The following is a 66,830-nucleotide window of genomic DNA, read 5'->3' on the forward strand; positions in this document are numbered from 1 at the left end:
TTTTTAAATACAAAATTATAGAGTTCTTTGGTAAAATATAAAAACGATACATTCAATATTTCATTTGCAAATCTTCCACAAATTGTCTCAAACTTAATTGTTCCTTCATCATCATAACAATTAGTCTTTGTGTCTTGTTCTCTTCTCTTCAATCTTCCCAACCTTCTTCTATCAGGCATTCCACTTCTGGTCGGTGTTATATACTACTTATGTAGACAATAAATAGCATACGCCACAATTCAAATTTAGTTTTTACATTAATTATTTAGAGAATCAACAATCATGCATGAAATATTCAGCTTCATAAGGAATAATTTGATAACCTTTAATTTAAACAAAACTTATTTAGTCTAACCAAAAGAGATCAAAATCCAAGTTATTTTCAAGTTAATTAAACGCTTTAGACAGTATATATCCCAATATTCTATTAGAAATGGCCATTAACTGATAACCTGATTGATCATTTAGTTGAACCTTACATCATGTTGTCTAGTCACTAGTGTTTACTAGTGGAGAGTTCTACATTAAGATGAATTAGCTACCCTTCGCATACTAGTTTTTCATGGTCCCCCAAAGAAAACTTACTAGTAATGAATATCACCCACAAATTAATTCATTCTATAAAGCCTTATTGAATCTATCATTTTAAGTGACCTAATATCTATATGCATTTTTTAATGGTAAATGGTTCCAGGTGATTGGAAAGAATCTCTGTGACTTAGTTTTGTACTAATTATAACAAATCGGTTACTTATTTTTCACAAAAGAAGTGTATCACAATTACGATTCTCATAGATTTACAGTCACAGTGAAATTAGATAGAACTTGATCAACTCTAAGATATGGACATAGTATTTGTTAGTACCAAGTAATTTTAACCGTAAAGAAGTTCATTTGATTTCTAATAGTATCAAATTTGTTAATAACTCTAGGCTACTTGTAGTAGAAACCCGTATTGACCATTAGTTCATTAAGGATATCCCTCACTGAGAAGTTCCATGTAATATAAAGATCTAGTCCCAGCGTTTCCTGTGAGTTATCTGTCAACAAATTGTGTCGAATTGATTTCACAAATGAAAAATCATTTGTAATAATAAAAACATTGATGGGTACCTCTTTATACCTCCAGATATCTTCGTAATGCACCATTCATTCAAGTATACGACATAGTATTTCGTCCTATTAAAATTCGAATATTTCTTATGGAAACACGATAATAGTGATTGATGGTTTTTAAACCAGTTTCTGATTAAATGATCCAAAGAAAAACATCTTTTTATCACACTATAACTTCTATTTACTACAGAACCCTTACAAACCATGAAGCATTAGACTCATTTGTTATTTCAGGTATGAATTAACCAGAACTTCATTCTATCAACTTAATACAACCTAAAACTTATCACTTTGCTGAGATTCAATATGTAAAACAGACGAACTGTTCGGTCTAATTAGTAGGTTTTAGACATTTGAATAATAGATTTGTACTCCAAAAATTCTAGTAGCATAGAATGTTCCCATTTATTACTTAAAGTAAATTATTCAACATAGGAGAGGGAGTCATAATAATAGTAATAATGATGATAATAATAATAGTAATAGTAATAAGAAACTACACAGTCTAATAAAGATAAGGGTAGTTTTATTTATAGTTTCTGTAGTGACGGTTAGATATTTGGTGTTTTAATGAATCAATGGTACTTTAGGTGACTTAATAATTAATGATAATTTATCAGAATTCATGAAGACAAGGCGAAGAAGAAGAAACATAAGAAGAAGGAGTGAATGATTACATACTCGCTATCAATGATATCAGTAAGGCAGGAAAGCGGTAGCATAGTTAGTTTTGGTTAAAAGCATTAGGGATAATAAGTAAATTTCTTTTTTCAGTAACATAATAAAAATAAAAACTCAGAACATTTGAGTGAATATGGTAACACTGAAACAAACGAAAAAGAAGAAACACAAATAGAAAGAGACAGAGAAATGAAAAAGAATCAGAAGTAATTGGTGGTAATTATACTGGTGACAATAACAATGATAGCAGTATTACTATAATTAATGTTCATAGAATCATTTATTCAACAGGAACTTCAGTTGCAGGGGCAGGAGCAGCCGAATGTCCTCCACCTTCAGCGGCTCCGGCTATTTGAAAGCCTTCTTCTGTCATAACCAACACATGTGAAGGTGCAATACGTTGGTATTCTTCTGCATAATTAGCACCTGTAAAGACAGTGCGTCGATCTTTGAATGATCTTGGATCTTTCACTCGTTCATATTGACTGTACATAACAACCATAGGCTAAAGATGATGTTTAAAATAGAAAAAAATGAAATAGTATTTAGATGATAATATAGATTGAAGATTATTATGACAATGAAAATGGTTTATATTAAAAACTTACAGGAATACCGCTGAATTTAGCCGCTAATGGATCCGGTGCATTGGTGATAGCTTTTGCTTTCCCTCTATAAAATTTTCAAAACACATGTCACAATAGTCGTAAATATTACAAAAATGTAATTCTGACATAAAATACTAATAACTGAGAAAAGTTTAGTCTAAATCAATTCTAATTTAATAGTTGAATTCATGAGTCAAGTGAAGCCAGACTACCATGGAAAACCTGGAAGCACTAGACAGCCGTTTTGTCCAAGTATGGGACTCCTCAGCAATGTGCATTCACGATCCCACCTCACGAGATTCGAACCTAGGACCTACCAGTCTCGCCCGCGAGCGCTTAACCTCTAGACCACTGAGCCGGTAGGCATCCAACAGTGTCAGTGTCTAACTTCAACCAATCCACTGCGCACTGCTGAAGAGTCCCATACAAGGATATAACAGCCATCCAGTACTTCCAGGTCTTCCATGGTTGTCTAGCTTCAATAGACTTATGAATTCAACTATAAAATTCCCATAATATCCACAAAACCCCTCTCTGATTAAAATCTATTTTAGACGGGATTTTATTCTTTTTTAAATCATTAATTTTATTTGTTTAAGGATTAACATTCATAAAAATATCTGTGAATAACATTTAGGACAGGATTTCATGTCTATAATCCAGATAAACGTATCACTTTAAAGCTGTAAAGTAAATTACATGAATCAAAGTAGTTGATATGATAAATTGTGATAATAGACCACTGGTACTTAACAAAATATAAAGTAGTACAATCTACCACGAAAAATAATTCAGAAGAACGTTTGGTGGGTATATATGGATTTATATAAAATTGATATATATATATATATATATATATATATATATATATATATATATATATATATATATCCCTATAAAAACCACTGAAGAATAAAATGATTGAGAAACTTTAGGTGAATGAATCAATATGGATTAACGAATAATAGGAATAACTTAACACATTTGAGATAACTGGAACAATTCGATTATCGAAACAAGAGACTGGTAAGCAGTAAGACATGATAAATGTAAAGTTGTCTCATATAGTATAAACTGACTGGTTTATAGTTATAAATTATGTCCTACTAGTTCATTTTACTTAGGAATGAACTCAGTATTAACAATGAAATCAGATGTCAGTCAGTTGAGGAACCTGAAAAGGAAATTGGATTAGTGTTGGTCTTGACGACCTGGGAGCGTGACCGCAGAGCCCAAGGGACAACTGCTTGAGGCCGGTCGCGCACGGCCTTTTTGTGGAAGGTTTTTGACGTGTTAGCTCCGTTCTTCAAGGGGCCTTACCGCCGGAGACGGAAATCCGTGAGGTAAGGTGAGGTGTGATATTTTTAAGGTCGACCTTTTCTAACCCCACCCCTCCTGTGGGAAGGCAGCATCGCTGTCATGCTGGTTGTCCAAGGGAAACACCTTACTGCTGTCACACCTCTCTACAGTCAGTAGTACGACTTCGCCCTCAGACCTTGAGTTGCTGCTTTTAGTCTTACCGTTCACCAATCGACCTGCCTGGCATGGTAGAACCTACAGGGACATATGTTCCAGCCAATATAGCTGGGTCATCACGATAGGCAAGCCCGACCACCGCGTCAAGGTAGCAGCTTCGGTCGGGAATCACTTAAATTCTAAGCAATTCAATATTAAAAGAAATGAAATTGTGAAAATTATCAAGTATAATTAAAAGACAGATGATTTACCCTTTGTTTATTTGACGTGCACGTTCTGCTAATTCTTGCATCTAAAAAATAAAAAAAATTTCAAAAAAAATCGATTTTTACTGAATAAATCTTGTTTACTTCATTTGCCAATTGTACTTACAAATGTTTCTCTTAGTGGAGTGTTCAATTTAGTAAAACTAACATGAACTTAATATATAACAACCTTGACAGAGAACATTAATACTTTTATTAAAGATAACCAAATTTAACACCCAATGAATTCATTCCCCTGCCATTTACATCCATATTTCTAATTGAGTCGACAAAGTCAAAGGGATCAAGAGAGCATAAATCTCAATTATCTGATCTTCGGAGAAATCAGGACTTAGTGTTTTGTCGCCCAGACAAGGGTGCAGGGATTTTCCTTATGGATCGTCTTGACTATGTGTCACTAAACAATCATCGATATTGTCTGATCATGTCAAATTTTCCAAAGAAACCTTACAAAAAGATGCAACTGAAAAAACGGAACAGATTTCACTTAAAGTTCAAAACAAGATGAAAGATGAGTTTATTATCAATTGTGACCTCTATGAACATGTTAAAGCCTCGGGTTCCGTTATACCAAAACTATATAGACTTCCAAAAGTTTATAAGAATAATGTCCCTTTACTTCCTAAAGTTGATATGAACAACTCTCCATATCACCTGATTGCCAAATGGTTAGCTGATACTTTACAACCCGTTAAAAATCATATCAACAGATACAACTCTCTTGATTCCTTTGATTTTGTCGACTCAATTAGGAATGTTAATATAAATGACAGGAAAATAATCTCATTGGATGTCACTTCACTTTTTACAAACGTTCCTCTCACAGAATCTGTATGCTTTTTTATGTGACTATATTGAAAACAATAACCAAAATTTGCTTAAAAATCATTTATTAATTCTGAATAAATTTCAACTGTAGGTTTCTGTCTAACTTCTTTATCGTCCCTTCATTAACTAACTGAAAAGCTGAACATTTTAAGGTGTTAAAATAATAATTGTAATTATAAGTAAATTTTAGAAGTATTTCAAGTATATTTGCAATCATTAGCTCTGTATGAATGAAAAATTAACCTTCAGTAAAAGTCACAAATTTAAACTAGCCCAGTGCTTCCAGGTTTTCAATGGTGGTCTAACATCAATCGGTTCAAGATCTCAATCAATAACTTAATAACCTCTACAACCCTATACTGATAATTAACATGTGTTCATTAGTGACTAGCTTTGTGAGGGAATTCTCGGAGTTCTAGTGAGAAGCGTGACCAGTGAAGCTAATCCATTTAGAGTAGAGACAGGTATCTACCTCAGTACAATGAAAGATGGTCGCACACTCTCGTGGATTAGTTGAGGTTAGACATTAACACCATTAGATGCCGGTCGGCTCAATGGTCTAGTAGGTTAAGCGTTCGCGCGCGAAACTGAAGGTCTTGGGTTCGAGTCCCGTGAGCGGGATCTTGGATGCTCGCTGCCGAGGAGTCACACGATGGGATGAAATGACCGTCCAATGCTCCCAGGTTTTCAGTGATGGTCTAACATCAATCAGTTCAAGATCTCAATCATTAAACTAGTCCTGTTATGTTTACTATAAATGATCTATATGAAGTGAAAATGGTATACCGTACAACAGGAGGAATAATAATGAACTATGTAGAATATGACCTACATTTATCAAATCGCAAACAAATTATTAATAAGTTGTTCAGTACTACTAAAAAAAACACAACGAATTACATCATAACTTTGTCTTGTGAAACGTTGTGATAAATCATAAATATCACCCTCTAATCGACAGATAAGATCGTGTAATTCTTTAGCTTTATTCTTTAATTGATCAGCATTAAAACCACTAATATTCAATGGCTGTATACGTTGTTCTAAAATGGCACGTTTTTCAGCTTCCAACTGTTCTTTTGACTTTGTAACTTCTTCCTTTTTCTCTTCTTCCGTTTCTTGTGCCTACAATTATGTTAATAAAAATTGATTAGATTTCTATTAAAGATTTCATGTAGATCAACTTATGTATTGAAAAGAATATAATTAAGAGTAGTATGGTGGAAATAACTCCGCCTGAAGTCCCTCCGGGGGCTACTGCCGGTCCCAAGCCTGAATTAAGGAAGAGGGTTGGGCATGGGGTTAGCGACCCCATCTCGTAGAAAACTAACCCGCTAAAAAACGCTAACCAGAAAAAAAATGTGGTAGAATTGTCCATTTTGACCAACTTTTTTCTTGGTGTTTTTTTGTTTAATTTAAGAATTAAAGATTTTCAATGCAACTAGGACAGATAATGAATAACTACTCAGACTTAAGGAGAATATTTATGGATGAAACTGGGGAACGTTTTGAAATCTATGGAAGAAAGCTCTGCTATAAACGTATAATGTTATGCGTAACAGTACCAGAAATCTGTCTTTAGATAACTAGGTGTGTGATGCATGCTACTTATGTTGACAGATATAAGTAGTATATAACACCAATCCAAAGTGAAACGCCTGTCAAAAGAAGGTTGAGAAGATTAAAGTGAAGAAAACAGGAAGTGAAACAGAAAAGAATTGAGAAGTGGAAGAATTATGAAGGATGTAAAGGACAGTTGATGAAAGATTTGAGAATAAATTAGTTAATGTATTGTTTCCACATTTTAAAAAAGAACTCCGTAATTTGGCATGAAACGATCAATTGGTTATACCCACCAAGTCTTCGTTCACTACAGGTGTCCTAGGATTATAAATCATTACTGGATAATTAAATTCACTACTTCAACTAATAAACTAAATTCCAGTGACCTTGGCTACCATTTATCCGTTCTTTAAATAATCAATTAAACAAGATTCTGAAGTACAGTAGATGTAAAAAACTATTTGAACTTGCTGGAAAATCGCTTAATATCAACATTTTAGTGGACCCTATAAAATTTAGTTGAGACATGTTTTTAGTGGCTCAGCTAAAATCTAGAGAAACAAAATAAATGGTTGAGGAGATTTTAAAATTGTCCAGTTAGTTCGGTTTAGTGTACTGATTTAGTGGTAATCTCAATGGAACACATTTCGAACAGACTGAATTGTAGTTATTATTATTATTATTATTATTATTATTATTATTATTATTATCAGCTTTATTCAATATTATATTTTTGGTACAATACAGAATTCTCAGCGTAAAGTATTTCAACAAGTTTCCGTTCCTTTCTTTTTGGTCGGTCCTGGCGATAAATATTGAGTGATCGCCAGTTAGATGTTAGCAGTTCAGTAAATGAACATCTGAATAATGTGCATTCTTTTCGCTGTATATTGCCAGCAACTAAATTGTCTCTTATTGAGTTTTTTTGTAACTTTGACAACGAAAGGTTGTACACTTTTCAGAAACGCAGCAGAATAGGTTATGCGATTAATAAACATAATGATATATTAAAACAAACAAAAATGGATAACTTGTTGAAATATCTAGATGGCAGGAACAAGTAGCCCAGATGCTCAAGCAGGCCGCAGTTTATACAATTTTCTGAGTCGAATAAATCGCATATTATAGCATAAAAGTATTACTTACAATTTGAAAACTACCTTTTATTTTTTAGTATCATTAATATTTCAGACGGTGAGGCCATCAGACAGTTCGTTTAGTTCCATAAAACACAACAAAATTATCAAAATATAAAGCCGAATTCGAAATTAGTCAGCTAACATACTAGTCAAGCTAACAAGCTTAACACAGAAGCATAAATTCATGGTAGTACTGTATTTTACAGATATAATTCAAAGAATATCGATTTTGAATGATCCAGTCAACGTATCAAAGTACTTATGATAATAAACATCTAAACTGCTAATGTGAAAAGAGGATAAGTAAGTAGATGACAAAAAATAACGGTTTTCTAAATTTTCAGATAATCAGTCCTCACCAACAATCTATATAACTTAAGAGGTGAGTAAGCCATCCCTAAACCTTGGTATAACAATACCAAGCTTCATTAGGCCCATACAAAACGTAATAGCCCTGGATTCAGAGAAATTCCATGTTTATTCTTTGAAATAATGTCCTTCAGTAGATGGTAAACTGTTCAATTTACTTACTTTCGCTATAACGACAAATGATGCTGGACTTTTAACTGATTAAATACCTAGAAATTTATGGTATCTTGGTAAAATATAAGAATCAGACAGTGGAAATTTCCATCATTCCCCCTCACATTCTGTATGATTCTTTGAGTTCATAATTCCTTTTTATTTTCCTTTCTGTTCTGTTCAACTCGATCTTCTTAGCCTTCTGCTACCAAGTTTTCCACTTCCGATTGGTGTTACATACCACTTATGTTTGTCAATATACGTACAATTTGCCACAGTTCCATACATTGAATAATGTGACCGGAAATAAATTACATTAGCCGAAATTTATTTAGTACTTTTCTCCTGCTTTATGTAGTTCTCTAAGGTGAATCAATCGAAATCATCGCACTACGTTGTAGGTTCTAATATAGATAACATAAGACGTCATATGTACCAAGTACAGGTTAAGATACTCAACCTTAGGCAACGCTATTTATAGAAGAGATAATAATGCCGTGAGATGGTCTAAATTTATGTACATATTGAAGAACTGAGACCATTAAATGACTGACTAATCTTACCATCCACCTATCACTGTACTAAAATTCTTATAAATAACCGTACGACTTACACCTGGTCCCTTCTTTGTAATAACGAAATTAGGTCGATTAGCATTTTTACGCTCTTCCCATTCTTTCTTTTTACGTTCACGTTCTTCACGTTTACGTTGTTCTTCTTCACGTTTCTTTCTTTGTCGTTCTTCCTATCGAACCAGACAACCAAACATGTAATACCAAACTATCCAACTCAGAGAACAAAACTCCATCAAAATGTAATACTCAATTAAACAAAGCAAGGAATAACAAAATCAAAATAATCAATTTCTCCATATCATATTACATTGAAAATCCCTTTCATCCTTGAAACTAGGTTGAAAAATAAAACAATAAACCACTAGATTTCTTTTTTACCAATGATTGTTCTATTATTATCATTCCATAAAAAGCAAAAATTGATTACCTTTTTTCCCGTTTTACAGTCATCAATTGTTCAGCCTACTTTAAAGAGATTTGTTTTTATTCTTATCTGCCTCATCTTCTTTTCATATATATATATATATATATATATATATATATATATATATATATATATATATATATATATATATATATATATACATATATATATATACATATATAGTCACAAAAATTGTGCATGCTAGGTTCATGTAGGTGTAATGTTCTATGAAAGGGTACTTGTATACATGTCTGTATGTATATTAATGCCTATGCTTATGTCCTTGTTTGGTTTCTAATCACCATCCTCTGATATATCTGATAATCTATTGTTTTTTGTTTTCAAAAACAGAATAAGTCATGTTCGCACTATCATTCGCTATTACCTTTTACATTTTTAAAAAATGTAAAACATAATCTTTACATGTTAAATTAATTATAACACTCTTGTATGAAACTAAAATGTTTTTCTCTCTGAGTGTTCTTATTATTGTCTTTAACTAAAACGTACTTGAATTTTCAACTAGATATTTGGAAGGACTAAACAGCCGTTTAGTCGTAGTATGGGACTTCTCAGAAGTGCGCATCCATGATCCTGCACGGCGAGATTCGAACCCAGGGCCTTCGTTCCGGTGCGCGAACGCCTGACCTCTAGACCATGTGCTAACTAGTGACTAGCTTCGTGAGCGTAATTCTCGAACTTCTAGTGAGAAGCCGTGACCAGTGGAACTAATCCGTGTCAGGTAAAGACAGATATCTACCTCAGTACAATGGAAGATGGTTGCGCAATTTCGTGGATTGATTGAAGTTAAACATTAGCACCGTTGGATACCGGCCCAGTGGTCTAGTAGGTCAAGCTTTCGCACACGAAGCCGAAGGCCCTGTGTTCGAGTCCCGCGAGCGGGGTCGTGATTAATATATATTTAGAATTATATATTTTTCTCTACCATCCATGGACTGATTAATTGAGCATCATCCTATAACTTCTAAAGTAAAATGTTTACTGTACAATATATGATATACTACTCTTTATCTATTAAACTCTAACTTACGAAAACAATTTCATAATTGACATATCAGAGTAAATAAACAAGCTTAACCAACACATATACTAAATGACTGGATGGCAATTCAATATTATAAACAGTTGACAATAAAAAGCAGAAGGATAAACTTACTTCTTCTGCTCGTCTTTTTTGATCTTCTATCTGACGTAATTCAGCTAATCGTTTTTCTTCTTCTTCACGTTCCATTTTACGTCGTTCCTTAAATAATTTATATGAAATTTTATAATTATTTCAGTAATAATCCAAAAAACATAAGATATGAATTTATTCATTTTTATATTGGTATACTTTAATCTATTTAGAAAATCAATCATTGTCTTTATATTGGATACTATAAATAGAGGTAGATCAACTATAACAGAATAGGATCTGTGCAAATAATTTAATGATCAGATCTGTCTATAATGTTACATGATGATGGATGGTACATTAAAGCGAAATATAATATGAATGTCTTCAGAATGTTATTTTCAATCCAGTCTAATGGACTTCTCTAGTAAGTCCTGTATCCCAAAGATGACCTTTAAACAGTGTAGTTTAATACTACAATCAGATATGAAATGCCTATGTCTGATTTAATTATTCTTGAATCATTCTAATTTATAGTATTTATTGGTAGACCTGATCCATAGTTATCTAACTTATAAAGTCAGACCAAGCTTAAGATAATTTAAAAAGTAGGTGTATGATCCTAACTTTGTTCTAAATGCATCATTCATTTCTGATATATCTCACAACATAAATGAAACAGCAAATAATAGCTGAACATGTCAAACATTAGATGCTATTTTTATGTTCTAAAATTTAGGGTTAACAAGACTTAAGTGTCTTGGCTTTGACCCCCAATGTGATTGTTAATTGTACCACTTACGTGTATCATATTAGGATGAAACGATTGTTCAGTTGCTTCTGGTTTTTAATACTTATCTAATTAAGATTCATTGCGAATGTAAACTATAAATTCATCAATCTATACAAACTCTTATATTAAAGATACTAGTTAATCATAAATAAATAAAAACATACTCGACGTTCTCTTAATTGACGTATCTCTTCTTCTTCTTTTTCACGTTCACCTCTACGAAACTCTTCATATTCTCTCCATTCCTCTTCAGCTCTCTCTTTTCTACGCTTGGCTTCCATCTAGATAAAAATGAACAAATAGATGAGTAATTGGCATGTATTAATTTGTTATTTTTTTGGCAAAGATTTTATGACTTACTTCCATACGAATTTTTGCTTCAGATTTTCCATCCTCACTAAAATAATAAAAAAAAATTAGAAAGGGATAGATTATCAAATTCTGGGGATCTCTCTCTCTCTCTCTCTATATATATATATATATATATATATATATATAAGAATATTATCAATGTATTATAAAAGAAATCGGTTCTATGTAATGCTTGTTAATCAGTGCAGGTACATCCAGCTGACGAGTCCCAAATAGGACGAAACGTGCGTTCTGGTTTCCACTGCTAGCTACTATCCATCTTTGCTGAAAAAGCTTGTGACTTAAGTTTTTATTGAGGCGATCCTACAGGATGCACATATGCCAACATGAGACTAAATAACAGTGGGAAGATACAAGTAAAACAACACCAAGTGAAGGTACAATCTATTCAAATTACATAGTGTATTTGTTAAATCTCACAATTATATTCCTTAATTTGAATATGAATCTTGTTAATAATCAGTAACTTGTTTAATTTTATATAGTAATAGATAGAAATAGTGTAGATGATTAAGTAATATAAACGATTGAAATTACATTTGTACCACTTTTACAATACAATACATGCATAGGATGTTAAAATTCATCAGATATAATTAAAACATTAGCATAGGAAATATGTTTGTTGCTTTTTATGACCAACCTGTTGATAGCGATATACAAGATAAGAAAAGTTAATGATAAGTTTATAAGTATATTCAACTAAGAACAGCGACTTTCAATATGAATTGGTTGGTTACCATATAAAGTCATGATGAAGCATTTTACACTAAATAATTAAAATCTCAAAAAATCCCTAGTCAGTCACTCAGCTACAATGTACCACCAGGCACGTATGTACATCGGTCCAAGTTACAACACCTCATCAGCACAATAAAATGAATACCGAATTCATAGAAGTAGTTACTTTAATGATAGTAATATATAAAAGAAAGATTGTGTATAAGGATATAATACAAGAAGAAAGAATTAGTTCGCAGAAAGGTAAAAAGCATTTTCAATCTCACGGTTTAAGGGAAGATAAAGAGTGCATACACCTACGTCATTGTGATCGATTCTGAGCCATGTCACCAAGAGTCTCCAACTATTGGTTACGATGGCCGCACAGATCCCAACCAAGTAGTCTGCATCTACCAACATGGCTCAGACTAGAAGTTATTGACTTCAAGGACTGATATCAAGTGTTATTTTGGCCACCCCTAACTTACTTCCAGCCGTCTTCAACACTATTCAACATTGTTCGTCTTGGTAATCAATGTTCAGTCATACGTAACACGTGAACCAATCATCTCAGTCGATGTTGACTTACAACCTCATCAACTGATTTACCATCATTCCCTATTACGCTCCGTCTAACCACACTATTACTTACTCGATGATCCTAGTAAATGTGAGCTATATTTCTAAAACATCTATGATCCCCATTAACAAGTAAATACCAGTTTATTAATATTTCATTCATTGCATAATTATATACTTAAATAATGAATAGATTAAATCTTACGAATTAGTAATAATAATAATAACCTCATGCATCATGCTATTCAATTAATTTATGGAAAGAAGAGACCTTATGCTTGTTTGTTTGCCTTTTATTCATTAGAATGAATATTAGTATTATTATTCTTCTTCTTCTTCGAAAAAGCAAAAATGCGTATAGCAATTGATAAACAAATAAAAAGCACACATTGTTTCATAGAATTAAATAATGGACAATAGAAAAAAGAAAGATTAAAGCAAATAGAATATTGTTGTAAAGTATTTTCATGATATTCTAGATCCATTTGTCTTGTGTACTGAAGCACACTTTCATGATCATCGTTAAAATAATACACACAATAAACTAAATCAATAAATAATGAAGATATAAACAATCTAGGAACTGGTATAAATCAATATTGACTTAAATGATCAACTATCATATTAGTTATGATAAAAGAGAAAATACTAAAAGGAAGAGAAGATTGTAAGTAATCTGAACTATCATCTTGACAATATTCGAAAAAGAGCTTGAACCTTACTTTACGGATCAAATTAATAGTCAATGATCTTAGGGAGTAATGTTTCTTGGAAACGTTTTCTGAGTAAGATTACTCATTGAAACAAACGACAGTTGTATACATATAAAATGAAATATAGTTTAACTCATAATTATTTTCTATGCTTAAATTTATATTAGTTAAGATATCAGAAGTATCTTATTCTTTTTTTTCAAATGTCAAGTAGATAATACATAATAACTTTATTATTTACTGGTTAGTAGAGGGATTTTCATATTTATTCGATATCTTTTAAAAATCATTAACATTTATATTTATGAGATTAGATGGTGGTTGGAGGTAGTCAACAGGAAACCCTGGACCCAAGTTTCGTGCTACTAAGAAGGACTTGACACATATGACATTAATCACCACCCAGTGATCAATCAATTGTGATTATGTCTCAGTCCTACAGGAGGTCAATCACGGCCCGGATAGCCTAGTGGTAAGGTCTCTGACTGTGAGGCTGGGTAACACAGGATCAGATCCGTCAGAGAGCACCAGTTCCCTTAAGATTACAGGTACACCTTGCTGACGAATGCCAAGTAGCACGAAACCTGAGTTCAGGGTTTCCTGTTGACTACCTCCAACCACCATCTCATCTCAACATAGTGCACGAAATGTCGAGTCACCTAGACTGGTGGCCACATTACAACTTGGTCGATGGTAATTCAATCTGCACTAAGAAGGACTTGACACATATGATATTGATCACAACCCATTGATCAATCAATTGTGAGTTAATATTCATTTTATGATATTATTGTATCATATGATTCTTTAAAAGTGAATAAAACAGAAATAGAAACATTTCATACTAGCAATTGCGTAACTCATAACTATTACTTAATGAATTTTTAGTGAAGACAGTAAATAAATCATGCAATGATCTTTCATTAAAATGGGAACATGCATTTATAAAGAAACAAAAACATGCACATTGTTCATGTTAAATACGTAATCATAATATTTTTCATTGAATAGTGTATTCATTTGTTTGAATTGCTCAAATACATATAACTAATAAAAGTTGAAAAATTAATATCAGCGATGTAAAATGATTTCATCAATTGATAAGCATTATTATTAACGTGCATTAGAGATATTCTTAACCGACACACACATATATATATTTATATACGTGTGGTTTCAGGGATTATACATATATGTAGGCATAGAGAGATATATATAAAGATATAATTATCTCTCTTAATTCAAGTGTTCTTTGCAAAAATTCAACATTCGAAATGCTTTTGTACGGTAAGAATAATCATGAACTTACTGCTCTTCATCTCTACATACCGATAATATAACGAATTCATTTGAGAGAGGAATAGGAGGAATTAAAATGGAATGATGCATTTAAACAAACATACAAACGTAAATAATAATAATTATTATATATATATATATATATATATATATATATATATATATATATATATACATATTTATGCGTTTGTCAAAGAAATTAGTTGTAGTAAATATGAATCTTTATAGGGTACAATGGTTAATACAATAAATCAGCTACATTTGATGATGAAGGGAAATAAATAAAGACAACAAGACCAAACATTTTATGAAATCAAATGATAACAATACAATTATTAAATATACAATGAAATTTTAACATTACACAAGTAGCAACAAATTGTAATAGACTAACTGTGATCATATTGTTTATCATTATCTTTTGTGCCGAAAAGGTGAGAATTCTGTGGAATCGTTATAATTCCTTTAAATTATAATTTAATAATTGAATTTATGAGTCAACTGAAACTAGACCACTATGGAAAACCTGGAAGCACTGAATGGCCGTTTTGTCCAAATGTGGAACTCCTCAGCAGTATGTATTCACGATCCCACCCCACGAGATTCGAACATAGGGCCTATCAGTCTCGCGCGTGAACGCTTAACCTCTAGACCACTGAGCCGGTCGACATCCAACGGTACTAATGTTTTACTTCAATGAAGTCACGAAAAAGCGCTACCGTCCACTATTGTCTTAAGTGAGTTACTATCTCACAACAGACCTGGTCGAACTCCACTGGTCACGGCTTCTCACCAGAACTTCAGGAAACAACTCTTGGAGACAGTCACTGCTGTGGAGTCCCATACTAGGATGAAATGTCTGTCCAGTACATTCACGTTTTCCATGTTGTTCTAGCTTAAATTGACTCAAGAATTCAATTATTAAATTACTACAATCTCCACAAAACCCCTGTTTGATTATAATATAATATATTATTCAGTGAGAGACTAGTCTTTAACTTCTATGTCGAAAAACATTTGAAAGTTAAGTACCTTCAAGAATGAGTGATTATCAAAACATTCTCAGAATTTCCATAGAGACATCAGACTACTTTCAACCAATAACTCTAGATTTTTTTATTATTGCTGTCTCATAATTCATTACTAAATCAAATACAATGATTCCTATTGAAATGATTTGATACATTATAATTTCATTTATAAGGAATTCATGTTACGAAACTAAGTTCAAAGCAACTTTCTGATGAATAATTTTAAACAGAGTTTTAAGACAATTATATTATTCTGTAAAGAAAATCATTTTCTTAAAAATGTTGTTCCTTCAAGGGTGTGACTATAATTTATGGACGAACCAATCACGTATAAAATAACACGTCTCGGATTTTGGCGCGAAATTCACTCATCCATTCGGATAAATAGAGTTTTGTCATTATAGCTGATGTCAGTTCGTGATGAAAACCCTAAATCTTATTCTTAACCGTAATCATCAACTGCAAATTATAATTATAATTCCATACACAGGTTTATAACCCTTATTTAGTCCTAGTTATTAGGTGGACACTCTCAAAGTCAGTCCAGAGTCGCTCAAAGGTCGTCCATAAATTATAGTCTCACCTATTTTTTCCTTTTCAAAACCGATTTTATTTCGTTTAGTAACTAACTGAATATTTTTCTATAATGATTAGTATTCTTAAATGTATCCTCAATCAATAAACTTTAATTTTAATTCTTCTAAACATTTTCAATAGTTCTTTGATAGATTTCGATAGATCACTATTTGAATTGTTACTTCATAAAAGAGATTGTATACGGTTACTGTAAAACTAAGATGATATTAGCTTATTCTATGGTGTGAGCTACTTATATCCACATAAGTAGTATATAACGATGGTCAGACATAGAATGTATTTCAGTGGAAGATCGAAAGGGAAAGAACGGGAACGAAAAGCAATTGCTATGAAAATGCATGAACATGGAAATCTGAGACGATGGACTGATATTTTTCAAATTAACTATTTACTATATGGTTCTCAGATTTTAGTGAGATGTTCTGTAAGTTTGTGCTTCATTACATTTGATTGTCCCACTTATCTTCTTGTTCACTAAGATTCCATTATCTATTTAAATTATTTAGTAACTAATGTAAACATTAGATAAGACTGCAAAAGAAGAGAATCCCTACTAGTAAGAAAATATTTACATTGAATTTGTTATACAGTATACATTTGTATAATTTCTAACAAATATGTTTAATTTCCTTGTTAAATAACTTATCAACACTGAAATCCTGTTTCAATAGATGATCTTGATTGTGTGACTTCTAATTGTCATTATCGAATGTTAAATGGCTTATATAACTAATATGCTACTGATGATGAAACAGAATTATTGTGCGTGTGTGTGTATGGGTGTAAATGAATCATTTAATAAAGAAAGAATCAATACGAACTTTCGCCTAAATATGATCGAATAGTTTCACAGTATTTGGGAGCTGAGTTAATGTGAGACATTAAAGATGAAGAATGTATTTGTAAAATCTCAATAATTTTGATGTTTGATTATATTTCCTTGAAAAAGCTTGAACCAGATTGCCAGGCGAAACGTTGGATTTACTTCGAAATTCATTCGCTGAGATTTTACAAATACATTCTTCTTCTTTAATGTTTCAAGAAAAAACTATTTCTGCTTATTACTTGTGTATTCTTAGTCAAAAAACCAGTTAAGAATTCGTGGGTTTATTAATTACGATATGTTATTATGGACTGTTATGTTCACCTTTTTTTGTTCACCAGGTTTATAAAATGTATCATTGGTTAGTGATTTTAATTTATCAGTGCCGAGAAAACCTAAATCACATATTTCATTTAATATGAATCAGGAAATAAATTAGCGTTACGTTGTCTCTGTAAAATAAGTTAATCATTCTTACTCCATTAGGAATAGTCATCGTTCCATACAAACATCCGGTATCTTTTCATAGAATTCCATTTACATGTATAATATTGAACATTCACGAAGCATTAGTCTTATTCGTATTACCCGGTAATACAAGATACAATACGTTAATATAATGGAGTTAATATCGACTAATAACTAATGATGGAACTAGTGTAATTGAAATATTTGTTTGCATATAACTCAAAATTAGTTAATCAGTATGATATTTAAACATGTTGATAACATGTGTAGAATCTACATTTCATAAGTTCACCGATTGAATCTATTTATAGAATAAGTTTTCTGTTTACTTCAATAGATATTAGGAAATAGTAATTTCTTCATATAACGACTTCCCAGGACATAGTGGGTTGGAGAATGCTGGTCGGCGGCCTATGCTCCATTAAGAGTAACAGGTGTAAGTAAGTAATAACGGCTTATTCTAAGTACTTATCCATAGTAGATAGATAAATACTGATAGTCACTTAAAAAGATGATCAAAAACAGAATAAAAGTATAAATTTTAGTTAGATAAAACATAAAAATTACATCATTATGAAGTGGTGTTTTCACCAGATAACCGACCTTCTACAAGACTTTATCATTTATTTTATGAGACATGATTTTGTTGACTTAAATCAACCTCATACATAGTAAATCTTCCAAAGTCATGGATGATTTATCATATATAAATTATTCATTCATGTTTCCATATATACTAAAGTTGAATGATGTATCAGGAATGTGTTAATAACTAACTCTGAAAAGAATCTTTCTACGATAAAATACGGATAGATGCAATTTGTTAATCATTACCAATAGATATTTCTTATAAACTCTTTCAATAATGAACAGAAAATTACTCAACAAAGTCAAGGTATTTTCATGTCAGATAGGCATGCTTTAAGGTGGAGAACTTTTTTAAATGGGAAGAAAGAGATTATTTTTGGGTTGCAGGGCAAAAAACAACACAACCTAACACGAATACTTAATACAATAATTAAACAGAATCTTTTTTTTGTTGTTGGTAGGTATACATTCATCAACCAAAATTTTTTTCACCATGTATAAACATACATACATTTACACATATTTGTTCATTTTATGGGAAGTGAAATAAAGAAAAAAAAGGGTGGGATAGGTAGTAGATGATGAAAATCAAGTATTTAACGTACTTGGGAATGAATGCTGGAGATGGTTGTGGGCTAATGGTAGTAATAATAAAAGTAGATAGATGATGAACAGTTGTTAACTAGTAATACGTGTGACAGGAGATCAACAAAATTTTTGTTTATGTATAAATAATTACATTAAAATAAATATATGGTAAACGTTGCCAAAAAGGGCAAATCAATTGATTTCTTCAACCTTCTAACAAATAAAAATACTAAGTAACACGGGGTAATTGTAAAAGACCCGATACTTCCTTACAGATTCAAACCTATTTCACCCAATACCGTAGTTATCGATAATACTTCAAAACTCTTCATTTGATAGAAACTTATCAGTAATAGGGATCAGATAGTTTCTCGTTGGATAATGCACAGTAATTATTTGGGATAAAAACTAAGATGCGAAATAAAAGGTATCAGTTAATTAATTTTTTGTCCCTTATAGTTTCCTTCATCATAAATCATTAACTTCATATACATTATAATAGTCAATGTTAATAATCTTAAGGTTTACAAAATCAATGATCAACATAAATTCTTACTGAATAAAGTTTTAAAAAAAAATTGATTTTCAATAGTTCAAAAGAGTTTCTAGAAAGTTCATGTCTTACAGTTAATATTTATTGAAATCTATCTATGCTCTAAGCATTTGTAGCCTCAAAAGTGCTTACAACAAATCTTTGAAGGTCAAACACTTGTTGTACTCCACTGTTGTATTTCGGTTATAATTAACCCCATAACATGTCAGTTACATCATTTTAATAGATTGCTAATAAGTTATTTATGTGTTAAAAATGAAGACAAGTACTAACTTATTTTTATTTAAATGTTAATGCTTATCATATTCTGACTATCACATCGGAATCATTCCTTCTATGTTAAATCAATCTACAATGTAATATACTGGATTTAGTGTTTGGTGAGTAAATTCAATCGATCATAAGTCCTACATTTAGATTTAATATTTGCTAATACTCAACCATCTTCTCAAAATGAGTTCTTCCCTAAATAAATTTGATTTCCTTCAATTAATAAATATCTCTAAATAGTAAACGAACTACCGACTATATTCCTGTTTTATGGCATGTTGTTGAGTCGACTTTCTGTACAAAAACGAACCTTGGAGTAAAGTGTTTCTCTCATACTTTGTGTCTTCTTTCTGGTGTTCAGGTTGCTGTATAGTTCTAGCGTGCGGGTTATCAGAATAGCTTAGAAACGAATATAGCGTCCAATCAGCAAGACATAACACATGTAATGCTATTAGTATTCTTTAATCTTCTCTTCAAATTTGATTATGTCTATCATTTATGACTATACACTAAAGTAGGCATCATTAGTGAATATAAAATATCAGTTCTAATGATTTAGCAATTTACAAAACTTTTCTATTATGAAGTAAATTTAGATAGTTTAATATGCCCCGTTGAAAAAAACTCTGGATTTAGTTTTGTATTAGCTTTAGAAAATATTATAATATCATATTTGGTCAGCTTTTACAAAACCCTAACAATCATTGAAAGTAATTATCAGTAATTTACTTTCATTCTATATGAAATTGATTTATATAGTGTCATAAAGATAAGTCTAGTTTCAAATTTATGAAACGAATGGCTTGGTAGTTAATCATCTATCTTTACATTATAAAAGCTTTCTATATAAACGATTTTCATCGTTACAATGTCGTTCATAATTGAGTTTTAAGTCAGTCACATGTTCAATCATTAAAAATAAGAGACTCAACATAATTTCACCTAACTACATCTCTAACACAACTAGGCTTATACTTCTTCAAGGCATAAACTTACTTACTCACTTAAACCTGTTACCCCTCGTGGAGGAGCATAGGCTGCTCACCAGGGCTCTCCTGTCCTGGGTATAAACTTGAGTTACGCTAAATGGTATTGATTAGGTTTACTTCCACATGAAGCTATATTTTAAGTTTGTATCCAATGTAAAATTAAAACCTTAGTTATGAAACAATCTAGATGAAGAAACTTTATACCATCCAAAAAATTAGATCCGTTTATGATAACAAAGAAAACAAAAATGTCGTTTGAATATGTAATTTTTAGGTTGATTTCACTTTACTTATTACCTACCTCTGTTCATCGTCTGACATTTTGTAAGTCTAGATTAAACTTGTATTCAGAATATCGAAAGTTTCTTCACAAAAAAGATTCTGTAAATAAAGAAGAAAAATAAGCCAATATAAACATTTAGAAATATATTAAACGATTGTTTCTTGCTAATTAATGGATAGTCTCTTTAAAGAAATGATATCGATCCATGGAAATCTTGGAACATCAGAGTGAGAGAGAGACAGAGAGGTGGGATGTTCGTAGTAATTTTTACTTTATAAATATAAAAATTACCCTATTTCAGTTTAAGTGGAAATCAACGGATAATATGAACTTGTCCTGCCAATATATTACATAGAACTATTTGATGTAAGTGGAAGAAACAAGTGTGGTTCCATAATCACCATAAAATTACTAGAAGATTTATCCATATAACCTTCACTATCAATTTCAAAAGCTAATTTAACGGTTAATGAAAAGTATTTGGATACTCGTCATGATATCATATTTCCACATTGAAATAGCATTCCTTATTGTGTTAGATAACAAATGAAATAGTCAATATCAACTTCCAAATAATAATGCAACATTATGGATTTTCCTTCTACAATGTATCTTTCTTTGAAGTCTAGTTCAAAACAGATGTCTGACTAGAGAAATGTGAATGGTCTTCTGATTTTTTTATCATTCAACTTGTGGAACATAACACTGTCATATCACAAAATACAAGCTTAATTCAAGTATCTTTTATGTTTCATCCTTTTGGTAAGTACTAAACGCTTAGTAAGTATATCTATGAATTAATCATTATTTAATCATTCATCATCTATGTTCATTTATTCAATTGTCATATAACAACAACTTCAGTAGAAATTTAGTAATACTATATATTCTAAGTTTATACATCTTTCCCAAAACGGTGTTATCTAAGCCAAATCAATAATCAACAACATGCAATTATCCGAAATATACTTACTGGTAAAGAAGTATACAATAATTCAAATTTCAGTGCTGAAGTAAGAAAACTATGCTAGAATAAGTATATGATTTGAAGGTTGCTTAAAACTCAAGGATTAGTGAATATATGCTTTGTACTATGATAGGGAATACTCTTTAACACCACTATTCATCATTTCATTATGATATGTAACTGAGGTCATTTAATTATTCTTACCAACAAAAAGAAATATTTCAATGGTTAAGATCATGAGTCAGTTGAAGCTAGACCACCATGGAAAACCTGGAAGCACTGGACGGCCGTCTCGTCTTATTGTGGGACTCCTCGGCAGTGAGCATCCACGACCTCGCCCTCTACGAGATTCGAACCCTAGACCTACTGGTTTCGCGCGCGAGCTCAGTGGTTTAGTTGTTAAGCGCTCACATGCGAGACTTATAGGTCCCGGGTTCGAATCCCACGGGGCGGGATCGTGGATGCACACTTCTGAGGAGTCCCACAATAGGACGAAACGGCCATTCAGTGCTTCCAGGTTTTCCATGGTGGTCTAGCTTTAACTGATTGATGATCTTAACCATTGAAACTACTATAATATCCACAAAACCCATCTGATATTAAAAAGAAATATCTTAATTAGTAATCATCATATAGAATATTATACCATCAACACTTACCCCAGTAATGTTTATACAACTAAATGTATCGAAATATGAATGAGATATGAAGTATTTGTGTAAAGATTAAAATATAGACAGTTTCTTGAACCTTGTTTTCTATACTATTTTATTGAATTAACAGCACACATAAAATTTATTATTATAACATATATAAGTAACCAATTATGGTTATTTATCCCAATAACACCTACATAACAGTAACATAAGTACATTCATATCTACCTAACAACCCATATATATATATATATATATATATATATATATATATATATATATATATATCTTATGTATCTTTCTGTCTCTCTCAGTGCATATATAAAGATGAATGATAAATCGATTGAAATAAGAAAATCCCATCTAAATTTAACCTATAGTTAACTTCTTTTTACATTGCTAATAACATATTACATTTTTGTGCTAATCAATATTTATGTGTACAGTTCATTCTAGGAAACATCATCCCACCCACTATATATATATATAACAGATCTAAAGGAATGGATATTTATTGATCCATCATTGATCATTTTCTTTCATAATAGTGACCTAAAGGAAATGTGTATATGTAGGAAAATAACCTATAAATTTTTATTTAAGAGAAGGGAAGATTTTTAATATATCTTGCATAATATCACATTATTCATTCATTTCATTGCCCATAGATAATAAGACGATGTAAATTATTTAAGTCTGATAGAGATAAAACCTTTAACACAATAATCTTTTAACATTAAATACCATAAACTGTAGTTTAAATAGGAATTACTTCTTTTTCTTTTCTTAGTACCCAGCAAAAAATATATATATATACATTGAACGAGTGAAAGTAAGAATCCTGTAACTGTTTTAGATATAAGTAAAGATAGATAGTGGCTAGCAATGGAATCCAGAACGCGCGTTTCGTTTTATTTGGGACTCGTCAGTTGGATGTACCTGCATCGCAGAGTTCATGTTCACAGGATGCACATATGGCAACATGAGACTGATCAATTGCATTCCTAAATAACAAAGATAAGATACAAGTAAAACAACACAAAGCGGATTTAAACTTCACCTCATTACACAAGCCAGTGGCTAGCAGGATTCACTACCTAAGTGCATAACGCGGTGGTGTTTGAAGCGAACGGTACTGGGTTCGAGTCCCAGAGTGAACGTCAACTCTGATATGCAGGTACATCCAGCTGACGAGTCCAGAATAGGACGAAACGTGCGTCCTGGATTCCACTGCTAGCTACTATCTATCTTTGCTGAAAACGCTTGTGACTTAAGGCTTTATTGAGGCAATCCTCACAGGATGCACATATGCTAACATGAGACTGATCAATTACAGTCCTAAATAACAACGGGAAGATACAAGTAAAACAATACCAACTGAATGTTTTAGATATAACCTATAAATTTTGGAAACGCTACTCAAACAGTGATTTTTTAGTTACTATATATATATACGAAACACAGGTGATTCAATATTTTTACCAGATCATGTGAAAGATCCTACAAATTAACAAATACAAGTAGTTAAAATCTTGAATATGGCCAAGCAAATTTCATTGTTGTACAATTAACTTGGTATAACTGTAATTAGTGAATTGAATGCAAAGCACCAGCTAATAGATAATAATACTTTATTAAATAAATAAATTATTATTAGTATAGGGTTGTAGAGGTTGCTTGACTTTTAATTGAGATCATGAATCGATCAATGCTAGATCACCATTAAAAGCCTAGAAGCATTGGATAGCCGTGTCGTCGTAGTACCGGACTCTTCAGAAGTGCACACTTACGATCCGGCACACAGGACCCGGACTCAAGACCTTCGGTCTCGCGTGCGAACACCTAACCTTTGGACAACTAAGCTGGAATCAAACGGAACTGAGGTATGACTTCAACCAATCCACAATTGTTGCTTACTTGAATCTTCCCATTGATGTTTAGGACTGAAATCGACCAATCTGTTATTGGCATATGTGCATCCTGTGATTTAAGTCACTAGCATTATAAGCAAAGATGGATGGTGGCTAACAAAGAAATTGAGAACGCGCGTTTCGTCCTATTCGGGACTCGTCAGTTGGATGCACCTGAAAAAAACTATACATTAAATACTTCATTTGCACATCTCCCATCAACTGTCTATTCAAAACTTTATCGTTCTTTCATTCCTGCTGTTATCAGAATTATTCTCTGTTTACATTTCTGTTCTTTTCAGCTGTATCGTCTCAACCTCTTATTTCCAGGTATTCCTTTTCTGACTGGTGTTATATACTATTTATATCGACAAATATAGGTAGCATACACTAAAAATTTACCCAACACAACTATGACTCAACCAAACTTTTACTAAGCCTGCAATAGTTCTTGACCTATCCACTAACAATTTAAAAGACAAACGAAAGTGAAGGGTTTGTTAATCGTTTCAATAGATAACTATGCATGAAAAATTATATGAGTATAATTACAATGTTTCGACATGTCCTTAAGAACCGTCCATTTATGATATAGAGAATAGACTAACAGTACGCATACAATAAAACGATATAATACAGTAATATAAAACACTCATTCCTATTTGATCCGAGTAAAGATTTCGAGAAATATTCAATTTCACAACTCTAAAATTGACGCTAGAGTCAGTTTTTTTTTAGAAAATATAATCGATTTTTATAGAGATATTTGGTTTTTGGAATAAGGATTTCTTGTTCAGACCATTTTGAACAAATAATAGTCCACTTTATTTAGACAATTTTTCAGGCATTTTGATGACTCTAAAAATGATTTCCACCAGGAATCATCATCACTCTGACAACCATTTAAACAGGTGATATAGTGGATAGACCTTTAGCTCTAATTTGAAATTCAACAGCACTCAAAACGCTGTACAATGGTAAGCATAGATATTCTTAATTATCACAGTGAATATGATATAATTGATTCATTGTATTCTATTCTTGGTATAATTTCATAACTCCGACTTATTCGGTATATAGACTTACTTACTTACGCCTGTTGCTCCTCGTGAAGGATCACAGGCCCCTCACAAGCATTCGCCATCCAACCCTGTCCTGGGCAGTCCTTTCCAGCTCCTTCCAGTTGTTATTCATCCTTTTCATATCTGCTTCTATTATCCGATGTAATGTGTTCTTTGGCCTTCCTCTTTTCCGTTCCTTTTCACGATTCCAAGTTAGGGATTGCCTCGTGATGCAGTTTGATGATTTGCATAATGTATATCCTATCCATTTCCATCGTCTTTTCCTAATTTCCTCTCCAGCTGGAAGCTGGTTTGTTCTCTCCCACAAAAGGCTGTTGCTGATGGTATCCGGCCAATGGATGTTGAGTATCTTGCGTAGACAACTATGTATAAATACTTGTAACTTCTTGGTGGTGGTTGTTGTAGTTCTCCAAGTTTCAAATCCGTACAGTAGAACTGCCTTGACGTCGGTATATAGACAGATCATCTAATTTCCTCTTTGTTAATAACTTCACTAGAGACTTATGTTGATTTGGACTAATCAACATCCTAGTGCAAATTGGTAACATGTGAAATCAACCAAGTAAGTAGTGAGATAGTAACTCATTGGTCACATTTAATAAGATTTATGTAACGCTACAAATCAAGAGAAATTAAAAATTCAGACAGCTGCACTTCAATTCATTGGTCTAAATATTTCGTGTTTGCTACAAGGCTAAACAAAGCTAAAAGACTGTCAAACACTCCATGCCTTTCTACTGTTTTCGAACTGCTAACAATTTCTGTTGAAGATTATTTGCAAATTATGGTCCATACTACTAAAAATCTTCGTGAACTTAAACTACATATTCATTTGCTACAAATTGATTCAACCGTTAAAACAAATACAATAGTGAAATTACCATTAATTATAACTACATTTAAACCGAAATTTATGTTTTTGATTGAGATCATGAACCGATTATTGTTGAACTACCACTGAAAACCTGGAAGTACCGGAGAGCCGTTTCGTCCTATTGTGGAACTCCGCAGAGGTGAACATCCACGATCCCGCTCGAGGGAGTCCAGCTCAGGGTCTTCAGTCTCACGTACGAACGCTTATCCTCTAGGCCAATGAGCCGGTATCCAACGGTGTTAATGTCTAACTTCAACCAATCCACGAAATTGTGCGACCATCTTCTATTCTACTAAGGTAGATACCTGTCTCTACCCGACACGGATTATTTATGTTCTGTTTATTCAAAGAAATCATACGAAAGGTGTTTTCATTTATCTATTAACCAATGAACGTGAAAAAAGTAAGTCAAAAATGACCAAAATCTAGTCATTAGTAAAATGTTGCTAATTGACACCAACTACTATTTAGCCATATATCACGCGGTCTAAATCAATAATTTCTATTTTTCGCAGTAGATAGTAAAGTGAACAAATAGCATGGTGTCACTTTAAAAAAACAATTTCTGTACATGACTGTTGACGTAATTTAGGCCAAATAATAATAAATTAAGTAATATATGGTAAATGAAGGGATACAAATCTGTAGATTATTTATTACTAATGATATATCAATACAAAAATCGGAATAGAAGTCATTTTGTACAATATTCAGAAAGAATTAGCTTGTGCAATTAAAGTGAATTCTAAATGAGATTGTTTATTTAATTTGATCTATTGTAAATAGAAGATCATTGGATGCTTTGATATTTGCTAGTACTTAAGTAAGTACTACAGTAAGTTGACTATTTAGGTTTGAGAACACATTAGAATCTATTATTGTTAGTAAAGAAGTTTTAGGATGTAATATGTTAAGGGTTTAAACTTAGACGTTATTCTTTTCAGTATTCATTGATAGAATTCATCTTTGAACTCTTACTGAAACTTTCTGTTAGATCATACATTTCTAGTCGTTTCACTGGTTGAAATCGTGGGTGCACATTGCTGAGGAGTCCCATACCAGGACGAAACGGCCGTCCAGTGCTTCCAGGTTTTCCATGGTGGTCTAGCTTCAATTGACTCATGATTTCAACTTGTGAAGTTTAGATAATTATAAATACCGAACTTCCTACTATTAATAATGTTTTGAAAAACCTCATTTTCTCAGTTACGAAATAATAATGTTGTCTACCCTGAGAAGATTTATTCACTTAAACCCACCATATCCACTTAACCCAATAAAATACATGAATAAGTTTATCATGATCATACATTTACAACAATCTCAGAGAAAAGGAGATGGAAGAAACTTTTCAGCTGTCTAGTTCTCATGGCTAAAAGTTAAAAAAAACAAAATAAAATACTGTGGGGAATTATTCTCTGCCATGAACAGAATAACAATGCTAACAATTTTACACTCAATCATTTAAATTACCTTACAGTTATCGGTAGTGACAACGAAGTATCATTTATTATCTACCTTAAAATGTTGTTTAAACTGCAAGTTACACTAAAACTGATTCTTACTCCAGGATACATACAAATGAGAGTTATTTACATTTTCAGGATATTTGAATTATAATACTCTTTAAGTACCCTATCTTAAGTTAGCTTATATAATATTTTATTCATATTCAATAATGTACAAACATTTTAGGATATACGTTTCTTGTTGAACATGATTTCATTTTATTCAATTATACTTAATGTTAAATTCCGTCTTTTCCTATTCTATATTGTTCAACAGAATGGGTAAAGAGAATGGATTGAAACAACTGGTACATACACAAAAAAACTATTAATAGACAACTGTCATTCATTTGTAGATGGAAAACAAAATACAGTTGGCATTTGTTTTAGTGAATTTAATGTTGATATTTGCTTGTCTGATATATTTGTGTGAACATTCAAAACGTCAGGTATTTATTATTCTCCTAACATAACTGTGTGATGACCTATATATGAATTACGAAAATATCATAGCGATCAGCATCTTGGCATGCAGATCGATTCAATAAAGTTAAAAGCTTAGCGTATTTATCCTGGTTTTATATGACTACACTGAATATTATATTAAAACAGTGAAATATGAAACCTTCGTTTAAATTCAAAGGACTGATCTGAATAATGATCAATACCTCCAAGGTTATAAGATTTAACAAAAAATTTGATAAACTCTTAAGTGAATTTGTGCTCACTCTGAGGTTTTATGTACTATTGATTGGAGTCAGTCAGTCAGTATCAACGTAAAACTTCGTACGTATGTACATCAGTTCGAGTTGCCACACCACATTAGCACAGAGATACAGTTGTCAATTCAAATCCCATAGTAGTAGAGGTGGTAAAAGTATAACCAGTAATCGGAAACATTAGGGTTTGAAGATGTTATTCAAGGAGTACAATCCAGTCAAATAAATTTGGAGAGAGGAAAAAAAGGGACACAAAAAATTCGGAAGATTAGAATTTGGGAGAACACAAAGAGTGTATGCACCTGCGCCATTGCAAACGATTTTGAGCCATGTCATTCAAGATTTCTAACCATCGGTTGCCATTGTCTCGAGGATCCCAATCAGGTAGTCGACACCTACCAACATGTCATAGTCCACTTGTTAATGACTTCATGGATTTGTGACATGTTTTGGTCTGACCGCCACTAGCGTTCTTCCAACCTACTCCTACACCAGAAAACATCTCACGTCGAGGCAGTCGGTGGTTCTGCATACGTAACGCATGTCCCAGCCATCTCAACTGATGACGTTCCACCACTTCATCAATCGATTTGCCATCCTTACCTAGTACCCGTTTCCCAACAACTGCATTGCTTACTCGGTGGTCCCAGGATATACGAGCAATACTTCGAAGACACCTATGAGGACCCTATCTGCAAAAAAGGCACACACATCAAGTTAACGCAAAATAGAGCTCTATGTGTGAACCTTTCAGTATATAGTATACACTCTCGTATGGTGATGTACAGTGTACCATATATCCACTTAGTTATTCAGCACAACGTCAAAGTCTATATGATCCAATGAGTAAAGAAATGATATACGTTCAAATCTTAGAAAGGAAAGAGACTAATCCGAAACTAATCATATGACACATAAATTTTAATAAAGAAGGAGTATTATCACAAAATGCTTTTGAAGATATCTTTACTATTGGTATCCTCTATAAATTTACATAGATCTATATACAGTGACGAGAATTAGTGAGGGATACTCATAAAAATACAATACATAATCTGAGAAAATAGCTTTCATTTCGTATGTCAAATCAATAAAGAAATTGGAAACTAAAAAGATAAAAAGTTAAATAGAATAAAATTAATCGTACCAAACCTAGAAAAATAAGATCAAAATAAAGCGAAGTGTCAAGATAGAGATTGATAAGATCATAGAAATTGAACCTATTTAATAAGTTCAAATAATAATTTTATCCATATTTTTGTAATTTGAACATTTTCTCAAATCGCCCAGTATTTATGATATAAATAGATTCTAATTGCATGAGATTTATTAATTTTACTTTCGGAGTTGCAAAAATCTAACTAACTAATAAGTTAATTAATATTCACTTCGTCAGGGTGCATAAACATATTTTACTTTACAACTTGAACTACTAACGAGTAACGTAAGTAATATTACAAAATATTCCGAGCTGAAATACAGCCAACTGATAGTATTATAGAAATTAACTTAGTATAATTCGTCCTGTCAACCACACCATATTCTTAAATGTTCAAATCAAACTAATACATATAATTATTTAGAAGTAATGAGTCTAAATTATTTACGGAACAAAACGTTGATTCTCTAAATGATCCACTTTATTATAATTGACCATATCATTCTTTTTATTTAACTTTATGGATTTCAGCATGTCACATTTCACCTCATTATCCTTCTTTTCCCTATTTTCATTATACGGAAGTGATTAATCCAAAAACTTATGTATGAACTATTTCTTATTATATCTGTTAAGTTTGTTTACATCTCTATTCTTATTCACTTCTCACTTAATAGTTCTATTTCTCATAATATATGAGCGCATATCTATGTGTACACTTCTTATCCCATTACTCATCACATGTCTGTAACTTATTTTTGTGTGCCAATAAATATTGATTAACGCTTGACTAAAGTAGAGTTGGCTTACCCGCTATTTCCACTGCTCGTCGTTTTGCTTAGTTCTATTCCACTCACTTCATATTGACCCATATTCCCTCGATTGGTTTACATTTTCGTATAAATATTCATGTATATTACAGTAGAGCCTGATGACGATCTAGTTGAAAACAATTGTTCGCTTATATATGTTGTTCCAAAATATATGTATTCAAAAGTCCATTCTCGTTATTTGACTTATTTAATTCCGTTATTCACTGAACGCGGATTAAGTCGATAAAGACATACGAGGATAGGCGACATATATATCTCGACAGCAATCATTCATGCTATCTACTTGGAGTCAGAACTCGGGCCACTAAAGTGGAGAGCCCGTCAACAAACATCGTTCGATCTAAATGACAACAAAATAAAGGGCCGCACAAAACGAACTGCAGTTTCATGAATGCTTCAATTGAGTAGCTGGACGCCTCGAAAGAATTAACAGGATGTATTCAGTTTGATAGATGCAGTGCCATAACAATAATCTTGATACTTCAGTGAGTAAGTAGTGGAAGAAACAAATGCAAAAATTACACCTAGATATTGCTGTCCAAAATACGTTTCATACTTAATTCCTCAGCTACATGTGGATTTAAATTGCCTAGAACAATTGTTTCATCAACACCAATATGTGAACTTTCCTACTTTTCCTTGTCCAAAAATTATCCAAATTACTAGACTTATTTATGAACGGTTTCTCTTTTTTTAAAATAATTTAGTTAGGTTACAATTCTTGGTCCCAATTACTTATCACTACCATTAAGTGAAGATTCATAAATGCTCATTCGTTATGGTAGTATTTCGTTTGTATAATGGGGTTTGTGACCCACTTTAACTGCAATCAGTGAATTTGCACTCAGGTTGTGTAATTAGTTCTCATTCAGCAGATTTAACCCTTAATTTGTTATTTGAAGCTAGACATACTGACAGAGTCATTTTTCTTTCCTTAGTACTATTAAAAGGCATGTTAATAGTCTTAGTTTTAATTCCTTGTAGACATGAATGCAATGGACATACTTAGCTTTCAGACTAAATCATCTCATTTTAAAGCATGTGACCTTCGAAACGAATAAGCAACCTGATCTTAAACAACCAGAGCTAGTCTTCACAAATATACACATTTATATAGTTAAGTACATTTCTGAATTAAAATAAGGATATTCCATGCGAAAAACCACCTCAACTGCAAAATGTTTTTAAAAAACCATAACAAAATTATGAGCATTTCTCCACTAGCGCAGTGATTTCAGTGTTAATTTAAATAAAAGTTTAACAATTTCCTGATAGAGTGTAATTATCAAACCACATCTAAGATACTTCACAAAGCAACTTAGAAGAAGGATGGAGAACATATTCATCCCATCTCACCATTTAGTTTTTACATTCATTGCCACTAACAAACTCAAATTTGTAAGGTAAAAGGACGATATTCTTGGGACTTGTAGTGTTCGTTAACTCCACTAATGTACAAGTTGTCTCATTACAAGCATGATCAAATTAAGATGATATGTTGATGTGCTTTATATATATATGGACTGAAGACTGTGATTAGTTAGTAAGTGGTACATTATCATAACCTTGTAGCGTGGTGTCGAGTTGAGGTTAACTATGAACACCGCTACAGAGAAACACGTGCCAAATAAATCAGAAGGCGAAGGTTGGACGTAACCAAAGAAACCCATAAAATCTCCGAGAAGCCAAATATCAGAAGATAATTAATGGACCAAGTCGAGTTATATTTGCTGGCGATCTCGTGGCATCGAAAGGATACCGAGATCGTGCCAGGATACAAGCTTGGTTACAGAACGTAACCGAATTCGCGCGAAGTTACAATCCAAGTGTAAGTAAAAGAATGGTAGCACAAAATAGCTGTCATTAGCACAGTCAAACAAAGCACGTTAAAACAAACACTGGTACAGTCGGTTATAATAATAATTGTTTATATTAAACCAGTCGTGTTCTCGTGATAAATGTGAGTCACTACAACCTAAAGTCCTACCTATCAATCCATGATCTAATTGGTTTTATGAAGATGTTTACACTACCATGGAAAAGAACAACGTTCATATATCTGTTTTTTAATTCAATGAAAATTTTTAACACTTGAAACAAAGTTTAGCTGAAAGCATTCGAAAATATGAATGAGAAGTCACAGCATCATTATGAGTGACACATAAAACCATTTGATTCCCCGATTTATGCATTATAGTGCTCAGAACTTAAGCTTTTTGTTCGTCCCTCTCATCTGATTTTCTTAAATGACATGGTTATGATTTAGATGGGTATTTTGAAGTTAAGATTTACTAATTAATTATTTCTCGTTTATCCGATCTGTCAATCAACATCTGTTTCGTAAAGAAATAAAAAATACCACCTACGTTTAGCCTGATCTGTTTCATTTTACCCCTGTCTGTGGATCTGGTACACTTGTCCACTGTGTAGAAGAAATGCACCATCAGAATCGACGAACAAGAAGTATGAAAGCCGATGGAAAATAACCGCAGTCATCTGCACCAGTATCTCTGTAGTGGTATTGGTTCCTAACCAGACGATCTTCGACGCTGAGGGTATAATTTCTGAGAAGATTGACATTCAACATGTAATACTAGGAGAAGGTTGTAACGGCAAATATTTCCCCTAAATAAATAGATTGGCAAGTCTTCAACATTTGATACTGACCACGTTAGTTTTACTGGACGAACTTAGGTAAAGACGCTCGGCTACGCATTCATATCACAACACAAGTGAGTACGTCGTGCTACGCATCTCTTTCAACCGTTTGCCAGCTTAGATTAAACTCCTTCCGATATATCGATAACAATTCAGAGGTACCTTTGAATCTCTTCGTTTCTGACTTCGGATTTGGTTTGGCACACATCGATTATAAAGGTTTTGGGCATAAAAGAGTTTTCAAACTCCGAATACTTGTGGCATCTTTACGTTGAAATATTTTAGTCATAAGAATATTGCTATGGCCTAGTAACCAAAACCAATGAAAATTCAATCATTAGTCAATTAGATGAAATCAATATTGTTAGATATATGAAGAGTGTTCTTTCCAGTTATATCGATGAACAAAACCAGCAACGACTCTCTTGAACATTATCACGAAGCTTAAATATAATAATTCTATTGTTTTTTTGGCAATTTCCGTAGCGCAACAATCTCACCCGGTTTGGTATCGAACCAGCATCAATTTGATTCTGATATGAAAGTATTGTAGTGGTGTTAGTTCCTAACCACACGATTACTGAGAATATTGGCATTTAACATGTAACATTTGAAGGGTGTCGGCAATGGTGAACTCAGAAACAATTAACCGTAATGACATGACTTGGCCATTCAGACATGGTCACTCTGCATAACTTATTGTTTTTCGCATTGAATGTATTACTCTCTTCTCACCTAAAATGTGTTCCTTAGAAATGCTAGGCGTCATATTGCTGATTTTTAGGATAGGACGAGTCAGTGTAGACAGCGATGTGACTTCTACGTAAGATCAGGTGGTCACGTCATGACATACCCACAATTGTGTGATTACGTTTACTATTATGGTAGCAAAGATAAACGCACTAATATCGAATTAGACCATTATCGTACATGCTAAATTTGTCCAACATAGGCTCAGCCAAGCACGCTACTATGGAGGCCACAAACTCAGCTCATACACTAATTAAATTACCTACTGTTGCTTATACCTCAGTATCTCTTAACAGTAAGGAGCAGTTGGTGAGTGTTCGAAAGCGATATTGAAAAGGCGTAGTTACCAAAACCCTAAAACAGTAAGACTAAGACGTTAGGCAAAATCCCTGATTATATTTCGTGTCCTAGTGTTGGAGAGCAGCTTGTTAAAAGGTACAGCAACCTTTGATAAAAAAACAGCGGGACAAATACTTTCAGCCATGGGAAAGGATATCACTTCAGTCATGCTATTCCGCCTATGGTGAAAGGTAAACCCCATCCACTGAGCTTAACTGTGAATACAGCACATGCTAGAGAGAAAGTTTCGGTGATATCCCAGACACCATCGGTTAAGCAATCCTTTGAGATCCAAGTTAGATACGAAGAACCGTAGGACGTAAGGGAGGTCGATAGAAAATCATCAAACACCCAAGAACCAACTAGAATAATGGTCCACGGAGGGCTTGAGCTAGTAGGTGATATTTGAAATGATACCCACGAACACGGTGTGCAATAGTGGCGTTGGTTAACTCGCAGTGTTGACCTTCATGCCGCTGCAATAATTAACATGTCCGGGCTATCTTGCCCGCTACACTTCAGGACATTTACGTATCCTTATTCGGTGGCTGTGAACTTCAGAAGCCAAGAGAACTTAACTGAGGCCCTTCAGGCTTAGTACAGCACGGTTGATGGCCTCTCCAGTCACGCCAGATGTCGTTAAAGTTAACGTGGACCGGTAAGGCACAGGAATAACCAAGCACACCTTGGTGTCTGTTGACCGTGATCTACAACCCGCCACACAGATCACTGAGACTACGTCCTCGCTAATGGAACACGCTATACAGACAAAAACCTTACAGCGAACATTTCACACGGAACTGAATGACACTTTAAAAAACAATCTGTTAAAAAAAGAAAACAGACAAATATATTGGGGATTGGATATCGGCTAGTAGCACTATACCCTCTCAATTTGGATTTCGTGAGTCCGCTTGGTTTAAAGTCAGTAAGCAAGATGTATTGTGGGTTTTGGTTTTCAGTTTATTCGATACTACAAATTTAAGTATTCCTAATAAACCTTTTTTCTCAGTCAAAAAATTAGAGTTCGGCATTTAGTGTGTGATTTAACGTACGAACAATAAGCATATAAGAATCAGTTGATTTCTATACACAGGCTCCCTATTTCTGGGGAAATTTTATGTTTTGGGGAAGCCGCTATAGAAAATTGTGGGGAAAAATTTGGAGAGATGTCACTAAACTCCTCAACATTTTGAGGAATTCCTCAATATTTCCCCAAAGCGTTGTGTATTTCCCCATAATTTCATAACATATGTGCTTCCAAGAACTTTAAAATTTTGAAAATTGAAAACTAGTTAATATTTAGACACTGAAATGTAATCATTGTAAGTCGTCATTGCTTTTATAGATTTAGAGTTGTTTGACGTCTTTTGAGATGTTAACTTCTATTTATGTTACTAGATATCGTATCTTAACATCTGCAGAGTTTTTGACAAACAAGTTTTATTCTTGATACTATTAGACCAGTGACAATCATCACCACATCCTCCTTTCTAAAAGATTTGCGACAACTCCGTACTGCACGGTCGATGATATTGGGACCTTAATTACAAAATAATCTTAAGTTCTTCGTTTTGAGAAGGGCTTTCCAAAGTTAATATCGTAATGGCACTCAAGGATTTTAAGTCGCTTCATTTAGTTATCGCAATAACTAAATGAAGTGCGCCACACAAATTTATCCGTAGTATATAAGAAAGTAGGAAATAAATGTGAATTGTTTGACTTTTAATCGAGGCGAGAATAGTATTTCCAGTAATTTTCGTCATTCCATTTTATTTGTGTGAGGGATGTGATACTACCTGGGTGGTAGTATCAAGGTGTTCCTTTCAGACGAATAGCATATCCAGCGACTCTCCCTCCCCATGACAACAAGAGGGTTCGTGTAAGTTTAGGCAGTACTAAAATACACCTCACCTTGTCTCACGAATTTCCATTCTCGTTGGTAAGGCCTCAACAGTTCACCTAAAACTACCAACTAAAAGGCCGTGTGGTCAGCCCCTTTTTAGGCTTTATGGTCATACTCATAGGTTATAAGAACCACTACTAAAACAGTTCCCTTCTAATATAACTCAAAATAACGACTTCGAAATAACAACCGTCATTATACATCTAACAGCACTCAATCTACATATAGCAGACTCTAAAAAGGCATATTCCAGTCTAGGCCATCCTTGAAATCATAACTGAACTAGCCAGGGAATGGTGGACTTATACTTCGAATCAGTATTTAATGTGATCAGTATTCTCTGAATGATTGGTCTTACTCGATAACAATACGCAAATAATGTCAAGGTCCATCATCATTCGAGTATGGTAATGCCGAGCTAGTAAGTGTTACTATATTGGAATATTGGTGGACTGATCATACTCTATACCTCTTATTGCAACAGCTTTCCCCCCACTACTTTTTCAACGCTGTAATTATATCAAAATATCAGGTTGCAGTTAGTTTATGATATACCAGTGAGATAGAAGTTTACTGTCTTTCTTTGGTTTATCACGGTGTACCGGATTGTCTTCTGAATACCACCTAATGCAGCCGCTTGATGTCTTATTAAACATTGTTCAGATTTTCAGTCGAAAGCAACCATAAAGTTGTTTTCTCGAGTGTTCGTAGGCAGTAAGATTAAATTTGGGATCGAATAAAATATGTGACTATGTTCATACTTGATACCTTATTTATACCATAATTCGCTGTACTCATGATTTTCTCTTCACGGAGTTTCCATGTCTTTTTGTTTGACGTATTTCCTCATGTAGTACTATAGCAAGCATTTTGACTTTGTAAACAGATAAGTCAAAATGCTGTCCGACTGGGTGTTCTAACAGAGATTAATAGGATACGGCCCTTTAACTTCCAAGGCCTTCAAATACTTTCGTCTGGACGGTGCCTTCACCTCAGTCAACCAGTCATCTACGAAGTAGGACCAGCCACATATATACATCTGTCCAAGTTACCACACCTCATTAGCACAACAAGATGAATACCAAATTCATAGAAGTAGTTATGTTATGACCTTGGATCGCTTTTACCCCGTGATACTTGTTATGACTTGACCTTGGTCTGTGTAGTCTAAATTATGACCTTGACGCGTTAGGCTGAGTGGCTTAACCTTGAGTCTAATACGCGTGAGTTCGATTGGGGTAGAGAGAACTATTCTAAATCCTGATTGGTTGGCAAGCACGCGAGTGAAAGAAGACAAGACAGTTGGAACACTAAACTCTGGATTCTCTGAATTCGGATTACTACAAAAATGTACATGAATAAATAAGTGCATATCTTGACCACGACGTAGGATAATTTGGAAAAATACAGTTATGCCCGAACAGGGAATTAGGGTAGAAATTATAGTGCAAAATATAATGTTTAAATTACAATATTTTTGGAACAAAAAAGGGTATGCTAGTGAATGATACATAGAACGAAAGCTCGTGTTATGTAGAATAAGATAGGGACAAAAATAAATATAAGTGTTTTACAGGTTTTGAATGAAATGCAATAACGTCCCAAGAAAATAGCTTTCGTAATTGTCTGGGCTTCTTAATTCCCCGTTCATAACACCTTCCCCTTTAAAAAAAAAGAAAAAAAATGGTTAGTTACTATATACAGGTAAGTGCTGAGATATCATCATTGATATCTTCCTTCGGAAACGTATGTTCTCCTCTTTGGGTCTACCTGTAGAATATCTGGTCTTCTGCGTTTCCGTGATGCTTTCCTAATAGGACTTTGTTCAGGTTGCGTGGTCTTCTGAGTCGCTGAGCATTTTATGTCAAAACTGTCCAGAATGATTCTCCACATTGAGTCTAATTTCTCGGTTTTCTGTGAAGTGCCAGCATTTTCCAGTATGTGGTTGACATGGCGTGTCCACTTCTGTCCTTCAACTTCCACCACATACATTACGTTCCCTTGTCTCTTAAGTATGCGTCCACTGGTCCATTGTGGAGGTGAATATCGGAAATCGCGGACGTATACTTTTTGATTTTTCTGGAAAATTCTGCGTTTCGCCCCATGATGGCGATCAAATTGGTTTTCCATCTTTCTGTTTCTTTTTCCGATGTCTCTTTGCTGTGGTTTCATGGCATCGAGGGCAGTTCTTACTTTTCTACCAAACATAATTTCTGCTGGGGACATTTGATTTGGTGTTGATGGGTTTGGAGTTGTTCTGTAGACCAAGAGAAAGTCATCAAGAATCTCCTCTATCTTTCCCTCCCCTTTTGCCTTCAGTAGCGCTCTTTTGAAGGTATCTACAAACCTTTCGGCCTGACCATTCGATTGTGGATGGTACGGAGGGGAACGGACATGTTTGACTCCAAACCTCTTGCAGAAATCTGAGAAGATGGAAGAAATAAACTGAGTGCCGTTATCTGTCACGAGAACATCTGGAACTCCAAAACGGGAGAATAACTGCCGTAGCTTCATGATAGTCTGTTGCGAAGTGATTTGATTTATAGGAAAAATCTCCGGCCATTTTGAATAAGCATCAACACAAACGAGGAAGTACGTACCCTGGAATGGGCCAGCAAAATCAACATGTATACGCGACCAAGGTTCTTCTGGAGATGGCCAGGAATGTAGTTCAGCTTTTCGTGGACACTTAGAAACCTCAGCACATTTTCTGCACGCACGCACGAAATCTTCGATGTGTTCATCGATATTAGGCCAATATACATAACTTCGAGCAATAGCTTTCATTCTTCCAGTACCTGGATGGGCTGTATGCAGTTGTTTCAGGACGAGTGAGCGTAAGTTATACGGAACCACTACGCGATCAGCAACCATTATACAGTCATTGACGATGGATAAAGATTGGCGTCGTTGATAATACTGTTTCAGTTCATGAGATGTTATACGTGGGGCCAACCACGCTGGATAAATGTAGATAATCGTCTTAAGATAGGATCGCGGCGAGTGTGTTCAGCGATTCGAGCAGCTGTCACTGGAAGAATTTGTCGAAGATGGTTTATGTAAGATACGGACGACAATTGAGAGGAAGCAGAAGACTTTGATGTAGACATAACATTAGAAAGAAGTACATGAGATTCCGAAGTTTCACTAGCGCATACTTTGTCTGAAGTATTCGATTTGGAAATTTTATGAGAAGGCAATGAATCGGCGGTATTTGATTTGACATGGTGAGAACACATAACATTTGAATTGTTTGATTCAGAAAGATCATAAGAACATGTTTCATCAGAAGCATTTAATTCGTTAATATCCAGAGAGGATGATTCGTCGGAGACATTTGATTTAGAAATATCATTAGGGATTTGGATAGAATCATAGGAAACATTTTGAGAACATACCTCATCTAATAATTTATTCAAAGTATCAACATGTGCAATCCAATCTAATCCCAATAGATCTAAATCGTGTCGATTTGTTAGATAACAAACATCTGTAAATTTACTTCCCATAAGTTGAACATTGCATAGGACCTCTCCTGTCAACTTTACTATGTCTCCTGACGCATTTCGGGCGACATGTTCTGTCGGTCGGATGGATGGGCATCCTAACTTGTGCCATGTGTTCTTTGAAATCAACGTGACATCAGAAGCAGTGTCTAACTGAAGTCGTATAAGTTTTCCATTTACTAATAAATTTACAAATTTCCGCCTATTTTTAAATCCAACTTTAAAGGTTGCAAACGTGGTTTTAATCTGACTATTTGATTGTTGCTTTGAATTTTCACTACGATGTTTAGTCTTGCGTTTATTTAACGAACAATGACCTTCTTTGTGGCCAATGCGATGACATTTGCGGCATTTATGATTCTTAAACGGACAGAATTTTGCAAAATGCCATGCTCCGCAGAACCAGCATGGTGATGGGGGGTTGGCAGGTTTTTTCATGCTTGTACAGTTTTGTTTCGATGATTTTATGGATCGGAGCGCATTAATTGAATCAGAACCGGAAGGTTTACCCTTCTGTTGCACCATCGCAGTGTCATGCTTGAGATTAAGTAACCGCTGACATTCGGTTGTGACCATTTGTAATGTCATATTTGGTTCTTGTTCAATGCGTACCAACATTCTGGTACGGACATCTGCATCTTCTTCATTCTTTAGACCACATATGAAAATCAAGCATTTAAATTGGTCCGCTGTGATTTCGTTTATTTTGAAGCGTTCGCATTGTCGATTTACCTTCCCGGCATACGTGAGATAATCGTCCTCTGGAGATTTCGTTATTTGGAAGCATTTATAGCGAGTATTAAATAATGAGGACTGTTCATCGAAAATATCAGATAAAATCTGGACTGTATCTTTGAATGATACATCTCGTGGATTTTGCGGCAAGATAAAATTTACATATTTATTATATTCCTGTGTTCCCAGTCTTCTTAAGAGTAAGCGGACTTTTGCTGCGTCATCAAGATGCGAGCATTCAACGCGGAAAATATCTTCACAGCGGTGAAACCACGAACTGAAAATGACATTAGCTTCAGGATCATACTGGAATTCAGAAATAGAATTTATGATGCTTTCATGCTTATCTGATTGACAAGCTGAGGACGACTGTAATGAGAACATTCGTGCGAATGCATCCAAAAGCTTCGTCTGATTTGCCTCATTTTGTGCTTGCTGCATTTGAAGAATAGTTTTAAGGTCATCCAATGAAACAGGCATTTTGTACTGGATCAATCAATATAGGAAAGAAAAAAAATTCTCCGTCGCCAGTTGTTATGACCTTGGATCGCTTTTACCCCGTGATACTTGTTATGACTTGACCTTGGTCTGTGTAGTCTAAATTATGACCTTGACGCGTTAGGCTGAGTGGCTTAACCTTGAGTCTAATACGCGTGAGTTCGATTGGGGTAGAGAGAACTATTCTAAATCCTGATTGGTTGGCAAGCACGCGAGTGAAAGAAGACAAGACAGTTGGAACACTAAACTCTGGATTCTCTGAATTCGGATTACTACAAAAATGTACATGAATAAATAAGTGCATATCTTGACCACGACGTAGGATAATTTGGAAAAATACAGTTATGCCCGAACAGGGAATTAGGGTAGAAATTATAGTGCAAAATATAATGTTTAAATTACAATATTTTTGGAACAAAAAAGGGTATGCTAGTGAATGATACATAGAACGAAAGCTCGTGTTATGTAGAATAAGATAGGGACAAAAATAAATATAAGTGTTTTACAGGTTTTGAATGAAATGCAATAACGTCCCAAGAAAATAGCTTTCGTAATTGTCTGGGCTTCTTAATTCCCCGTTCATAACAAGTTACTTTAATGATAGTAATATATAAAAGAAAGATTGTGTACAAGGATATCATACAAGAAGAAAGAATTAGTTCGCAGAAAGGTAAAAAGCATTTTCAATCTCACGGTTTAAGGGAATTTATTTATTTATTAGAACACATGAATATTGGTACAAGAGAGCGCCAATATATATGCGCCACACAAAACAATGAGGATTCGAAGAGAAATAGAAAACAAAGCTAAGGAGCGCAAAACAAGAACAATAACGAAGAGATTGGTGTAAGGTAGTGTGACAGTAATGAGGGAACCGAAAGGTACAATCAAAAGAAATCTTTCAGTTAAGGAAGACACAACCACTTTTTATGAAGAAAGTAAAAGAAGGTTACAGCAGGATCGCCACTGGCTTCTATTCTGAGCCATATCTGATAACGTCTCTAGCCACTGTGTAGCACCATCTCTCAGACCCCAACCAGGAGTCGTGAAGGACCGACATAAGCCAGTCCTTTGCAGCTTTCTTTCATGCCACGACACCATGTCATGCACTGACCACCTCTCCGCTTCTTCCAACCAGTCCCAGAGTCGGCAAATAATGCACGACGTGGAATTCTCTGGGACGACATTCGGAGAACATGTCCAAGCCACCGAAGTCGGTGTTTCAAGATGGTCACACCAATTGAATTATCATCTCTGTGCCCGAACACACGATCCCGAACCTCTGCATTACTAACGTGGTGTTGCCACTGAATGTCAGCAATACTTCGGAGACAGCGATGATCGAACACAGAGATTCGTCTAACGTCCTCAACTCGGAGAGACCAGGTTTCACAAGTATAGAGCAAAACTGCTCTCACCGACGCGTTGTAGATCCGACCTTTTACAGCCAAACTAACATCGCGAACGCGCCGAAGATGGCCCAGATTGGCATAAGCCGCTCTGGCTTTCACTACACGTGCATTGATCTCATCACTCACGCCACCACCAGCACTTATGCAGCTACCCAGATACACGAACTTCTCGACTACTTCTATCTGCTCACCATCCAGAGTGAGTAAAGGACTAGAGTCCTGCCAGTCTTGTAGAAGTACTTTGCACTTCGAAGGTGCAAAGCACATACCATACCTACGAACACTGATTGCCAACTGATTAAGTGCGGATTGCATGCCTTGGGTATTATCGCACAATAAGACAATATCATCCGCATACTCAAGGTCGAGAAGTCTTTCTCCAGGCAACAGATCCACACCACCATTACTTACATCCATCAGAGCTGTTTCCAGAATGTCATCGATGGCAAAATTGAAGAGGAATGGTGAGATTGGGCAAACCTGCCTAACCCCACTACTCGAATGGAACAATGGAGAAAGGTGGGTTGTATGCCCTCACTCTGCCTGAGGTGTTTAGACATGGGTTTTTTAAGATGTTAATAAACTTCTCAGGCACACCCTTCTTCAATAGACAATCCCAGAGAACAGTCCTGTCCAACGAATCGAAGGCAGCCCTGATGTCAAGAAACACTACAATTGTTGGCCTTTGATAAGTATGACGGTGTTCCAACATTTGGTGGAGGGTGAAGATATGATCAATACATCCTCGACCATAAAGAAAACCAGCCTGCTCCTCGTGAGTCAATCTTTCTCGGGTTTTGAACAACCTACGAAGTATGACGGAAGCCAATAGCTTGGACGCAATCGGAAGTAGACTTATCCCCAGATAGTTGTTACAGGAACGACGTGAACCCTTTTTAAAGATAGGGACAACTATCAACTCATTACATGACGTTGGTACACTCTCTAGTTCCCAAACCTTTGTAAACAACACAGTCAGTTCCTTAGTCAGAAAGTCGCCACCATCTTTAAAAAGAGCAGGGGTAAGTCATCTGGGCCAGGTGATTTGTAACGCTTCAAGAGTTGGAGTTCCTTGCGGACTTCCTCCTCGTTTGGTGGATCAGTCGTCACCGGCCATGGAGGGCAGGACAGTCTGACCGATGTTGTCGGAGCAGCAGGCTAGTTGAACTGCCCTTCGAAAAATTCTGCCCATCGTCCAAGACGTCGATGGATGTTAGTGATTGGCATCCCATCATCCTCGTAGATTGTTTCGCTCACATCAGACTTCTTGCTGCCAGTGGCTCGGATGAGTTGGAAGAGCTTCCGGTAATTACCAGATGCAGCTGCTTCTTCCAATTCATTGGCATGCTCCGATCACCATGCGACTTGGTCCTTACGCAAGCTTTGCCCAATTTCACTACGTAACAGTCGTCGTTCGTGGTCAGACTCACGGTCAACCGGAGTAGACCGATGGGCTTCAATGAATTGTAAGGAGACTGAAGAAACCCAGTACTTATAAGCGGGACGTTCAGCGAAGCCGCGAGCGACTTAACCCACCATTTTCATGGCGTCATCCAATTGCAACCAATGCTCATCTATACTTTTCGGTGGAGTGGTAGCTAGCGAATGTCCGGTGCTTTAACCGGATCCCAAAACAATGTTGTACATGGGCTCCAGTATCGTGCGGGAACAAATGGCGTATGAACCAATTTTCGGTCACCGGCGACCATGGGACTGCATCTCCTTACGATGCTCCACTGCCTTGTGGGTTAGACCTTTATGTCAAAGGCTCGGGGAGTGGCCCCCTAAAATAACCACCTGCTTCGGTCTGGGCACCCGGGCAGTATCGCAGCCCACACGCGAATGATGAACTCTCTATATCTATGGAAACTACTTTTCTCGCTTCTAATAACAATCAAATGATTCAAATTATTATCATTACAATTATTGTCATTATTAATACTATTATTATTATTAGTTATTATTACTATTATTGTTATTTACTACGACATTATTCACTCTCTTTTATTCCTACTCTGTCTATACTTATTTTTTCGACTTATACAGCAGCTCGTCTTTGGTGGAAATTCGACTCTATCTAAACGTTCTCGAGTCACTCTCCGGTTGAAAATTGTATGTTACCACCGAATATGAGTACTGAAGCAGTTTTTCTGAAACCACTTGCACCATTCAAACTAGCTGCCTTCAACGTTCGCACACTTATGCAGGTTGGACAACAGATAGGGCTGGCTATGTCTTTGGAAAGTCTTCATATCGATGTTTGCTGTCTATCCGAGACCCGTATTCAAGACTCTGGTGAAGTACTACAAATTCGCTCTACATCTGTCGCTTCGAAAAGCTTGTTTTACGTGCGCTTATCCGGGAACCCTCTGGCATCTTCGTCTGGTCTTGCTGGCGTTGGTGTCGCACTGAGCGCTACAGCTGAGGCAGCACTAATCGATTGGATCCCCATTAACAGTCGGTTATGTATTGTTAGATTAGAGAGTTCCATCAAAGTGAGAAGAAATAGGCATGAGAAACGATGTCTTTTCGTCATCTCCGCCTATGCCCCGACAGATTGCAGCCCGGATGCAATCAGGGATGAATTCTATCACCAGTTATCTGTTCTTCTCCAGAAAGTGCGTTCGACAGATATTGTAGTACTAGCCAGAGACTTGGATGCTCAAGTCGGGCGTCTAGGCAAAGAAGATGTTATAATCTCTTCTTACCGGTTATGACCCAGCTATTCCTATTGCTTAGTATTCTCGGACACCGATTCACTCGACAAGTCCCCAAATCAAAACACGGTTGAACAGGAAAGAGATTATATTCCAAATAACAAGGTTAGATGCAAGTAAGATGCCAGTAAGAAGCCAGTAGGAAGCACAATAGAGAAAACGTCAGTATATTTATAGTTTTTACATGAGAAGATTCTAGAGTATTCTCCAACTATCGACTAGTGCTGATTGGATAAGAATTAGCCAATCAGAGTGCACCAAAGCAATCATGCATTGAGCATGTTTTAATCCAGCCTATGTCCCGCTAACACCTCCCCTTTGAGCAGATTCGTAGGATCTGGTGCTAGGGTCCAACTGCAACTGAGTGACTGGCTTGTGCTTTCGATTAGTCCATCGTCTAGGCAATGAAGAATTATCACTTTTTCCTTGCACAGAGACTGACATGTCTGTTCCCGGCGTTTTGATTTTTCTTAAAAATAGTATGCATAACTTTTAATTCTCCAACATTCTCCTACTCCGCGAAACAATGTCGGATCCTTATATCTCCAAGTTACAAATAATAGGACTTTATTTAAACGACGTTTCTCGCATTGAATGTCGGATCCACTAGAAACGACTAGATGATAATGAACGACCTTTGATTTGAGGTCAAAGTTTAATTCTTCTGAAGCATTACTTTCAAATCCATTAGGAATTTCATCAGTGGATAATGGATCATTACGGAAATCATCATCTAACAAAATTAAATTAGACTTTTGACCATAATTTGACTCAGCTGATATATTTTCCTGAATTTTATAAGAAATTTCATCAAAATAACATGCATTGTTCTGAGAACCCATGTCTGATACATTGTCATTAGAAATCGGATAAGCTGATTCAATATAAGTTTCTGTCTCACAATGATTTTGAGTCACATTCGGTATAATTGGGTTCGTTGTGTCACTGCAGTTATTTTCTGAATACGAGTCCCCATAGCTTTCTTGGCTAATATCACGTGGACCATAAATTTGTTCTAGCTGAAAGTTATTTTCAGAGCTAGACAGGACCAGTAGTGCTTCATTCAATTCTGGACTCCGGGCTTCATCTACAGGGTCTGGCTCTTGATAATCTCGTATTGCCACAACTTTATGAGCATTCAGCACAGGATTTTCTTGCTGTGAGCCGGAAACGTTACTAATATCACGTTCTGATTCAGGTATAAAGGGATTTGAACCCTCCACTAGATATGCTTCTGAAATGTCTGTTACTGCATCATAAACAGATTTCTTATTTTCTGGTCGAGTGAAAAGTGTGCTCAATAGTTGTTGTTGCAAGGCTAACAACTTCTGCTGGTGCTGTAATATTAACCGCAACTGTTCTAAAGAAATTGCCATTTTTCTTTAGTTTTTCCCCGCCGCCACTGTTATAATCTCTTTCTTCTTACGGTTATGACCCAGCTATTCCTATTGCTTAGTATTCTCGGACACCGATTCACTCGACAAGTCCCCAAATCAAAACACGGTTGAACAGGAAGAGATTATATTCCAAATAACAAGGTTAGATGGAAGTAAGATGCCAGTAAGAAGCCAGTAGGAAGCACAATAGAGAAAACGTCAGTATATTTATAGTTTTTACATGAGAAGATTCTAGAGTATTCTCCAACTATCGACTGGTGCTGATTGGATAAGAATTAGCCAATCAGAGTGCACCAAAGCAATCATGCATTGAGCATGTTTTAATCCAGCCTATGTCCCGCTAACAGAAGAGGACCGTTTAGGTGGCCGATGGGGACTTGTTGGTCTCAGGACAGATAAGGGGGACCGTCTCCTGCAACTGTGCACAGACAACAACCTGTTTCTGGCTAGCACTAACTTTCGACACAGTCATCGTCTATGTGTTACCTGGCGTCCTCCTTCTGCATCTCAAGCCTGGACTCAGATTGATCACATCGTGATCAGCTACCGCTTGCGTGGTTGTGTACAAGACTGCCGCTCCTTTTGGAGTACCTATCTGAACTCTGACCATGCTTTCGCCTGCGCCAATCTTGCCTTACTTTTCAGGGGACAACGAAGTGACCGCTATCAACAGATTGATATTAGCAAGCTGGTTGCAACTTCTGTTGCAAGTAAGTATCGAACCGAGCTAGCCTCTAGGCTAGCTACCACTTCACCGAAAAGTATAGATGAGCATTGGTTGCAATTGGATGACGCCATGAAAATGGTGGGTTAAGTCGCTCGCGGCTTCGCGGAACGTCCCGCTTATAAGTACTGGGTTTCTTCAGTCTCCTTACAATTCATTGAAGCCCATCGGTCTACTCCGGTTGACCGTGAGTCTGACCACGAACGACGACTGTTACGTAGTGAAATTGGGCAAAGCTTGCGTAAGGACCAAGTCGCATGGTGATCGGAGCATGCCAATGAATTGGAAGAAGCAGCTGCATCTGGTAATTACCGGAAGCTCTTCCAACTCATCCGAGCCACTGGCAGCAAGAAGTCTGATGTGAGCGAAACAATCTACGAGGATGATGGGATGCCAATCACTAACATCCATCGACGTCTTGGACGATGGGCAGAATTTTTCGAAGGGCAGTTCAACTAGCCTGCTGCTCCGACAACATCGGTCAGACTGTCCTGCCCTCCATGGCCGGTGACGACTGATCCACCAAACGAGGAGGAAGTCCGCAAGGAACTCCAACTCTTGAAGCGTTACAAATCACCTGGCCCAGATGACTTACCCCCTGCTCTTTTTAAAGATGGTGGCGACTTTCTGACTAAGGAACTGACTGTGTTGTTTACAAAGGTTTGGGAACTAGAGAGTGTACCAACGTCATGTAATGAGTTGATAGTTGTCCCTATCTTTAAAAAGGGTTCACGTCGTTCCTGTAACAACTATCTGGGGATAAGTCTACTTCCGATTGCGTCCAAGCTATTGGCTTCCGTCATACTTCGTAGGTTGTTCAAAACCCGAGAAAGATTGACTCACGAGGAGCAGGCTGGTTTTCTTTATGGTCGAGGATGTATTGATCATATCTTCACCCTCCACCAAATGTTGGAACACCGTCATACTTATCAAAGGCCAACAATTGTAGTGTTTCTTGACATCAGGGCTGCCTTCGATTCGTTGTACAGGACTGTTCTCTGGGATTGTCTATTGAAGAAGGGTGTGCCTGAGAAGTTTATTAACATCTTAAAAAACCCATGTCTAAACACCTCAGGCAGAGTGAGGGCATACAACCCACCTTTCTCCATTGTTCCATTCGAGTAGTGGGGTTAGGCAGGTTTGCCCAATCTCACCATTCCTCTTCAATTTTGCCATCGACGACATTCTGGAAACAGCTCTGATGGATGTAAGTAATGGTGGTGTGGATCTGTTGCCTGGAGAAAGACTTCTCGACCTTGAGTATGCGGATGATATTGTCTTATTGTGCGATAATACCCAAGGCATGCAATCCGCACTTAATCAGTTGGCAATCAGTGTTCGTAGGTATGGTATGTGCTTTGCACCTTCGAAGTGCAAAGTACTTCTACAAGACTGGCAGGACTCTAGTCCTTTACTCACTCTGGATGGTGAGCAGATAGAAGTAGTCGAGAAGTTCGTGTATCTGGGTAGCTGCATAAGTGCTGGTGGTGGCGTGAGTGATGAGATCAATGCACGTGTAGTGAAAGCCAGAGCGGCTTATGCCAATCTGGGCCATCTTCGGCGCGTTCGCGATGTTAGTTTGGCTGTAAAAGGTCGGATCTACAACGCGTCGGTGAGAGCAGTTTTGCTCTATACTTGTGAAACCTGGTCTCTCCGAGTTGAGGACGTTAGACGAATCTCTGTGTTCGATCATCGCTGTCTCCGAAGTATTGCTGACATTCAGTGGCAACACCACGTTAGTAATGCAGAGGTTCGGGATCGTGTGTTCGGGCACAGAGATGACAATTCAATTGGTGTGACCATCTTGAAACACCGACTTCGGTGGCTTGGACATGTTCCACGAATGTCGTCCCAGAGAATTCCACGTCGTGCATTATTTGCCGACTCTGGGACTGGTTGGAAGAAGCGGAGAGGTGGTCAGTGCATGACATGGTGTCGTGGCATGAAAGAAAGCTGCAAAGGACTGGCTTATGTCGGTCCTTCACGACTCCCTGGTTGGGGTCTGAGAGATGGTGCTACACAGTGGCTAGAGACGTTATCAGATATGGCTCAGAATAGAAGCCAGTGGCGATCCTGCTGTAACCTTCTTTTACTTTCTTCATAAAAAGTGGTTGTGTCTTCCTTAACTGAAAGATTTCTTTTGATTGTACCTTTCCGTTCCCCCATTTTTACCATTTTTTTTATTACACCACTTTACCTCAATCTCTTATTCTCTTTTTTTCCTTCCCCTTAAATTCTCATTGTTTTGTGTGGCGCATATATATTTGACGCATTCTTGTACCAATATTTATGTGTTCAAACAAATAAATAATCAATTGACATGAGATGTGTCACTTGTGTTTATTATTAATTTACCCGATCATCAAGTAGACTGTAAAGCCAATGTCGGTTCAAAGAAACATCCAGGTGGTTATATCATGACAAGCTAATAAATAGTGAAGTACTGGATTTTTGAAGCATTCTGCTTGAAGCTACAAATTTATCAATTAGAGTCTTACAAGGCTTTACTAACCATTATGATTTCTCTGATAATCGAATGAAGTGTCAGTCTCACCATTACCTACTTTTCCATAAAGGCAGTATATATTAGTCTCATTTCAAAACCCTTTATTTATGATCTCTTTTACTATTTTAAGGCATTTTACACCATTTTGCGGCTTCGATTTACGTAACAATCTGTACTTGTACATTTTTCCATGTTTTTATTTTGTCTGAGCTTTAAAGTTGACCCCTGACAAACAAATAAAACAATGCATTCAAAAATTACAAGCTGGCACCTGCAATGTAGGTTTCCCGAGCGTCCTTTTATTAATAGATGGAAAAGTACTAGAATTTCGTGAATACATTATTCAACATTTAGTGTTTAAACCAGTACATCACAGTACTTCCGGTCCATCTACTTTGTCTTTATCGATTTCGGTGTTTCTCTAATTTGGTAGTTTGGAAATCATGTCAATTGAAATATCTGAGATATATATTTTTTTGTTTTTTCTACGTATGTCTTTTCGTATAATTTTTCCTATAGTTTAGTGCCTCTGAGGGTTAGTTACTTTCGAAATGGGCAAACTTTTTTCCAAACTCTTCGGAAGTAAAGAAATGCGTATTCTTATGCTGGGTCTTGATGCTGCTGGGAAAACAAGTAATTTTCAATATACTTAATAAATATGTACTAATTTGTAGCTATCCTTTACCGATTAAAACTTGGATCAAGCGTTAGCACCATCCCAACTGTTGGTTTTAACGTTGAAACCGTAACTTACAAAAATGTAAGATTTAATGTTTGGGTATGTCGAATTAAATTATCTTTTTTGAGCATATTTATGATTTCTTATAGGATGTTGGAGGTCAAGAAAAAATCAGACCATTATGGCGTCATTATTTCACTGGAAGTCAAGGTCTTATATTTGTTGTTGATAGTTCAGATCGAGACAGAATAGAAGAAGCTAGACAAGAATTGCATCGGATAGCTACTGATCGTGAAATGCAAGGTGCTGTCATCTTAGTATTTGCGAACAAACAAGATCTTCCTAATGGTAAGTTTGAACTACAAAGTGCTAATTGTCAGGAAGAAAATCGTTTGTAGTTACATATGAGCTTAGGAATTATTCTAGAACATACGCTTGAAATGTATTTGTTTAATATTAATATTAGAAGTTTTTATAAAATTCTAAAGTACGAAATGTGCAAATAATTGACTTCCAGGCCTTATCTGGCTACTGCCATAGAGCGATCAAATAAATACTTCAAACGTATAAGAATGGGAATATCTTGGGTTACTATTATTATTATTGTTATTAATTATTTATTATTGTTATTATTATTAATATTATTATTATCATTTGAGATTCTCAGACCAAACTTCGATCATTATTGTATCGCTACTGATTTTATCATAGTGTGAATTTTTCTGGCGTCACTTTTACTGAGATTGATAACTTGCTTGGAAATCCTGTGATTGATCTAAAGTGTGGAGACAATACAATCCTGTTAAGTGAATATATAATAATATGTATGGTTCACTAAACGTTTTAAATGGAAACTTAGGAATGATTGGCTGGCAGTTTGTCTTTTCAGAAAATAATGCTCGAAGATTAGTCCATCTTTGATTTAAGTGATTAAACTTGTAGACTACTCATTTAGGGAGTTCTTTCAAGTCAGAAGGACTGGTCATTGATGAAATCTCATTATGGATAGGGTTTGTTCGTTTGGATTTACGCGGTTTATCAAATAAGTAAGATAATTTTCTATAAAAGGGTGATCATATTACTCAACAATCTGTTCTGGATTATTTCGGGACTATATGATAGATCTTTAGTAACTAAGGTCTATCGTAATAACCCTGACAGATTCATTTCGTTACCTTTCATCCATCTTCTTTCTTCGTCGTGTATTCTTCTTGTTTATCTCGTTATCTCTACTTTTGTCTACTCTTTCCTAACTGCTGCGCAATGTAATCATTTGAATCTATTACATTCTTTGCAAGACTATCGTTCTGAACATTCATGGAATACGACCCCTTTAGAAGCTCTCATTATTCATCAGATTTTTATCGTTCCTATTATTACTGAGTTGTATTCAATGACTGAAAATAGTTTGCAGTCTCAGTCATCTTGTAGTAAACGAGAACTCAGGTGGGGAAGACCAACTTATTGTTTGTTTCAAAATTACAAAGTGCTTTCGGAAAATATGGGAGCCAAACATTAAATACATTATTTTCATATCATCCTTCAGTTGTCCTTAACATGCTTCACGATTCTTCTAATTCTGTTGTTATTAACATTGCCCTCTGTTTTCCCTTCTGTTCTCTCCAACCCAATATTCTGCTGCCAGGTATTCCACTTCTGATTGATGTTACATACTACTTATATCTGTTAACATAAGTAGGGTACACCGCAGTCTCATGGTTACCTCCAAAAGTCTGATATAGAATGTAGTTTATTGCAATGTCGTTTCACTTTACCTAGTGATCATATCAATATATCCAATCAATACTTAAGAACTTTGTAAATATTTTACAACTGTTCGTTTTATATAATTCGGTCCTGTGAAAGGATAACTGACAGTTAAAGTCGCTCAAAATAAAAAAACATTTCTGGTCTACAGTAAATTAGTAAATCCAAGTTATAAATCTTTAAGTTTGCAAATGATGTCGGAATCTAGAGTGTTGTTTCTAAATATTATAATAAGTTACTCTCGCAGGTGAATTTAGCCGAATTGATTGAGTAAAATTGAACGGACATTTTTCGGAAATAATAATCAATATCCGTATCACGATTCAAATAAGTCATATCGACTATCATCCACTTATGAACTAGTACTAAGACCTTGCCAACTCATATGATATTAACAACTAGTACGGATACCTATTCACACAATATTATCGTCCTAAATAATCAATATCACTGTTAATATTCGTATCAGTATATCCTAAACTAACTGTCAATAAACACGAAACTCTTTCTAGAAATATGTTAATCACTTTTAACTGTCTACTTCTTTATATCATAGAATTGTTTTAGTTAAACTTCGATCAGAGTTAATAACTAAATTCTACTTCAATTCATAGATATATTAACTTGTACTTAAAATGAGATTACGTAAGAGAATTATACCGTTAAAATATTTATAAAAATATACTTCATGTAATACTGTCCAACATGGTTAACATAATTATTTATTTATTTTGGCACACACTTTACTACATAAAATTATATCATAAAAAACAAAGACTAATGTCAATTGATTTGTTACTAATTATCTTATAACAATTTTACTTGACTTGTTTTGCAATTACTATTGTATAAGTTCAATGTTCTCCCGAACTGTTCTAAATGTTCAAATAATGATTTAGTGTTATGGGTATTCGAAGATAAAATAGTTACAAATATACATTATTCAGTCAGCTACAACGTAGGACCAGGCACATATGTGCATCGGTCCCGGTTGCCATACCGCATCAGCACAACAAGATGAACACCGGATTCATAGCAGTGGTTATGTCAAAGGTGGTAATATATAAGAGAAAGATTGCATATAGAGATATAATACAAAAAGAAAGAATTGGTTCGTAGAAAGAAAGATATGAAGCGATTTTAATCTCTTAGTTTAAGGGAAGACAGGGAGTGTATACACCGACGCCATTGTGATCGATTCTGAGCCATGTCACCAAGAGTCTCCAACCATTGGTTACGATAGTCACGCGGACCCCAACCAAGTAGTCTGCATCTACCAACATGGCTCAGACTACAAGTTAGTGACTTCAAGCACTGATGCCACGTTTTGGTTTGGCCGCCCCTAACTTTCTTCCAACCATCTCCAATACCGGATAGCATTGCACGTCGTGGTAATCGGTGTTCAGGCATACGTAACACGTGGCCCAACCATCTCAGTCGAAGAAGATTCATAACCTCATCAACTGATTTACCATCATTCCCTAATACCCTGCGTCTAACCTCACTATTACTTACCCGGTGATCCCAGCAGACGCCAGCAATATTTCTAAGGCATCTGTGGTCAAATACTAGTAGCTTACGAGTGTCTTCTACTCTTAATGGCCATGTTTCGCTGCCGTAAATTAAAACAGAACGGACTGCCGCGTAGTATACTCGTCCTTTTATTGATAGACGGATATCTCGCCTTCGCCACAGGTGACGTAAGTTGGCAAAAGCCAAACGAGCTTTTCGAATCCGTGCTGAGATTTCGTCAGACACCAACCCATTATGGCTGATCAGACTTCCAAGATAAATGAAGTTGTCAACGCGTTCGACTACTTCACTCCCTATCCTTAGTTCAGGTGTTAACGCAGACCAGTCCTGAAGCAACAACTTGCATTTAGAGGGAGAGAAGCGTATTCCAAACATCCTGGCATTGTTGCTCAGTGCTACCAGAAGACTCTGCATTTTGTCAGCGTCTTCACCAAACAGGACTATGTCATCTGCGTACTCTAAGTCGATAAGTGGACCTCCTGGATGGAGATCAATACCCGAGAACTCAGTCGACGAGAAAGTTATTTCCATCAGTAGATCTATGATGAAGTTAAACAAAAATGGGGAAAGTGGACATCCTTGACGGACACCACTTGAGGTTGCAAAGGCAGATGACAGTTCGCCATAAGCTCTGACTCGACTAGTAGTGTTCGAGTAAAGAGCCTTCACAAGGTTTATGTACTTCTGAGGTACGCCTTTTAATGACAGACACTGCCACAGAATCTCGCGGTCTACCGAGTCAAATGCTGCTTTTAAGCCAAGAAAGACCACCATTGTCGGACGCCGATAAGTATGCCTGTGTTCTAGAATCTGACGAATGGTGAATATGTGGTCGATGCAGCCACGACCAGGTCTGAAGCCAGCTTGGTTCTCTCGTGTTTGCAGTTCATGAGTCTTAGTTAGGCGTCTGATAATTATCGAGGCTAGTATTTTAGATATTATATTAGTTAAACTAATCCCTCTGTGGTTGTCACAGGATGATTTTGACCCTCTCTTATATATTGGGACGATAAGTGATTGTGACCAGTTAGATGGGATAACGTCTAACTCCCAGATTTTAGCTAAAATATTAGTCAACCTAGTCGCTAAAATTGGACCACCATCCTTAAAGACCTCTGGAGCCAATCCATCTGTACCAGCTGCCCTTCCTCGTTTCAGATTAACTATAGCCTTTTGAAGTTCAGCAAGAGTTGGGGGACCTACTTCAATGTTCCATTCACACTGTCTGGGAATGGAGGGTAGTTGTAGAGTAGCTGAAGGCCAGCTGAACTGTTCTCTGAAATGTTCCGCCCATCGTTCTAAACGTCTGGACTGGGAGCAGATGAGAGTATCGCCCTTTTCCGATATAATCTCACTTACACTTGACTTATTAATTCCAGTTTCTTTTATTAGTCTGTAAAGCTGTCTTGTGTTCCCTATAGTCGCCGCCTTTTCCATCTCTTTTGCTTTCATTGCCCACCACTGCTCACGGTCGTTCCTTAGACTTTTTCTTAACCTAGATCTGATTTGTTGTCGCTCTTCATCATGTTCGGAACCTGATGGGACGAGTTTGCGAGAATCCATCAGTGTGATAGACTTTGAAGAAATCCACTGGTTCTTTGTAACTCTGTGGTTTAAGTCGCTAATAGATGTCACAGCTGCTTGTATGTCTTTCCAAGCAACATCTGGGTCAGCCTCGTCTTCAGAACTACCTAAGTGTGAACTCAGTTGTTCTTGGAACCTATTTTTGGTTTTCTCGTTACTCAACTCAGTTCTAATGGGTCTTTTTACTGTGGCTTTTTTGCGTCCAGTGAGGCGCAAGCAGATGCGTGCCCGTATTAGGGCGTGGTCGGAGTCCAAGCAGGTACTCCAGAATGAGCGACAATCTTCTACCGACCCTCTCCAACGATGACTGATGGCAATATGGTCTATTTGAGTCCACCGTTGGTTTGGTGTAGGGGGTCGCCATGTTAGACGATGTCTCTCCTTATGCTTAAAATTTGTGTTTGCTTAAAATAAGCGATTGTCTGAGCACAGTTGCAGCAGACGGTCACCATTATCTGTTCGCTGTGCCGGAATGCTAAAATATCCACCTAAATGCCTTTCTGTTTGGTTTAAACTACCTATCTGAGCATTAAAGTCACCCCCTACGAGTACTATATCTGAGCGTTTAGCTTTCTGAAGAAGTTCGGACAGCTTTCTGTAAAATTCATCTTTCACTTCATCTGAGCTGCAGTCAGTGGGAGCGTAGGCAGAAACGACGAAAAGGCAACGACGTGTGTCCCTATCCTTCCAAGTTCTTACGGAGCCGTTTAGCCGAACAGCACATAGACGACTGTTGACGGGCATCCACTCTAGCAGTGCTTGTTCCGCCCTCATGCTTAGTGCTATGCCTACACCTGCCAGTCCACGAGAACTGGCCATCGGGTCACCAGATACACGTAGGGTGTATCTCGTTGGCTCTCCGTTTTGCCGAGGTGAGGTCAAGTGAATGACCACACTGGAATCCTGTATGCGTGTTTCGGAGACACAGCATACATCAATGGAAAGAGACTCTAGGGTTTTAGCCAAGGTAGCCTGCTGACCGGTTTGACATAGGGTGCGTACGTTGAAGGCTCCAATGTGTAGTTTGGAGCGAGGTTTCAGTAGACCTGGGACAGGGTTTTGAGCACTAGAATCGTTGGCTATGGTGACACTTGAGGAGGAAGCCGAAGGAGGAAGTTTAGGGTTGAAAGTCTATGTAGGAGGAATAATAGGAATTGAAGAGGAAGGTTGATTATGAATACAGTGGTCTCGAGTGCTGTTAGAGGTATGAGGGCGGTTATCACTTCCCGGTTGCCCACACCGTGGAAGGGTTCTTCTGGAGGTACCTGAAAAGGAAATTGGATTAGAGGTGGTCTCAGTGACCTGAGAGCGTGACCGCAGTGCCCAAGGGACAACTGCTTGAGGCCGGTCGCGCACGGCCTTTTCGTGAGAGGTTTGTGACGTGTTAGCTCCGTTCTTCAAAGGGCCTTACCGCCGGAGACGGAAATCCGTGAGGTAAGGTGAGGTGTGCATTTTTAGGGTCGACCTTTTCTAACCCCACCCCTCCTTGTGGGAAAGCAGCATCGCTGTCATGCTGGTTGTCTGAAGAAAACACCTTACTGCTGTCACACCTCTGTACAGTCAGCAGTACGACTTCGCCTTCGGACCTTGGGTTTGTTGCTTTTAGTCTTACCGCTCTTCAACCGACCTGTCTGACATGGTAGGACCTTGAGGAACGGTTGTTCCAGCCAGTATAGCTCGGTTGCTTCATCACGATAGGCAAGCCCGACCACCACGTCAAGATAGCAACAACGGTCGGGATACATTATTATTATTATTATTATTATTATTATTATTATTATTATTATTATTATTATTATTATTATTATTATTATTATTATTTAATATCTGTAATCCAAAAGTTATATTCTAATATCCAGATCATTGGTTTGTTGATTCAGAAACATAGTCTATAAGATAAATATGAGAAGTGAAGTATTAGACTTGTTAATTATTGACATGTTTAAACAGAATACCAATCCGAACCTAAATAAAACCCTACTCTCTTGAATCAGTCATACTCTAGTGACCTACTAATTAATAAAAACCGTGATTTTTTGTGTGTAATAAATACCTGTACTGAAGTCACTAGAATATTATTTTACAAAACTGAAGATAATCAAATAACCCGTGAAAAGCATCCTCCTTACTTACTAAGTTCTGTTCATTCTCGAGATATAAGGTGGTCAATGGAGGACATAAAATGATGAGACAGTTAATAAGCCTGACTTCTAAGGACCATCAAGGGTGTTTTGAATGATAGATACAGAAATCAAATAAGTGTATTACCATAAATTATGCAGTGCTTTGCTGTATTCAAAATTTTATAAAATGCATTTTCCATGATTTTATCTCTCATCTTCATTCAGTCAGTCAGTCAGCTACAACGTAGGACCAGGCACATATATGCATCGGTCCAGGTTGCCATACTGCATTAGCACAGCAAGATGAACACCGGATTCATAGGAGTGGTTAGGTCAAAGGTGGTAATATATAGGAGAAAGATTGCATATAAGGATACAGTACAGGAAGAAAGAATTAGTTAGTAGAAAGAAAGATATGAAGTGATTTTAATCTCATCTTGATTAGACATATATATATATATATATATATATATATATATATATATATATATATATATATATATATATAGTTATTTATTTAAGTAATATAATTACGTTTATATTTAACTTATCCACAAAACTTTACGTAGCTTATATTAACTATAATAAACATAAACTTATGACTTGATTTTCCTATATTTAAAAACAACCAGTCGGTTGGTATTATCTCATATTGTTTATCTGTATGGTTTATGTTTAGTTATGAAACCTAATGAAATTCAAGAACGTCTTATGCTAGCACGATTACATGGACACATATGGTATGTTCAACCGTCGGTTGCTATCAAAGGTGAAGGTCTATATGAAGGTTTAACATGGCTTAATGCAAACTATAATTCTCGGTGAATAATTCTTACTTTGTTTCTTTTGAAAATCCATGTTCTCTTTATTGTTTTTGTGATGATTTAATTTGTTTGTTTGTTAATTTCTAAGAAAGAAGTCATCAAACAATCGAAATAATAATAACCGCATAAACCTAATTCAACCTATGTACCAATTTTGTTTTATTTATATTTTCTGTGTTTATAAAACTGTAGCTTACTTTTTCCCCCCATTTTTTTCAAGATTTTTAATACTTCTTCAAATCGACTTGTATTAATTTGTGCACGGCATTTCTCCCTTGTATTTCCTACTTTCTTTCATATTATTTTATCATCCCTTCCAAATTGACAGAACTCAAATCAAACACATAAGTAGATATTGTGTTACTCTATTTGTATAGGAAATTCTGAATCGGATAATAATAATAATAATGATAGCGCTTTCACAATAACTCTTCCAGTTTTCACCTGCTATATATATATATATATATATATATATATATATATATATATATATATATATATATCGTATTGTCTTAATGCTTTTTGCATTAGCGTTGTTGTTGTTGTTAATATTCTAACTATTTGAATATTTACGAGAAAATGAACAAAAGCAATTGATGTTTTCTTAATTGTATTAATAATAAGACTTCTGCCAGTCTATACATGTATTAATTAATTATTGTCAAATATCTCCTTCCTACTCTTACTCTCTTGGTTTGTTTGTTTGTTTTCTAACTACTCCTTAATCTGGCATATCTCGATGTGCATGTTTAACCTTTATGAACGCTAATTAAACTTTCTTTAAAAATAACGAGTTATTAACTGTATAAGAAATAGAACAGAGCTATGATTCTCTTTTTTTTTCTATTCGTATGTACAATTTATTAATAATTTCTTACCAGTCAACTGAGTACTTCTGTGTGTCCTAGTGATTGACTATCACAGTTTGTTTTCTTTTCTATTTCTATGAGTGATTAGTCTCCATTACATCTTTCTTGTTCCTGTCTATTCCAGGATACTTTTCTTATTATCCATAAAGTGTATAATTTGTTTCTTTCATATGTGTGATAGAGAGATGGAGAACAATCGTGTTACAAATAATTAAACTGATAGGAAAAATGTTTATAAAACTCACTTTTGTCCTATTCATCATTTCGTCTATTCCCCTGCCTCTCCGTCCTTATTTATTTTTTATTACTTTTATATAAATATGTGAAGTAGGTGATCATTACAGAAATAAGGTCACCTTGAACACCTAGATAAAACATCGATTGGTGTCGATTAACTATTCTAAACGTGACAATTAATTTTTATCCTTTTTTCAAATTGCTTTACAACTATGTGCATCTATTACGCTATATAGATGTGTAAAATTCATTTTATAGAATTACTAACCAGAAATATACTAGGTTGCATAGTGTTATTTGTAGTATTTTGACATCTTCAGTAAAAGAAGTAAATTGCTTTTTGGGGGGGGTATTATTCATTATTGCTTTTTCGAAATTCTTTTTCCTCTCTGCTAATACCAATTACGGTGAATTAGGATTTTGGTGTTCCCGGTATGTGTTTCTCTTCTCTCCCGTTCATCCATTTTTTTTCATTGAAGCTTCCTAGGTTTTTATGTTGTATTTATCTTTTTCTCATATATATTTCTCTGTGTAGAGAGAAACGAATAATAATAAGAACAAAAATAAACAAATTTGTTACAAACTGTGGTCCTTTTTTATTAAATTTGGCTTAGAGTCTTGATTGTTCACCAATAACAGGCAAATATAATTGACATAACTCCTGGTCTAGACAATACGTCGTTCAAGTTACAGGTGGTTTTTTTTCTTATTATGGAGATTATTGTTTATGTCTGTTATTTTCTTTTCTCAATTCAGTAAATGGTAATATCTTGTTAGATATATATTTATATCTTAAGAGCAACAAATGAGACTATGTGAATAACTTTTCAAAAAGTTATCCATTCATAATAGCTAATATAAAAAATGTGAAATAAAAAAATCAGCTTAAATTTTCTACCATGATTTATGAGGTTGTCAACTATCAGGTAATTTGTGTTGAGACAAATAATCAGTGAGTGTGTGCTGTAATGAGGGTGTCCGAAAACTGTTACTGATACATGACGTACTACACACTAACTCCCCAGCTGGATACTTGAGTGAAAACACAAGAGTGGCCGAGAAAGTATATTAGGCTATCGAATAAAACGCATATATATATATATATATATATATATATATATATATCCCTACCCCTTAGCAAATCAATCCGTTTCTTAGCCAATGATATGCACATGTCCTCCAAGTCACTTCTGATTGCCATCGATTGACCTTCTCATTTGTATACTTCTGTTTGGCTCACCATTATCAATGTACAAATTTATTTATTATGATTGTACGCGCTCATCAATTGATCTAGTTTTGTGCATTAAAATTGTACATACCACCTTCGTCAATCATGGCTTGTAAGATAATCGTAATTTTAAATCCGTAATCGTCATTTTTTTCTATTCATTAAGTGCTTATGTTGCGATGTCAATCTGCTTTTGCTTCCTTTTCATGGGATTATAATTGTTTTACTTGTCTTTTCTTATCGATTCCAGTATTCCGGCCAACCGTTGATTGATTAAGTAATGCGAAGAGTTAGTACTAGGGAAATCAGAAGTTATGCAGTTTTGTTAATATATATTAAGTTCTTTCCTGTAACGACAACCCAAAGTACTTTTTCCAAATCCATATTTTCCCACAAGCTTTGCTTTCTTCTGATTGGTTGTCGATACTGTTAGTTTGCTAATTCTCTGTATCCCATGGTCATTCTTTGTTGCCATATATACGGGGATGTTTCATTTCAGTAAGTCTTCAAAATATCAATTTTTCCGCACTGCTACTTTCTTTGTAGGTTTCATCACTGAGGATTATTGTTTGGGAGTTGTGTGTGTCAGTTTCCGCCTTATCCAACTAACTTCATGGTATGTTATTGTTTTCTGTCGAAAAGTTGGGCTATGAATATGTTACTGTATGCTTCCAAATGTATAACTATAATTAGTTGAAAGAGATCTTTGTTGAGTTTCGTGTTACTGTTATTCTAATAGGTTTTCATTTACTTTCGGCTATAGCATACACTCAATGGTAAAAATTATACTTACAAGTTTTTATTTATGAAAACCGAAAAAATCCGTTGAGATATATATCATATTCTATTCCTCATGAATTGTCTATATCACGGTAGATATGCTAGACAAAATTTCTGCTCAGATTGAGCAATCTCACAAATAAAGTAGTCTTAAAAAATATTATAACCTAGTATGTTTGAATCACGGATGAACGTCAACACCGGCATGTTGACACATCCACTAAATGAATCCTGAATATAACGGCTTGCGCATTCTGGATCCCACCACTGGCCACAATTCTAATTTGTTAATAAATAGAGGCAATATCATGGTGTCTCTGCCCAAGATACGTGTATGGTAACAGTGACTGGTTAGTTCCAGACATGAATATAAACAAAAAGGAAATAATTCTACTTAGCTTCTTTCTAGTCAGTAAAGGCTACAAACTTGGATTCTTTTTTTTAAATTCAGCATCCATAGAGATTTACGTGATAGTGCTTTCATATTAAAATCAAAACTGCAGTAATGAAAGCAAGAATTCAATCATTTTTTGTCCATCTTTCAGGTGGTAAACCGCGTCAATTAGATTAAAACCATTAATTTTATTTGTATACCAATACTGCATTAGTTAGAAGATAGTTCAGACTTATAAACAATTACGGTAAAGTTGAACGCTTAAATTTATGAACCATAGATCTTTTTAACAAAACCCTAATATTGTAAATGATGTAAGTTCGAAAATGTTTAATATATAGTTGGTCAATTAAGAACCAAATACCAGATAAAATTTATTCTCCCTTACCAGTATATGATATCACACTGAGCTTTAAGAATATCAAAAGACCTAACTTCTGACTGAAAACAGTTAGTATTTAACAAATATATAACTACTTATAAGCATGTTTAACCAATTTAAGGTTATAATTTGAAAAAATTACTTTTTTAGAAATGATATTGAATCTAATCCATATATATAAACTGCTGACAATAAGATATTAAGATTTTGTAAGATACATTTTCTAGATATAGGCAAAAGATTTATTGTATCATTGTGACATTTAGTCAAGGAGGGAAAGAGGGAGATTGTAATGTTTGAAGTTAGATTAAAATCGAATTTCACCTAATGACACTAGATGTTAGATGTGCTTTCAGTTAAACTATATATATATATATATATATATATATATATATATATATATATATATATATATATATATATATATATATCTGATCAGCCATATATAGTATGCTGAACCGAATCTGATCATAACTCAGATTTTTAGTTAATTAAACCATCCAGCTCACCTGAATTACACTAATTCGTTATTCTTCAATGAATTGAAACAATTGTTCAATAATCCTGTAGTTTCCATGATTTTCTAGATATTGTTGAAACAGTCACATCTGAGGTCACTGAGTAAGATGTACCTTAGGAAAGGCTTTAAAGGCATACTGATACGAAAACATTATACGGGAATTAATGGATTCACTGTATCTGCTCTATTAATCATCTGGAGGCTTTCATCCTGAGAGTGAAAATAACTGCCTAACTATGACATTCTATGTTGATAGCATTATGTCACTCGCAATTTATTTGGAATCACTGGTGGAACAAATACTTCCTGATTGTATGTTCTAAAAGTTGTGACTGATAATGCATAATATCGATTGTATCTCCTGTCGAGGAGTCTCAAATCGTTGCAAAATAACTATCTGATACTACCTATCATTATTCAGCTGATATTCATTTTATCGTCAAAACTAGCTTCAGATCTACAGGGTAAAACTCAACTATTGTTCGAATAATCATAATTCAATAGATATGTGTTACACTTTAGTACTGAATAAAACAGATTTAAGTATCCGAAGAAACAGGAAATTCTTCATCTCAGTACAAATTTACGGCGACAACAATAAAAGTTTTAGATTAAAATCAGTTTTATAATATTATCCTAATAATAGAAACTGCTAACTTGTATCCAAAGGTTCTGTTTCTTCTCGTCATCTCTCTATATAAATATCTCTGATAAATCTTGTTTCTATGATACTCTAGTAGTCAACTAATTGAATATCAAGTCGCTTTTTTGCCATATTTACATGGTATGTCGTATGAGTTTTAGTAAATAATATTTACAGTTGAAATATTGTTTGTTTCTAATTATATTTAGGTAAAATGTCAGGCGATTGATAATTAAAGTTGAGAAGTGATGAAAGGGTTACTAAGGGAAAAGGAAGAATACATCAAATCTGTAGACTGATTCAAGACATACAGATTAGAAATTAAACAATAAAATTTGGTTGGAAAAAATATACATGAAAAATCAAACGAAGTTTAACTAAATGATACTCTTATCAAAACTGATCACGTCTTAGAAACTAATATGAATTCTTTTGAGATGAAGTTATACAGATACTGCTTAAAGCGCTTCTTACAAATACTTTGATTTATGGTATGGTTCGAATAAGATGGTGGTTGGAGATAGTCAACAGGAAACATTGGACCTAGGTTTCGTGCTAAATGGCACTCATCAGCAAGGTGTACCTGTAATCTTGAGGAAACCGATGCTCTCTGACGGAGAGACGTTACCGCTGAGCTATTCGGGCCGCAACTGACCTCCTGTAGGACTGAGATATACTTACAATTGGTTAACCACTGGGTAATGATCAATGTCATGTATGTCAGGTCCTTCTTAATGCAGATCGAATCCTATCGACCAAGTTGCAACGTGACCACCAGTCTAGGTTGTTGACTACTTCCATCCACCATCATATCTCAACATAGTGCACGCAATGTCGAGTAATCTAGACTGGTGTCTCCTTCCTGTTTTCTTAGTAAACGCTACTGGAGGTAGAAAGAAAGCTACATCCTGACGAATAAGCGTTTAAATAATCTCGGTCACAGCTCATGGTCAATTGATTCAAAAAATTACAGAATCAAATCCTGATTAGTGCTTCTCTCTAGTGAAATCAGTCTAAGTCCAGGATCATAACACTCATATTTTACATTGTTAGTCACTATTCATTGTTTGTTGGTTTTTTTTTGCTTTTCATATCATCCAAATTGATGGGATAGAAGGGGGATACCTCAGCAGTGAATAAACAGTTTCATTCGCTACGAAACTACTCTGAATTGAGATACTACATGAAAGAAATAGTAATACTAACCATGCCCAAAAGTAAGCTTCTTAAAATCTATTCACAATCAGAAAAACAACCCCATGCTTCACAATAACAAATAAACTGTTAAGATATTCACAGACAAAAGAAAGAGGTTTTGCTGAATTCCTCAATTAATAAAACACAGATTAAATATTATTGAGATCATGAACCAATCAATGATGGCCTAACATTAATCGGCTCATGATTTCAGTGGAACCTAACAATCTCTGCAATCTTATACTGATAGATTAAGCGCTTACATTGCAGTAGATATAAGCCTAGAATTATGGAGTGGCGAAATAATAACACTCCAAATGTTAAATAACAAGAGGAAAACTGGTCTTTTATAAGATACCTTCTTACTGTCTCAAGATAAAGAAACATTACTAAATAATCTATCAGTCTTCACTAGTGAAGAACAAAGTGATATTGCCAATTAAAGTAACTAATATAGGTGAATTGCAAGCAATATGGTTTGGTTTGCTAACCTAGGCGTTTGAACTGTAAGAAGAACTGATAATCTCCGCAAAAACCCTTTCTGATGCTAGTCAACATATGCTCACCAGTGGCTAGCTTCAAAATGTATATCCCAGAGTTCTAGTGAGAAGCAATGATCAGTGGAGTTCAGCCGAATCAGTTGTGAGATAGTAACTCACTGATGACAATGATGGATGTGTCGCACAATTTCGTGGATTAGTTGAAGTTAGACATTAACACCGTCTGATGCCGGCCAACTCAGTGGTCTAGTGGTTAGGCGTTCGCGCGAGAGACTTATAGGTCCCGGGTTCGAATCCCACGAGGCGGGATCGTGGATACACACTGCTAAGGAGTCCCACAATAGAGCGAAATGCCTGTCCATTGCCTTCAGGTTTTCCATGGTGGTCTAGCTTCAACTGACTCATAATATCAACTATTGAAAACTATGAACGGTATTACTGACATAACATATTTCAGTAGTTCAGTCAATTAATCACTTTTGCTTTTAAATAATTCGACTATACCTGTGAGTCACTATCTTTGTTTCTATAAATTGATATACTGTTAGTCAAAACAAAAGCTATTTTCAATAGATTAATGACTAATATTGATTTTGTTTAATATCTATGTGGTAATTTTGGAATGTTAAACAGAAAGAACTTTGATGTACTTTTCATGTCATCACATTTATTAAAGTAGGTCAAATTAGATATTATAATCGTCATTTTACATTTTATATAATCGTCTAACTGAATGAAACATGAAAGATTATTGATATAACTTTGACTAATCTCATATTATTAAATCTCAGAAAAAACTATCTAAGTATAGTTAAAAGTAATTGATTATAATGATCGGTATCTCTTTTATCATAATTTTGTATGAAGCATTAAATTAGTTTTTTTATTTTATTGGAATCATCATGAAAATATTCTTTAACTAATTACAAAGTGATATTGACTTGGTATTATAATTACTATTAACTTAGTAACCATTTATAGATTCTTTTACTTGACTTTAATTCATAATCTAAGTATGAAGACTAGTGGTACTACTCGGTTGTCAAAATCGAAGTAGGCGTAGGGTAATTTTAAACTAAAAATTATTAATTAATAGTTGAACGACTGAGACATCGGTGCACTTGAAGAAGTACTAATAATTCTTTAGTTTAGTTTCGTGGTGTTCTATTGACTTTGATTACTGTGTAGTGACCTACTTTTATCAAGAGAACGCGATTGGTGTAATGGAAACAATTATTATTATAACCAATTGTACCAGTGATTGTTTTACTTTACTTGTTTGTTTAACTGTACTAAAAACATCCATTATTCTTCCATTATCCTTCCGTTGATTGCGACCTTGTACGCTCTTACGTTTGCCCACTGATTCCATTTGTATTTCTTTAGCACGATCTCGGTATTATTTCGATACCACAAGATCGCCAACGAATATATCTCGTTACAACTTGCAACGGCCTTCTGATTTCTGGTACGCAACCTCCTTGTAGTGGTGTTCATAGTCAAATGCGATTCGACGCCACACTACAACTTACTATTACCTAAACATTAAATGTTTAGATAGATAATTCAGAGAAAATGTTCATGGGATAATTTACCATTTTATAAAACTAATGACGGAACAAATTTTTAGCTTAAGTTGGATAATTTTAATGATTTCGTATTCTCTAGACTGAATTGTTTAATTAGGCATATTTTCTTCTTGCTTCCTACAA

At 35.1% G+C, this 66,830-nt stretch overlaps 2 protein-coding genes across 6 annotated transcripts; one reads left to right on the plus strand and one right to left on the minus strand.

The window, feature by feature from the left end:
- Positions 1 to 1,284: 1,284 nt before the first annotated feature.
- On the minus strand, positions 1,285 to 22,843 carry TNNT3_1 (Troponin T, fast skeletal muscle isoform). 5 transcript variants are annotated; one of them, XM_035730232.2, is made up of 11 exons: positions 22,626 to 22,843; positions 21,018 to 21,097; positions 18,922 to 18,951; positions 11,487 to 11,523; positions 11,291 to 11,407; positions 10,376 to 10,462; positions 8,813 to 8,944; positions 5,876 to 6,100; positions 4,133 to 4,173; positions 2,406 to 2,469; positions 1,285 to 2,302 (listed from the first exon to the last, which is right to left on the minus strand). In XM_035730232.2, the coding sequence occupies exons 2-11, from the start codon at positions 21,035 to 21,037 to the stop codon at positions 2,078 to 2,080; spliced, it is 978 nt and encodes a 325-aa protein (XP_035586723.1). In that variant the 5' UTR covers positions 21,038 to 21,097; positions 22,626 to 22,843; the 3' UTR covers positions 1,285 to 2,077. The 5 variants fall into 5 exon arrangements, with proteins under 5 accessions (XP_035586723.1, XP_051069834.1, XP_051069836.1 ...); XM_051213820.1 differs by lacking the exon at positions 18,922 to 18,951 and having other exon boundaries at positions 1,503 to 2,302; XM_051213822.1 differs by lacking the exon at positions 8,813 to 8,944 and having other exon boundaries at positions 1,503 to 2,302.
- A 12,505-nt stretch (positions 22,844 to 35,348) lies between these two features.
- On the plus strand, positions 35,349 to 60,560 carry ARF6 (ADP-ribosylation factor, Arf Arf6). Its single transcript, XM_051213824.1, has 5 exons — positions 35,349 to 35,378; positions 50,375 to 50,488; positions 50,530 to 50,633; positions 50,684 to 50,882; positions 58,221 to 60,560. Exons 2-5 carry the CDS (start codon positions 50,407 to 50,409, stop codon positions 58,364 to 58,366), a joined length of 531 nt encoding a protein of 176 aa, XP_051069838.1. The 5' UTR covers positions 35,349 to 35,378; positions 50,375 to 50,406; the 3' UTR covers positions 58,367 to 60,560.
- Positions 60,561 to 66,830: the final 6,270 nt, after the last annotated feature.

This window comes from Schistosoma haematobium, chromosome 3 (genome assembly GCF_000699445.3).
Source record: "Schistosoma haematobium chromosome 3, whole genome shotgun sequence".
Classification (NCBI taxonomy): Eukaryota; Metazoa; Platyhelminthes; class Trematoda; order Strigeidida; family Schistosomatidae; genus Schistosoma; species Schistosoma haematobium.

Excerpts from the sequence above, each read along its gene's own strand:
- ARF6 (XM_051213824.1), top strand. The coding sequence starts at position 50,407 with ATGGGCAAACTTTTTTCCAAACTCTTCGGAAGTAAAGAAATGCGTATT. Across the intron at positions 50,634-50,683 it reads ATGTAAGATTTAATGTTTGG|GATGTTGGAGGTCAAGAAAA; the intron begins GTATGTCGAATT and ends GATTTCTTATAG. Across the intron at positions 50,883-58,220 it reads CAAACAAGATCTTCCTAATG|TTATGAAACCTAATGAAATT; the intron begins GTAAGTTTGAAC and ends GTTTATGTTTAG.
- TNNT3_1 (XM_035730232.2), bottom strand. The coding sequence starts at position 21,037 with ATGTCAGACGATGAACAGAG. Across the intron at positions 11,524-18,921 it reads TCTCCAGCATTCATTCCCAA|TGAGGATGGAAAATCTGAAG; the intron begins GTACGTTAAATA and ends TTATTATTTTAG. Across the intron at positions 10,463-11,290 it reads GTCAATTAAGAGAACGTCGA|GAACGACGTAAAATGGAACG; the intron begins GTATGTTTTTAT and ends AAATTATTTAAG.